The 55,310-nt window shown below is 47.3% G+C and overlaps 2 protein-coding genes across 2 annotated transcripts; both read right to left on the bottom strand.

The window, feature by feature from the left end:
* Window positions 1-400: 400 nt before the first annotated feature.
* Window positions 401-25,247, bottom strand: LOC308169838 (uncharacterized protein; the record flags this gene model as incomplete). Its single annotated transcript, XM_080544579.1, has 9 exons — window positions 401-420; window positions 5,614-5,758; window positions 5,887-5,968; window positions 6,215-6,318; window positions 6,434-7,232; window positions 7,315-7,328; window positions 8,676-8,783; window positions 9,013-9,170; window positions 23,753-25,247. Coding segments are annotated over 9 exons (2,925 nt in total), but the record flags the coding sequence as incomplete, so codon positions are not given.
* Window positions 25,248-30,532: 5,285 nt separating this feature from the next.
* Window positions 30,533-37,117, bottom strand: LOC308169837 (UDP-glucuronosyltransferase 2A1-like; the record flags this gene model as incomplete). Its single annotated transcript, XM_080544578.1, has 3 exons — window positions 30,533-31,049; window positions 35,973-36,977; window positions 37,113-37,117. 3 exons carry the CDS (start codon window positions 37,115-37,117, stop codon window positions 30,533-30,535), a joined length of 1,527 nt encoding a protein of 508 aa, XP_080400704.1.
* Window positions 37,118-55,310: the final 18,193 nt, after the last annotated feature.

The following is a 55,310-nucleotide window of genomic DNA, read 5'->3' as shown; positions in this document are numbered from 1 at the left end:
CCTGCAGCTGCGCCAGGTGGGCGAGCACATGTCCCAGGGGCGACTCCATGCCCCCGCCTGTCTGTTCTCTGGTGTTTTCGGGTCCGCCTCTCCTCTGTGCCCCACGTTGGGTGCCACTGTAACAGGTTTCGGCCACAGAGGGAGACAGACAATAGGCTGGGTAGTTTCTACAAGCGGGTTTTTATTATGAGAGCAGCTGTTCTGGAGTTTCCGTCAGGCTGAGCCTTGCTCCAGCGAGGACGTCTCGGCCCGCTTCTAGTCCGACCCTTTCGGTCGCGGCTCTCCGGCAGCGCTCGTCCGTCCCTCGCTCCCTGACACTCCGCTGCTTCTCCGTCTTAGTATCCCCGCTTCTGGTACCCTCGTTCTGGTCACTGGTTTCGTTCGCTACTCCGTTCTCGGGCTACTCCGTCCGACCCCCTTCTGGGGAACAAAGCCACACGTTAAGAGCGCGCGTTGATGAGGATCTAATTGGCATCAGCCGATGCCAATCGGACCCTGATGAGGATCCGATTGGCACCAGCCGATGCCCATCGGACCCTCATCCCTTCACCAACTGTCCTATAGCTCCCCCTGCCGGTCGGAACGCGTCATGTTCCCCACACATAGCAATATGAGTAGTTACTTACTTCAGTACTTGGTGTTCGGCTTGTGCTTGGTTGGTCCTGCAAAAAAGTTGTTGGGTTTTACATAATTTAAAGAATGCAGACACATCCACAACTTTCCACATTAAATGGTTTTACCTCTGCCACTTCCGTAAAGGCTGAAATGGTGTCCTCCTCCAGCGCCCTATATGTGCTGGGGCCATCTGCCTGCAAATACAAAACACTGCAGTTAAAGCAAAAGAAAGAATTGCATAAGATGCATGGTATTTTTGCTAAGCAAGGACGACTCACACATAGGTCATCTTCTAGGTCTTGAGGAGGATCAATAAGTGTAATGATGTTTCTCTTCACTGAAAGATAAAGACTCATTCGTTTTTGCCATTTAGAGACTGATCTGTTGAGGAAGAGTAGTAGATAATACCTTGCACATATTGAGGCACGTTGCCTTGGGGAGGGACGTCTGATGAGGCCCCCCCCCTCTATTCCCTCAATCATAGGTCGGCCCCGGTTTTGGCCGAGGACTCGCACCAGTGGCAGCGGCGTCAGCCAGTGTTTTTGTCGCTAAAAAGGTACATATTTCCAGATCAACAACTACTTGACCAAGGACATTTCACATTTCGTTATAGGCTACTTACCACTCTGGAAAATGTTTTAATATTTTATTTTGACCTGCTGACAGGTGCGAACCTCGCCATTGGGATGGCTCCTGTTGAGATGTAAAATAATAATTAATATAAGCCTAGGGTTACTACATTTCACATTTACACGACATGTTTGCCTTTAGCAGAAACCTTCATCCAAAGTGACACATACATTTCTCTAAATAAGTGAATCATCCATCCATCAGTAATCATGAGAAGAAGTAATCTATGCCAAGACAGTCTATGGTCATTGGCAGTTACAATGCTAGAAGAACATCATTACTACACTGCGTTCCAAATTATTATGCAAATTATATTTTTCTCTGATTTTCCTAAATAGTCGATGCAAATGACAATCTGTATACTTTTCAAGTCATCAACCGTTAGAGTATAATTCAAATGTTAATGAACAAACCTCCCAATGATAACAGTATTTTTTTTTTAAATAAAAAACTCAAAATGCACTGTTCCAAATTATTATGCACAACAGAGTTTCAAAACATTTTATAGGTTGTAAAGAACTAAAAATGGTAATTTGATGAATTTGCAGCATTAGGAGGTCATATTTACTGAAATCAAAAGCTATTTCAAACAAAAACATCTTAACAGGCCAAGTTACATGTTAACATAGGACCCCTTCTTTGATATCACCTTCACAATTCTTGCATCCATTGAACTTGTGAGTTTTTGGAGAGTTTCTGCTTGAATTTCTTTGCAGGATGTCAGAATAGCCTCCCAGAGCTGCTGTTTTGATGTGAACTGCCTCCCACCCTCATAGATATTTTGCTTGAGGATACTCCAAAGGTTCTCAATAGGGTTGAGGTCAGGGGAAGATGGGGGCCACACCATGAGTTTCTCTCCTTTTATGCCTATAGCAGCCAATGACACAGAGGTATTCTTTAAAGCATGAGATGGTGCATTGTCATGCATGAAGATGATTTTGCTACGGAAGGCACGGTTCTTCTTTTGTTCTTTTTTTTGACCACAGAAGAAAGTGGTCAGTCAGAAACTCTACATACTTTGCCAAGGTCATTTTCACACCTTCAGGGACCTTAAAAGGGCCTACCAGCTCTCTCCCTGTGATTCCGGCCCAAAACATGACTCTGCCACCTCCTTGCTGACGTCGCAGCCTTGTTGGGACATGGTGGCCATCCACCAACCATCCACTACTCCATCCATCTCGACCATCCAGGGTTGCACGGCACTCATCAGTAAACAAGACTGTTTGGAAATTAGTCTTCATGTATTTCTGAGCCCACTGCAACCGTTTCTGCTTGTGAGCATTGGTTAGGGGTGACCGAATAGTAGATTTACGCACAACTGCAAACCTCTGGAGGATCCTACACCTTGAGGTTCGCGGGACTCCAGAGGCACCAGTGGCTTCAAATACCTGTTTGCTGCTTTTTAATGGCATTTTAGCGGCTGCTCTCCTAATCAGATGAATTTGTCTGGCAGAAACCTTCCTCTTTATGCCTTTATCTGCACGAACCCGTCTGTGCTCTGATTCAGCCACAAATCTCTTCACAGTACGATGATCACGCTTAAGTTTTCGTGAAATATCTAATGTTTTCATACCTTGTCCAAGGTATGGCACTATTTGACGCTTTTTGGCAGCAGAGAGATCCTTTTTCTTTCCCATATTGCTTGAAACCTGCGGCCTGCCTAATAATGTGGAACGTCCTCCTTAAGTAGTTTGGGCTTACCTGGCAAAAATGATCACAGGTGTCTGAGATTGATTTCAATGATCCAAAGAGCCCTGAAACACAATACCATCCATGAGTTAAATTGGAAAAAACTCAATTAAATGTTTATGACACTTAAATGCAATTTGCATAATAATTTGGAACGAGGTGTAGGTGAGAAAGGCTTCAAACACCTCACCCATTTAGACTAATTGAGAGTAAATGCATTGTAGTTATGTCAGTTGTGGTAAGTGCGTCTACACCATTTTAAACATAATATTATTATGTCATAATTATATCTGATATTATTATATTATATATTATTGAGACTGATAAGATCACAGTAGTGAATGTTCATTTATTACAAGATGACAATAAAACAATAGGTAGGCTATATCACTTACGCATTTAACCCGTCCGCAATTCTTTGCCACGCCATCTCCCTGGCTTTATTCACAACGGCAGTGCTGCCTTTGCGAGAGATGATGGGCCTTTCCTTGTCATATAGATCAACAATTAACAGTTGCTCTGCCTTACTGAAAGAGCAGGCGTGAGGGCTTTTTTCAGTTTTTTTTGCCATTGTATCTTCATTTCGACAATCGGCTCTTCTGGGCTCTTTATATCTTCGGCCACGCGCCCATATCGAGGATTTCTAAGCCGGTGTTCTGTGAACACTGATGACACAAGGCTGATCCTCGTTCGAGGAATCACCTGAGGCTTGAATTCCAATCCTAAGTTGCCTGATCGAGGCATTTATTTTTATCGCAGATGTACTAATCAACGTTCGTGGAATACCCCCCAGGTCCATAGCCCTGAGAAGGTTCTCTCTTGTGTATGGTTGGCGGTCATACACCTTCCACCTCCATGACGAGAACAACTCCTCTATGGGGTTGAGGAAAGGTGAGTAGGGTGGCAGACAGGCATTGAGGAATTGTTGGTTGATGTTAAACCACTCTAATCTGGTTCGTTCGATGGAAACGAACATTGTCCCAAATGATAACATAAATGGGATGATGTTCAGGCCCAGGATTCTGTTGCTAGCGGTCCAGGAGGATGTCTCGTAGCTCTGCCAGGAAGGTGAGGAGACGTTGGGTGTTGTATGAGCCAAGGACAGTATGCCGGTGGACAAGCCCCCTCTGAACTCATAATAATAATAATAATTCATTAGATTTATATAGCGCTTTTCCGAGGCTCAAAGACGCTGACAATATGGGAAAAACGGAAAACACAGAAACAACAAGCAACAGATAACATGAGCACATAGAACACAGAGTTAACGAACGGGGAAGGGGAGGTTGTATGCATGTCCATGGGGGGAGGGGGGTGGCAGGGTTAGGGGAGATGGTTAGGGATAGGGCAGGTTGTATGCATGTCCCGGGGGGGGGCGGGGGTGGCAGGGATGGGGGAGATGGCTAGGGGTAGGGGAGGCTGTAGGCGTGGGAGAACAGGTAGGTTTTGAGGTGGGATTTAAAAGTGAGGAGTGAGGGTGAGTCTCTGAGTGGTTGAGGGAGAGAGTTCCAGAGGCGGGGTGCGGCTCGTGAAAAGGCACGGTGACCGAAGCCTTTGAGTTTTGAGGGTGGGACAGTGAGGGGAACAATGGATGAGGATCGGAGGGTACGGGTAGGGCGGTGGGGGAGAAGGAGGTCAGTCAGGTAAGGGGGGGCCAGGCTATGGAGGGCTTTGTATGTGAGGATGAGGACTTTGAATTGTATACGTTCTTTGATGGGGAGCCAGTGGAGAGAGTGGAGGACAGGAGTGATGTGGTCACGGGAGCGGGTGTTTGAGAGGAGGCGTGCAGCAGAGTTTTGGACCATCTGGAGTCTATGGAGGGAGCGGGAGGTGATGCCGGTGAGTAGGGAGTTGCAGTAGTCGAGGCGGGAGGAGATGAAGGCGTGGATGAGGGATTCAGCAGCGGGGGGGGAGAGGCAGTGCCTGATTTTTGCAATGTTTCGGAGGTGGAAGTAGGATGTCTTGACAATGGAACTGACGTGGGGATCGAATGAGAGGGTGGGGTCCAGAATGAAGCTGAGGTTGCGAGCCAGGGGGGAGGGGGTGATGGTAGTGTCGTCAATGGTGAGTGTGATGGGTCCGGTTTTATCGAGGGTGGATTTGGTGCCGATGAGGATGACTTCGGTCTTTTCACTGTTCAGTTTGAGGAAGTTGTGTGTGAGCCAGGTTTTTATTGCGGAGATGCAGGTTTCGATGTGAGTGAGGGGTGGGTTCTGGGTGGAGTTTGTGGTGATGTAAATATGTGTGTCATCAGCGTAGCAGTGGAAGTCCAGGTTGAATTGGCGGATGATGTGACCGAGGGGGAGTGTGTAGCAGAGGAAGAGCAGGGGGCCGAGGACTGAGCCTTGTGGGACCCCCTGTGTGACAGAGGAGGAGGAGGAGGTGTGACCGGAGACAGAGATGAACTGGTGTCTGTTGGTGAGGAAGGAGGTGAGCCAGTCCAGGGCGGTGCCCTCAACACCCAGTTGGCGCAGCCTTTGAAGGAGGATAGAGTGGGACACTGTGTCGAAGGCTGCGCTCAGGTCTAGTAGAACTAGGATGTCTAGGGCACCTGAGTCTGCAGAGGTGAGGAGATCGTTGACTACTTTGACCAGGGCTGTTTCAGTGCTGTGATGTGGGCGGAAGCCAGATTGAAGGGGTTCATACAGTTTGTCTCATGGCAGCACAGAGTGATGTTACCCCCGCGTTGGCCAGGAACCTCAACGATAGCTCTTTGGCCAATGATGTTACGGCCTCTTCGCCTTCGTTTCATGAGGTTGAACCCACCCTCATCCAGGAAGATGTACTCATGAGGTCTGGCCATCGAGTCCAACCGGAATATCCTCTGTGAAAATGTTCAGGTGTTCAGAACAACAGTCAATACAGTAGCACAGTATTGTACAGTAGTACTGTAGGCCACTGAGCAACACAGTATGTGCACCCACTGTACTGTGAACATGGATGTATACTTACTTGCACATACTCGTAACGCAGGTCTTTGATTTGATCAGAGTTGCGCTCAAAGGGTACCCTATTGGCCTGCTTCATGCGCACCCTTTGGCGCCGGAGAACTCTATTGTCTATTGTGGCCAAGCTGACATTGTCAGCAATGACTCTGTCCCTGATTTCTCAGAGTCTGATGGTGTTGTTCTCCCGTACCATATCCACAATGAGGGTTTCTTGTGCTGGTGTAAATATAGCAACCCTCCCACCTCCATGTGGCATTCTTTCAACTCTAGAGAAACAAACATGCATTACAGTACTGACTTGTATGTACTTGTACCTGTCGACTTGTATGTACCTGTCGGCAGAACCGGAGGGCGCCGACAGGTACAGCACCAGGCGGTCGGCCCCCTCCACCCGCTGGGTCAGCACCGCTCCCAGCCCCCTATCCGATGCTTCCGTCTGCAGGGAGAAAGGGATGTTAAAATCGGCAGCATGCAGGACAGTTTTTCCACAGAGAGCAGCTTTAATACCCTCAAACCAGCAGCGCCTGGCACGTACCCCGCTGCATCCTTACCAGGATGCGGTACGTCTCGCCTGGGTCCTGGGAAGGGGTGACTGCGTCGGCGATGCGGACAACCCGGCCGACCTCCATAGCCGTGCACTCCCGACGGAAGTGGCCCGGGCGGCGGGGAGCTGGGACCGGGACCGCGGCGGGGCCCGCCGCCCCCAGGTCTGGAGAGGGCAGGTGGTTCTCGGCGGTGGCGAGGTCGGCGGGCCGGTGGTAGGCCACCCAGGCAGAGGTCCGCGCCGGCAGGCCCCCCCACGAACCTCTCCAGGCCGAGCCTGGTCCAGCAGCCGCTGGCCGTACAGGAATGGCCTCCAGGGTCAGGCGCGGGTGCTCCTCCGGGCTCAGCCCGAGCCGGTTCCGGATGGCCCTGACCACCGTTGTGTAGTTGGCTTGGCCGACCGCCGGGAGGCTATGCAGCGCGAGCTGCGCCTCTCCGGTCAGCAGGGGCCGGAGCTGGTGGGCCCACTCCTCCTCCAGCCACCCGCTGCTCCGGGCCACCCCCTCGAACGTCTCGAGGTAGGCCTCCGGGTCGTCCCCCTCTGTCATCCGCTGCATACGGATCCGGGTCCCGCCGCCTGCCACGCCGCGGTCCCCGTTCCCCTCCCGGCCGCGGATGAGGGCTCGGAGGTCTGCCCGGTCCTCGGCCTGGGCGCGCGCCATGTCCACGAGCGCCTCGTGGCTGACCCGCTGCATAGCTGCCTGCTGTTCTTGCAATTGCGCCAGGTGGACCAAGATGTGCCCCAGGGGTGACTCCATGACCACGCCCACCCGTCCGACTCTCCTCTGTGCCTCACGTCGGGCGCCACTGTAACGAGTTCAGTGCACAGAGGGAGCCGGACACCAGGGATGCGTGTTTGAGGAAGCGTGTTTTTATTTGTTACCCTCACGGGTTCTCGTTCTCCTGCACACCAAACAATAAACACGTCGTTAGAATAACTTTAAACAATAAACCGGAGCTGCTTGTTTTTGCGCCATCATTTAGGAAGACTAAACTTTTCTCATCTAACATCTTGGAGAATTGAAGAAGTCCTGCAGGAATATGTTTCTAAAGTAGGCCTACTGACTATTTGCCTGCCAGTACCCTAAGGGAAGATGTGCTTTACAATGTTCTGGAAAATAACTTAATTCCTAAGAAGTGATTCTATTAAAAAGAGGGAACTGTTTGTACAAAAGATGTAAACATGATACATGATGTACTGTGCGATTTTACTACAAGAAACATTTGGTAAAATGCATTCCATTCATAACCTACCTATTTTACTTTTTGGGAGAAGAGAGATTTCAGAAATATTACTGTAAATAATAAATGAAGTTATTGTACGTGAACAAGACTACTTTGTTTTTGATGAGAATGAGAATGATGAATCCTATTTGGTAAAAGCAATTTATTTTCAATAACGCAACAGCTTTACTCTTGAATCACTTTTTTTTAAAGACCGCATGTAGAACTTCACATACATGCCTTTCAACAGTACACATTATTTAGCTAAGAACAATGATTAAAGACTTTGTAGAACTTTTTATCAAAATGATAGTTTTGTCTTAGTACTGGATATTAGAAAGTATCCATATAAACCCTTCCTCACATATAAGGCCGGTTTCGCAAACAAGGCTTAAGCCTAGTCCTGGACTGAATCACACTTTCAATGTAAAAGCTCTGAAGATGCTTTTTAGTCTAGGATTAGTCTTGAGCCTTTTGTCTGTGAAACCGGCCCAGTCTCTCTTTATAAAACGTGAAACAGTAAAACACGTACATCACACACATCTGGAATAAACTTCATATTGCACATATCTAGTCTAAGATGTCTTTTTGGGATTTTAAGTCAAACTTGAAGCTTTGGTCGATAGTTCAACTAACATTGTCCATTCGTGACATTACGAATTATACGGTTCTATCTCCATTTTTGTCAAAATTGAGTGTTTTACATAATCTGATCCATTAGGTGTTTATTAATGCCTGTGTGGTGTTATTTTTAAAATGTTGACATTTTTGAGTTAGTAATTAATCAAATACAAAGGTTCCATCTCACAAAACATACAAACTTTGACGCTCAATATCTCTGAACTACCCTAAACGGAGATAGAACCGTATCATTCTAAGCTCACGCAATGGACTGGATGAACACTACTTTCTTGGTAACAGGTCAGACAAAGCTTCAATCGGTCTGTCTGGAGCGAACATCTACCAGTGAACAACAGACCCACATCTCGAGGATCCTCACACACTCACTCAGAGGATGTTTATCACCAACGGCAGGTCTTGGTATTTGATGAGGTAGTACGGGTAGCACTGGCACCTATCGAAGACGGAGGGGTCGGGCAGGTGATCCACGCAGGAGTCGTACAGGTCGTAATCCTTCTTGGGGTGGAGGGCGGAGGTACCTGGTCTTCCCCACGCTCCCCTTTCCCACCAGCACCTTGGCCAGGAACATGTGTCTGACTTTGCTGACATCTGACACCATGGCGTAGCTGTTGGAGTAGGAGATTGGGCCATTCTCTTCCCTGCGAGTGTCATGACTCACTCTATATAACCTGTCCCTAACCAACGTAAAATATGGGGGAGCGAGCGCCGCATCTGGCCGTACCCGTGTACCATCAATTACCATCACTTGGTCGTCCACCTCGGGTGGAGGTGCCCCTGCCTCCTCCTGCCCCTCGGCAGCGTCGGCCACCCCCGCATCAGCGCAGAGCACGGCGCACGCTTCACATGTCCCTGACTGTCGTGCATGTGTAACCCGGCCAACTGGGGGCCTAAAATTACAAGGTGTGACAACGCCACCTTAGGACTTTCACCTAAAGAATCTAGTCATATGAACCAGGTAAGCCTGACGGGCTGATTATCATGAACAGGGATTCCCTTCTTGCAGGTACAGGCCACAGAATAGTCAGAGACCCGGTTTTAGAAAAGTATACAAAAGATCACTTTATTACAAATACATCTTTTAAAACACCCACGGTATAAATGGAGCTAGCCAGGTAGCATGAGACCCAACCGCTGGGAGCGACAGCCACTTAGTATCTAGTGGAACTGGAGAGTATACAGGGCACACAATAGTGGAGCACACAATAATAGCCTACTGTACTAGTAGCAATAGACAATAGCACACATTAGAAGATTCACTGGCAATGCCACACACAGCACTCTATATGAAACCACAAAATAAGTACATGCAAGAGGAAGTCACACACAACCACTCACTCCAGTGCTCCTTTAACTTAAAATGGGCGTGTCTACCCTACAGGGGTGGGCTAGCGGTACTACCACGTTAGCTGGACCAGACTACGGGGCGGAGCATGAATAAAATACAAACATTTCAAAATAATTCAAAACAATTCAAAAGGTTCAAGGGGAACTAAAACTGTTGTCATACAAAATCCTAACCAAGCAAAGCAGCAGTGACAATGGCTATAAGCTGTAGTTCTGTTCTGTTCTGTAAAGAAAGACATCCAATAATACAGACATTAGCCAATTAGACATCACATAAACATAATACATTGATACGGATATTTACAGAGAACATGTCACTTTACAGGTTGTCAATATTAGTTTGTGTGTTTAGAACACATTACCTTGGCTGTAGCCTATCAATGCCCGCAACCAGACGGCTCTAAACGTGCCTTGAGCCAGGGAACAATAATGAACTCCCTCACAGGAGTAGACAGCTCAATAGCGGGGATATCTGCAATGCATGGATGTATATCAAACAAACATTAGCCTACTAAACCATGTGCACACTGCCGACTGGGAAACCCAGGGAGACGCTGCATACCTGTAGTCAGAATGTAGCCGTGTGTAATCAGTAGGAGTGGCCACAGCTGGTAAAAGTATAAAAGGCTCTTTAAAAACAGCAGGGTCCGATGGGATAGGATAGTACGATAAACTCTTGACCGGGGCTCCGCCCAGGGTTGACTCCAGACTGTACCCCGTCGCCTATGGGGAGGTCCGGCGCATCCTCACGACCCAGCGTGGCTCCAATCACTTAGCTGAGGACAGAAAAGAGTGACTCAGCAGGTTGCACGAGTGACAGGCAACCACACAGTCCACAGTCCATCAACTGGCTCTCAGCTATGCTAGACAGTAGGGTTGGCCCTCAACCTCCAAAGTAAGCAAACAAAAAGTCACTTCACTTTGTGAAGGGCGCTGGCTAGACCCTCCCAAGTTTCCCAACAGGCCTCTGGAATCACAACCCCCAGTGGTCAGACACGGACAGCTCCGTTGGTGGCCAGTCGTCCCTCTGCTCGGGACCACAGCTCGGCGCCTGCACTGCAAAAAGTCAGCTCTCAAAAACAAGAAAAAAAGCTATAAAAATAGGGGAAATATTACTTAGAATAAGCAAAATGATCTGCCAACAGAACAGGAAAATTTCACTTGCCAAGATTGTCTTAAAACAAGTAAGAGATATCTTAAAACTGGTGCAGTCACAGAAAACAAGCTTATTGCCTTGATTTAAGATATTTAATCTTACTTAGATTTACTTTTTGCATTGTGGCGTGTATCAGGTGTTCTCTCGTTCCAACGTCGCAGGTCCCTCTGGTACTCGGCAGGTTTTCGTCTGGTGGTCGTCTAGTTGTCACTCTCTGTCTTGTTGTCGCTCTCTGTCTCGTTGTACTCCCTCGTCGTAACCCTCGTTCCCAAACCACTCTCCCCTCCTACTGTTTGCTGGTGCCTTAAATAGAGAGCAAAGGGGAACAGTGTCACTCCCAGTCCCCAATCACTGCTAACCAGCAGCGTGTGTATAGTTGAGGAGTAGGAACAACAGAAATGGTGCGCTTCTACCGCCAGGAGGGAAACAGAACACAAATAAAAAGGTTCTGTGTGAAGAGACAGCAACAAACAATGACAGGTTCTTTTCTTTGTTACCCCGTGACATCATTGCTGTTTGCACTTTATCGCAAGTGCTCTTTCAACATTGTCTCTATGGTCTTTCAGCTTCCTTTTCTGTTCTTTGCTCAAATTTTCGACCATATAATGGTCAGACAGCTGCTTCTCACTGTTGAGACAAAATGTTATAAAGAAGTGATTAATAAATAATTTATAAATAATGAATAATTAATAAAGAAACTCACATTCATCAGTGGTTGCAAACTGTCATGGAAATTGTATTAGCACTCTCCTCATGTTTCCAGCTTACCTCAAGTCATACTGTGGTCCACATGTATACATTTCCATGGCTTTCTCATTGGAAACACAGTTTACAGCTGCAATGGCGTGGACTGTTGCCTGTGTCATGCAGTGATTAAAGCCACACGTTTACCAGTTATAGTAAAATGTAGACATCTAAGAAGGTTGTGCCATGTTGCATGTGACAACTAAGCAAGACCTGATATGAGCAAATGGCATTATAAGATCCTACTGGATATTGACCATGAGTTAAAGTGTGACATATGTTATAATATGAAATATGTAGTCTATAAATAAATAAAAAGTGTCAGTGAATTGTCACCTCTGGCAGAAGCACATCAATGACGAATGCCACCGGATCAGCCAATGTTGTCTGTGTTTTTTTTTACCACTCCTGAGAGGAAGTTAACTAGTCTGTCCATTTGGTCATCATCGTCAAAGAAGATGACGCCTGTGGCCTTCTTTTTTGCCCAAAGAGACTTGACTTGTCCTGCCATGATTGCCTGCAAATATATAGTTTGTTGGGAGGATGCTCTTGTAGAATCACTACACAAATATAAAACATTTCACTTTCATTATTTATATTATGCTTAAATGTGTCACTTTACTTAGACATTTCAGTTGCAAACTCACTTCAAGATGTTGCAGTAAGCCTTTGCTGAGTGATGAAATCCACTAACAAGTCATTGGTCACTCTTCGTTGGTGTTGGGCTTGTTGAGCCCTTTCCTAAAATGTAATAATACAGTGCTTAACCATGTTACAATGAAAAGGTGCAGTTAAGTACTGAATGAGTCACTTTCTTTCCTTGATCATTTGCACTTCCTTACTTACCTCAAGTGTCTTGATAGAAAGTGTGGTTTCACTATCCAGGCTTCTGACATCTTTGTCCATGGTAACATCACTTTCCTAAATGGATACACACATAAGCATGACTGTGTACAGCTGTGAATGGTGGATAGTATGTTTGTATGCAATAAACTTCATTCACACTAACCAATTCTTTAGGAGGAAAGCTGTAAGGCCTCTTGAAGTACGCGTGGTCCTCGTCAGTGTCCAGTGGCATCTGTACAGAGTCCACCATTATTGCCAGTATGTTTTACATGAAAGGGTTAACTACTTCAAAAAGAGATCCAGGCTGGATTCAGAATGACACAGTACCACTAAACATATTACATGTGCCATAAAGTTGCATGGAGGAGTATGTGTTTTAGGAGCAGTAGCCCATTCAGAAACAGGCACACGGTCATAGATACTTAGTGAGAGATGCACTGACCATGGTGTTGCTTGCATGCCTCCTTTTAAGATTTGAATAGGTCCTGAATACAGGTGGGACACTGTCGTGAAGAGTCGCTCTGCCTTCCTCACTAAAGTGAGCAAACTTCCTTCCAAATCTGAAATTAACACACATTCTCTTCACCGGAAGGTTGAATTGTAGGGCCAGGTGTTACCCCAAAGTCCTCTTGATAATAAATGTACAAATACAATTATTATTTTTGTAGCACTGCAGCATACCCTTCCAGCCCAAGGTTTTCCACCAGGACAATACACCACCACCTTCTCAGGAGAGACATGTCATCCTAAAGATAGAGCAGTTACTCAATTTGCATTCAAAGTCTTATAGCATATTGATATAAACATTCGTACCACTGCTGCTTCAGAACCACTTCACACCATGCAAGTCGGTCGATCATGCTTATTTGCAAAAGTTCAATGAGGAGGATTTCTCTGTGTCTCTCTTTCCTTGTGTTGGAAATGTGTCTATTTAAGTCCACTCCAGCTTTCGGGAAGCCAATCCTTTCTGAATGTTGGACAAACAATCAGTACATAATGCATGCATTGCCACAATGCCTCCTGATTGAACACAAGTCTTTAGAAATGGCAGTAACATTAGACAGGTCAGGGGACCGCCAGGACACACATCATAGGCAGGTCAGGGGACCGCCAGGACAAACATCATAGGCAGGTCAGGGGACCGCCAGGACAAAGTTCATAGGCAGGTCAGGGGACCGCCAGGACACACATCATAGGCAGGTCAGGGGACCGCCAGGACAAAGTTCATAGGCAGGTCAGGGGACCGCCAGGACACACATCATAGGCAGGTCAGGGGACCGCCAGGACACACATCATAGGCAGGTCAGGGGACCGCCAGGACAAAGTTCATAGGCAGGTCAGGGGACCGCCAGGACAAAGTTCATAGGCAGGTCAGGGGACCTTTAGGACACACATCATAGGCAGGTCAGGGGACCGCCAGGACAAACATCATAGGCAGGTCAGGGGACCGCCAGGACAAAGTTCATAGGCAGGTCAGGGGACCGCCAGGCAGGTCAGGGGAACGTGACTGCCAGAGCAAAAAATATTTGGGGCAACCTTAATAGTGTTCTGTAGGCTTCAGAGGTGAATCCCCTTGGAGTTTTGAAATACTGCGAATCTAGAAAGAAATGTTCTTTCTGGTGTGGCCTCATTACCTACAGGGAATAACGCATTCTGGACAATAAGCAAAAAGGACACTTTGGGGGTAATACAATAGACACAAACTCACAAGCAAATGGTATGAAGGTTAAAGCTGAGAAATGCTCAACTACATTGTATGTCTTTATAATCTACTACTGTGGATGTCATATGTTGCATATAAAGTTATGCTCTGTATATATATATATGGGTACACTTACACACAGGACAAATTGGCCTGGAACCCACAGTGGAAGGATAAGGGCATCCTTCTGATCAGCATGTTCCTGTTCAAAACCATGTACTGCATTTATCATTTTTATCCAACACTTAAGGCAGTCAGCTAGAGTTCCAAAGGCTGCGGGTTCGAGACTTGATTTAATTTAACGTTTTTTTTTACATTTAACCGAAGCCTTCATGCAAATTGATTTACAATATATATATATATCTGTCTAAGTGAATCATCTATCCATCAGAAAGGATTCCATCAGAATCCATTACTCAGAAAGGCTTCAAACACCATTGTAATCATGTCAGTTCTTGTAAATTAGCCTGCACCATCATTTTATAGCCTATATCAGGGGTCGGCAACAGGCAGCCCGTGGGCCATTGCTGGCCCATCACCAATAATATTTGGCCCAGCAGATTATTTTGAGAATCCACTTTTTTTCTTTTTTACAATATCGGACCGACAATCCCACATATAGCGCCTATAATGTCCGAATAGAGAATCGACCTCCACCTGAATAATGCGTATTGTACTTTTATCCATGTTGAGAGTGAATGACACAGGGACAGACAATCAGGCAGCAAAGCGCACTGACGCTGAACCCCTCATGGTGAATCATAAGTAGGTGGACAACACGTGGTGCTGAAATAGCCGACATGCGGTGTGTGGTTTGAAAGAAATAACACAAGCTCAGTAAACCATTAAAACGCAATGTTTACGTATATGTGACTGCAACACACATATGAACAGTAACAAAGCAAATTCAGTTTAATTTTCTGAAAAACATTGACAACAAAATCGGCGCAAACAAAAAGCAGAATCTGCTTGATCTTGGAGGGCGAGGGGTGGTGGTGCATAGGCCTACTATACGCTCCTGAAACGACAGAGCAAACACGCTATTAGGGATAATAATTACAATGAGCCATTCATTCAAAATATACAAAATACAATTAGGTTATTAAATACAATAACGACAGGCTTGGTACTCACTTAATGTGAAAAGTGGCATCTCCCATCGGTTTTTGCCGATATCTTGCTTGATATCTGGTGATATGGACGTCACTTTAATCCGCAGGCAGTTCTCAAGGTTTTTATGCATCAATCGATTCCTCTCGTGCGTCTTTATCACATTCATCGAAAAGGACGACTCGCATGTATAGAAAGGGAACATTGTGAGCACGTAAAATGTGAGTCTCACAACGGCTTTGCATTGATGAAACCAGGTAGGATGAACGTATAGTTCACTGTCCATTCCTCTTTAAATGCCCTGTTTTCACCGTCAACTTTCCTCTTTAGACCTTTGAAGAGTGACATTATGTTTATCTTGCTAGCTAGCAGGTTAAATGTTTAGCTAACTTCACCAGACACGCAAACAACCAATCCAATAATAATGTGACCTTGTCTGGGAGGAGGGGGGAATAAATATCAGAACAAAAGTATGTTAAATAATCATTAGAATAAGTTAGGCTGCGCTACATCGTCAGTCCACACATTTATTATTCAAAAATATGGAAAAGGGTGAAACTACGTTTCAACGTTGTTGAGAATCATAACACAAACTCGCTAGTCAAGCCAAAATACTGCAACGTAATGGATTGGACTGCTACCTAGTTAACTATAACACTACTTTACATTGTTAGCAGGCTCACAAAACAAGCTGTGTTAGTTGACTAGCGATGTGTACATCTTTCTAAAGAAAAGTCAAAGCATTAGAACGTCACATTTTTTAACAATCAATTACTTAACTTAGCCTTTGATTATGTTCGGGCCCGCCATCTAGTGGCTCAATTTTTGGGGGGCCCGAGGCCAAACTAAGTTGCCGACCCCTGGCCTATATACTTGTTTAGATGAGATTTTAGATTAGATTCAGACAACGAAATGCAATAAAAAGTGTGTCTGGAGGGATTTGAACCACCGTCTTAAAATGACGAATAAATACCATGGCAGCGGTCAATACCACTAGGCCATCGTGACGATATGACGGTTTGTAGCCTGCTGCTGATATCACCACAGTAGTAAATATTATTTTATTAAAATATGAACATATAACAATAACTGGGGCTAGTATGACCTACGCATTTAATCTGTGAGCAATTTCTTGCCAAACCATTTCCCTCGCCTTGTTAATTGCGGCAGTATTACACTATTTTACATCTTATTTTTCGTCTTCATAAAGATCAATCTTCATTTCGACAGTTCGACTCTTCGGGGCTCTTTATGCCTGCGTGCACGCGCCCATATCAAGGATTTCTAAGCCGGTGTTCTATGAACACTCATGACACAAGCCTGATCCTCGTTCGAGGAATCACCTGAGGCTTGAATTCCAATCTCGAGTTGCCTGATCGCGGCATTTATTTTTATCGCCGATATACTAATCAACGTTCGTGGAATACCCCCCTGGCCGATAGCTAATAATGCAATAATAAAGAGCAAGACTTGCATGAACCTTACACACGCACACACACATATACAGTGGGGGAAATAAGTATTTGATCCCCTGCTGATTTTGTACGTTTGCACACTTACAAAGAAATGAACAATCTGAACGAATGAATGAATGAATGAATGGTCTTTATTGTCATTGATATAGTACAGGTACCAAACAACGACATTTGGGAGGGGGGGCTCCCCTGGTGCGAGGAAAGAAAAAAAAACTAAAAAACTTACAAAGAAATGAACAAATCACTTTAACAGTGAAAGTCTGAATACCAACAAATCCCGAAAAAACACATTATATAAAAGTCGTTTCTTGTAGTTGGTCACAGGTTTGTGCACATCTCAGGAGAGATGTTGGTCCACTCCTCTTTGCAGATCCGGAGGGGAGAGGGACGGAGGAGAGAGAGAGAGGGACGGAGGGGAGAGAGAGAGAGAATGTGTAGCCATTATTTAACTGCCCCCCACACACAATCCACTAACCTACCCGTGTGCATTTGTGTGTCTATGACTTAGTGTGTAGGGGAGTGTGTGCGTTTTTGTGTGTGTGTGTGTGTGTGTGTGTGTGTGTGAGAGAGAGTGTGAGAGTGTGAGAGAGAGAATGACAGTGTGGGATAACTGTGTGTTTTTGTGCGTGTGATACTTTGTTGGTCTGTGGTGAGCCTCATGTGAGGGAGAGAATGACAGTATGAGGAAGAGTGTGTTTGTTTTAGTGTGAGACTGTGTTGGTTTGTGTGTGTATATCTCTCGCACACTCTGCATAACAAACCAACTAACCATAACCTACCAATTAACAACCATAACATACCAACTAACAACCATAACACCAATTAACAAAGCTGAGGTCAAGTTTCCTACTCTCGTGTGTCTCCACCTCCCTTCCTCTCTGGTGCATGCTTAAGGTGCTCTGAAGCGTAGTCTGACTGTGGGGAGCATGGCGCGTTCTGGCCTGTAGAGGGAGCCAGACTTTTGGTGGAGAGGGTTGACGGTCTGATTACGGACAGGTGTCAGTGATCAGACTCGTTCTCTTTCATATGGGAACGCCCCCTGCGTGACCTCATCAGAAGCTGAATTACACTGCGCCAGCCCATTGGCTGGCCCAGGCGACGCTTGTGTCACGAGGGACGGGACCCTCCGCCCATATAAAGCGTCCGGTAGTAGGAGGAGGCAGAGACACGCGGACACTGAAAGAGGAAGAGAGAGAGATAGAATAACTGTTATTATTTAGGAACCTCTTCAGCCCGTCAGTGGCGGGGCTGAATCTGTCAGGACAATACAAACTCATTGAGTACACCGTTCCTCTGTGCCTAGAGACCTTTACACTGCCTTTCTCCTCAATTGTCCGCCTATATAAGGCTTACACACGGCGTCTGTCGTCATTCAAAAACCTCTTCTCGCTTCTCCACTTCCCCCAGTAGTAGGAGGAGGCAGAGACACGCGGCCACTGAGAGAGGAAGAGAGAGAGAGATAGAGATAGAATAACCTCTTCAGCCCGTCAGTGGCGGGGCTGAATCTGTCAGGACAATACAAACTCATTATTTAGGAACAAAAGGACAAAAATAATGATGAATGTTCAAAGCCCCTCGGCTGTCTACCTCCTACCTTCCTAGCTGACCACTCGCCCACAATAAACGTGCCCCTGCACGTTTTTTTCCCCCACATGGAGCTGTCTGCAAGGCACGCACACCTTTCAATCTAGTTTTGACTCCATAAGTGATCAGGCAGAATATTATAATTTGGCCTGACTCTAAAATATGACTTGCACTGTACTGGGTTACATGGTGTTATACAACACAGCTAGTTCTGTTTAATTATATCACTCTACTGCACAAATCAATCTAGCTACTGTGAAGCTTGCTATCAATTGGTAGCTAGTTAATAATGTGGCTGCATTTTCTAGACGGCAGTGTCCTCATAAAACTCATCTGCTACATTGCAAACATTTGCTTGCTAGCTAACATAGGACCACACTGTAGCTAGCTAGTCCTCTGCTTGCTAGCTAACCCACGCCGTAGCTAGCTAACACCACACTGTAGCTAGCTAGCCCAGCTTGCTAGCTAACACGTAGGCTTACTTGCGTTACGGCAAATGACACATTTCTCTCTATATAGCTATACCCTTTGAAAATACATAACTTTGTAAAGTTACTGATTTTCATTCATCTTGTTGCGGTCATATTTTGTGCTTGGTTACTCAGTTTACCTAACACTTAGTTTTGCATTTACAATTTAGAGTGTTAAACTATCAGCTTTAGAATCGTTTGGATACTGTCAAAACGTTAAAATAAAAGGTGCTCTACAAAGTTTTATTAAGTCCACCAAATATGCGAGCTTTAACAAGTTTGTTCACTAAACAGCGCATTGTCTCACCCAAAGCAGTTACATTTAAGAAACGTGACGATAAAGACACAAACTATTCACTGAAAATAAAAGAAAACAAACAAATCATTTGAGGATATATTTGCGACAGTGGTGAAAGTGTATTCCTAGCCTTGAATGTCCACTTTGATAAAGGTTAAACCAAACAATTCAACAATAGAGTACTTTTACTGCACAGCTGAGCCAGTGCGCCACACACGTCATCTCTACATCTCTTGCAACCTGCAACAGAAGCATAAAACATGTATTTTTTATATATTTGTCATTTTAATTACATATATATTAGCAGAAATAAAATTACAAAAATATATACAAATAAAAGATAAAATGCTTTGTACTCACCAAAACAACTGAATATTTGAACACAAAATCCATCCTCCTTTCTTTCCTCGAGACTTCAATTACTCTGTTGTACAGTTAATCTGTGCATTTCAGTTCCACCAATATGTCCTTTTCAATAGACATGGAGGCTAATGCTGAAAGCCAAGTCTGTCCAGTAGCATTTCTGGCATACATTTTAATTTGCTTTAAGGCTGAGAATGACCGCCTGATGGTCACTGCCACACATGCCAATGTTTTAAGCTGCCCCATGCTCTCACTCAGATGTTTCTGCTTCAGTGGGACTTCAGGGAGGAGATCAGTGGGACTTTCCCTTCAAAATCAGTCATGGCATTCATTACAGTTAGTTCTGTTTTTAGCCGGGACAGATCGAACAGTGTTCTGTGACTCTGTGTTAAGCTGGAGAAGGCTGTTTGAGGGAATTTCTTCCGGTAGGTCTGAAAGTGCTGGGGGTCGAGGAGGGAAAGAAACATGCATTTTTCGTGGTCTTGAAACCTATTCCGTATCTGGCAAATAATGATGTCCAGAATATTGCTGTAGAGTTGTTGGTAGTGTGCGCGACGGTCTCCTTGTGCTGTACGTGGGCCTCCGCGTGTGCTCGGACCACTTGAGATTTACATTTACATTTTTGGCATTTAGCAGACGCCTTATTCCAAAGCGACCTACATTTGAATACTAAGCATGTGAATCATCAGTCCACCATTCGTGGCAGGAAGAGTAATCTAGCTCAGGCCCGGGGCCATTGATAGAAGGAAAACCTTCTTCAATCACCTTCTTCTAAAACCATATTTTTTTTTTTATACTGGAGGAACAGAGAAACAGTACAAGGGGGGCAATAGAAGTTCTTAGGGACACAGTAGAGGGGAAAGCGGGTGTCTTTCGGAGACGTAGTGCTGAGGGGCAGAAGATGTCAGGAGGAGCAGTTAAGGTGTAACCTGAAGAGATGGAGGTCTTCAGTCTACGACGGAAGATGGGTAGTGACTTTGCCGTTCTGACAGCCGTGGGGAGCTCATTCCACCAGCGGGGAGCCAGTGTTGTGAAGAGACGGGCAGCACGACTGCTGTGCAGAGGTGGTGAGGCCAGTCGGCCAGCCGAGGTGGAGGAGCGGAGTGAGCGGGCAGGGGTTTGGGGGGTTACCATTTCCTTCAGGTAGGCAGGGGCTGTCCCTTTAGCTGCCTGGTATGCAAGCACCAGGGTCTTGAATCTGATGCGAGCTGCTATCGGGAGCCAGTGCAGGGTGCGAAGGAGAGGGGTGACATGCGAGTATTTGGGGAGGTTGAATACCAGCCGGGCAGCAGCATTCTGGATGAGCTGCAGAGGTCTAATGGCTGAAGCGGGGAGCCCAGCCAGGAGTACATTGCAGTAATCCAGGCGGGAGATGACCAGTGCCTGGGTCAAGAGTTGCGCTGCCTCTCTGGTAAGGAATGGTCGTATCCTTCTGATGTTGTAGAGGAAGAATCTGCAGGAGCGAGCCGTTGCTGCAATGTTCTCCGCACAGGATAGTCGGTTATCCGGGATCACTCCAAGGTTCTTGGCTGTCAGGGAGGGGGTTACAGTAGAGTTCTCCACTGTGATGGAGAAGTCTTGGAGAGGGCAGGCTTTCCCGGGGATGAAGAGGAGCTCGGTCTAGTTCACATTCTGATTCCTTCTATATTAAAAAAGACGAATATATAGGCTATATATTTCTTTTATTATGATATGATTTGACGCCGGCATGATGATGACTCCTAATGTGTAGGCTAGCCTATGCGAAACAGCGGCGGCAGGGTTGCCAGATGGGATTGACAATACAGCCTAACCAGTCTATTACCGCTAAACCCAGTAGCTCATTCGGCGATAACCCGGCCCATCTGGCAACCCTGCGCAGCGGGCCACCATAATAATAACTTGTATTTGTATAGGCTAGACGCGCTAGCGCTTTTAACCTGCAAACGTTGCAGCTCAAAGTGCACTAAGGCTGCCACGATTAGTCGACTAGTCACGACGACGTCGATTACCAAAATCGTCGCCGACATATTTGGTAATCGCCGTCGTCGCATGTTTTTTTGGAGCTGAATAAAGCTCATTCGTTTTTCTTCCCTGAAGCTGCCATTGGCTAGCGTCTCCCAGTGTCTTTGATGTACATGCGCAGTGTCGGTCATCCGGGGCACACGTGACGTCTCCGGAAAAACAAACTGAGAAATGGCGTCCCGTCCTCGTACCTCTAAAGTGTGGGAGCATTTCAACCACAACGTTGAAACAAAGAAAGTAAAATGTACAATTTCCAAAGCTGAACTCGCTTATCATGGCAGCACGTCCATGATGCTTGAGCATCTAAAAAGGAAGCACGTTGTGGATCTTGACGAGGAAAACGATGGCTCGTCTCGGTAAGCTAGTTAGCTTGTTATTGGCTAATGGCTAACGATATCGTTACGTTAAAAGCCTTCTTACATTATTTTACGTTATGTGCTGTAAAGTTGTCATCAAAGCGATACTTATCAAATAGCTAAAAATTTTGTCTTAACGTTACAGTGCTAAGAAGGCGCGTTCTTCTACTATGGATAGTTATCTTGTCAAGATGCCAACGTGCACACCCCAGCAAGCCACCGTCCTGACCGGATCAATCCTGAACATGCTGGTTAAGGATATGAGACCCTTGTCCATGGTTGCTGACGAAGGATTTAAAGAAATGATTAAGCAGTTCAACCCTGAATACCACGACAAATACCTCCCGGGCCGAGCACATTTCACCAAATTGATGGAAAATAAATATGATACAACCTTTCAGAAGGTATGTGTCTCTCTCCCCCCCCCCCCCCCACACACACACACAAATAGCAATTTCTATTTATGATTTAACACATTTCAAGAAGAAATAATATTAAGAGATTGCTGTCTGAGTGATCAATAATTAAACTTGGTTAAAGCATACATTAAAGCATAAATGGCAGCAATGTAATGTAAATAAAAAATTTCAACTGATATGTTGAATGTTTAACCTACTGTATAATTGTATTTGATATAACAACAAAATGAATGAATAAATAAATCTAAATCTTGATGCATAAACTGGCCACAAGATTGTTAATAAAATCTAACTGATCTGTTTAATGCTTACTGTACATTGTATGGGTCTTTTCATTTCAAAATGCTAACTAAAATCACCGCTGATGTCTTCTAAAGGAGACCCTCAAAACTGTCAAAGGCTCCCTCACCCTGACTGCTGATGTGTGGACTAGTCGTGCAACAGAGGCGTACCTTGGTGTGTCCTGCCATTTCCTCAGTGAAGATTGGCAAATGAAGAGCTTCAACCTTGCCACCATGCCTCTTCAGGAGAGGCATACAGGTGCAAACATAATGACATGGATGGAGGAGGTGGCAGAAGAGTTTGACATCTCGCCTGCCAAAATAAAAGCAGTAGTTCATGACAGTGGGTCCAACATGTTGGCAGCGATGCGAATAGCTGGAAGAAAAACATGGATGGGCCTCTATCCGCTGTGCTGGGCACACACTCCAGCTCATAGTTAACACTGCCCTCAAAGAGTCCACCATCAGCAGAGCGCTAGGTGCTGCAAGACAGTTAGTGGAGCACTTCAAGAGAAGCGAGCTAGCCAGTACACAACTGAAGATGAAACAGGAGCAGATGCACGTAACGAAAAATTCACTGATACAGGACGTCAGTACAAGATGGAACAGTACGTTCCACATGGTAGAGAGACTCCTGGAACAGCGCTGGCCTGTCACTGCCACTCTCTCAGATCCTGAGGTAACTCCAAGGGGCAAGCACTACTTATTTATTGACTCCATTGAAACAAGCCCAGATGGGGCTGCTGAATCCATGAGGGAAATAATACATAAAAACTCCCCAAATATATGTTTATTAGTGTCTCTGCAAGCCCAAGACAGTGTATGTGACATTTATAAAAGACAACGAGAGAGAGAGAGAGAGAGAGAGAGAGAGAGAGAGAGAGAGAGAGAGAGAGAGACAGTCAGACCGATAACAGAGACAGACAGCGATCTTGCCTCTACAAACAAGAAGGTATCCCAAAGTTGATGTTATACTGCACTGTATATGGAATGGAATGGAATGGAATGGACTATTTGTCATTGCTACAGTACAGGTACCAAACAACGAAATTTAGGAGGGGTGGCTCCCCTGGTGTTAGGAAAGGGATTTTTATTTTTTTATTTTTAGAAAAAGCACAAAATCACAAGGTAAGGTAAGGAGCTGGTTTACATAAATAAAGGCTATGTACACAATCCACTGTACTATACTGCACAGATAGTCAACTAGGGTTGTCATATTGCACAAAAGTATTTTTTCACGTTATTTTAAAGTGTCACAGTTTGCAGGCTTGAAATGTACATGTTTGTGCCTCAGCACTAGCTGCCATACAATCCGTCCGGACTACGGAGTTTTGGAACTCTATGGGCGGTGCTGAGTCGTACAGAGTGTCTGTATCGTGGGTGGGCTCTCCAGCCAGTGTGCAGGGGTTGGACAACGTTCCTGCTCCACAGTCACAGAAAAACCTATCATGCCGTATAAATTCCACATCATGCCCCTGGTGGCATTTCTTAATGCAGTTCACACAGATGGCATTTCTGTCTGTCGTATTGCAGGTGTGACACCTGTAAAAGTCGTGCATGGGGTAACTGGTGTAGCTGGAGATCTTGTAGAGACACTGCCCTCTGCTCACAGCCTTCTCTATGGCATCCTGGTTATTCATGATCTTATTATCTTTCATGGTGACGTTGACCCCCGAGGCGAGGAACAGGCCTCCAAAGCGGTTGTTGAAGATCTGGTTTCCCTCCAGCGTCGCCGTCGCGTGGTTGGTGATCTCGATGCCTGCTGCGAAGCCGTCGAAGATGCGGTTCTTTCGAAGCACCGGGTGGCTGTTGGTGCTGATCAGGACTCCGGCCTGGGCGTTCCTGAAGATGTCGTTCTCCTCCAGCAGACCTCTCCCTCCGTTGAAGATGCAGATTCCTCCGTCGTGGATCTTGTTGCGCCTCAGCGTGGGGTTGCTGTCCGTCTTGATCCACACCCCCGCCATGGCGTTGTCAAAGATCTCATTGTCCTCGATGAAGCCCAGACCTGAGTTGTAGACCAGAATGCCTCCATTCTGTCCTCCCCAGATCTTATTGCGTCTGATCTTCGGGTTGCTCCCCGTCCGTATCTGCACGCCGGAGTACATGTGATTATAGATGTCATTGTCCTCCAACACCCCGTGGCCGTTATCATAGAAATACACCCCCACCTGTTTGCCGCTGTGGATGCGGTTCCTGCGGAGGACAGGCGTGCTGCCGGTCGTCACCCAGACCCCCGCCAACGTGTTGCTGTACACCTCGTTCTCCTCGATCACCCCCTGGCCCTTCTCATGCACGTAGATGCCGCCATGCTGTCCGTCGTGGATCTTGTTGTGTCGTACGATGGGACAACTGTTGGTTCGGATCTGGATTCCCGCCAGAGCTTTGCCATAGATGTCGTTGCCCTCTATCAAGCCCCGGCCATCTCCAAATATGTACACGCCTCCTTGGTTCCCGTTAAAGATAGCGTTGCCCCGTATTGTGGGGTCGCTGTTGGAGGTGATCCACACTCCGGCAAAGTTGTTGGCATAGATCTTGTTCTCTATGAACTGTCCCCTTCCCTTCTCGTGGACGTAGATGCCTCCCGTCTGGCCGTGGTGGATCTCACAGCGCACCACGGTGGGGTTGGCGTACGCCTTCACCTCGAAGCCTGCTATGCGGTTCCTATGGATGTTACAGCTCTCAAAGTAACCCATGCCGTGGTCGAAGGTGAACACTCCCACGTCTCGACCATGGTGGATGTGGTTGCGTCTGATGATGGGGTTGCCGTGGTTTTTCACCCAGATACCCGCCGAACCGGGCGTAGAAGGTGTTCAGCTTTCCCGCCAGCAGGGGGTCGTCCTCTGCGGCTGTGAGCCTGTTGGCTCTGAAGTTTGTCATCTGCTGAACCCCCTGCCACATCCGCCTGGAGTCGTTGCTCAGGAGGCATTCCTCAATCTTCTCTCTGTGCTCTGCCTTGGCCGCTTTGATGCCGCGCTTTAGGTTGGCCCTGGTGGAGCTGTACAGCGGTGTGCTCTTCCCTGCGAAGAAGGCGTTGTCCCTCTCGTTGATCAGTTTTTGGACCTTCCCAGTCATCCATGGCTTCGTGTTGGGGTAGACCCGGACCCGTTTGTCCACGGTGACTGAGTTGGTGCAGTTCACTATGTGGTTCAGAACCGACGACGTGTACTGTTCCAGGTCCTCATGCTCATATTCCTGCCATAGGGTGTCATTTAGGCAGATCTGCAGTGGAGCGGACCCTTCTGGCCAGGTTCTGACAGTCTTAGTGGTGATGGGAGCACTTTTCCCCATTGTAGTGTATGCAGGAATCAGGAGGATTGACACATGGTCAGACATGCCTAGATGAGCTAGCGGACTAGCCTTGTAAGCACGTTTGATGTTGGTGTATACCTTATCCAGTGTTTTTTCTCCTCTCGTTGCACATTTTACATGCTGATAGAACTTGGGTAGTACTGCCTTCAGGTCGACATGATTAAAGTCCCCCGCTATGATGTGAATAGCCTGTGGATCAGTGCTTTGTTGGCTACTAATCACTTCATATAGTCGCGCCAATGCTACTTTGCTGTCTGCGCTAGGCGCTATATACACACATGTAATTAGCACCGCGTTAAACTCCCTAGGGAGGTATGTGGGTCGGCATTTAACAGTCAAGTATTCCAGGTCTGGGGAGCAGTGGCTACTTACAGTTTTCGTGTTTAAGCACCAGCTGTCCTTCGTGGATATAATGAGGCCGCCTCCGCGGGTCTTCTCACTAAGCTCCGTTCGGTCAGCGCGGTGCAACGTACGTCCCTCCAAGCTAACAGTAGCGTCCACAATGTTGTCATTTAGCCAGGTTTCGGTCAGAATAATCACACAGCTATCCCCTACGATGCTTTTTTTGGCCACCTGTAGTCTCAGTTCATCCATCTTGTTCGTCAGGGATCTGACGTTAGAGAGGAAAATGCTTGGTAAAGCTGGTTTGTTTGGGCTTCTCCTCAGCCTTGCTAGCAGGCCTCCCCGGCGGCCTCGGCGTTGTTTACGGTCTCGCCTCCGTCGCTTACGCCTTAGTGTTGGGATAGCGTAGTACTGTTCACCCGGCGATCTCGCGATGTCGAATTCAGTGTTTGATACAGACTTTTGTTTATAGACAACAATAAATAAGAATAACCAGGATATCAATAAGAATAACCAGGATATCAATAAGAATAACCAGGATATCAATAACAATAAACAGGATATCAATAACCAGGATATCAATAACAATAAACAGGATATCAATAAGAATAACCAGGATATCAATAACAATAAACAGGATATCAATAACAATAACCAGGATATCAATAACAATAACCAGGATATCAATAACAATAACCAGGATATCAATAAGAATAAACAGGATATCAATAAGAATAACCAGGATATCAATAACAATAACCAGGATATCAATAACAATAACCAGGATATCAATAAGAATAAACAGGATAACAATAACCAGGATATCAATAAGAATAACCAGGATATCAATAACAATAACCAGGATATCAATAAGAATAAACAGGATATCAATAAGAATAACCAGGATATCAATAACAATAACCAGGATATCAATAACAATAAACAGGATATCAATAACAATAACCAGGATATCAATAAGAATAAACAGGATATCAATAAGAATAAACAGGATAACAATAACCAGGATATCAATAAGAATAAACAGGATATCAATAACAATAAGCAGGATATCAATAACAATAAGCAGGATATCAATAAGAATAAACAGGATATCAATAAGAATAAACAGGATAACAATAACCAGGATAACAATAACAATAAACAGGATATCAATAACAATAAGCAGGATATCAATAACAATAAACAGGATATCAATAACAATAACCAGGATATCAATAACAATAAACAGGATATCAATAAGAATAAACAGGATATCAATAACAATAAGCAGGATATCAATACTGATGACCAGAGAGAATTTGTACTTGGAGATGTTGATCAGACATTCCTTGTTGTGCTCTGTGCTGACTTTGGTGTGAGTGTTCTGTGTGCCCACTTTGACTGGAAGCTGTTGGGGGAAGAAAAGAAAGAAAAAAGAAAAGAACAGACAGGAAATATTAGCCACACTGTAACCAAAACTATCTCAAGCTGCTAACTACCAGTGGTCACTGGTTAGAGTCCAATAATAGGCATAAGGCCTCCCACCTATGACCAACTGTCAAAACAAAAGCAATGTTTCTGTCTTCTTTCAAAAAAATATCGGCCCACAATAAATAAATATGTTTTCGAGGAGCTGGCCTAGTCCAGGTTTGCTGTGACTAAGATGACAACATATCTGGGCTGCAATGGGCGCTGCTTGAAGAGCTGAAGCAAGGGTTGGAGCCTTTTGAGACTGCTACCGTTTACCTTAGTGGACAGCAGTATGCAACTGTTTCAGTTCTTCCACAGGTGGTCAAAGGGCTGAAGCGGTCCGTCCACCAAAGCCATTTTGAGACAAGCGCAGGAAAAGTATTCTTGATCAGTGCAGGAAAAGGGATAACAGATAGATGGGGAGGTCTGAGCACAGTCTCAGTAGACAAAGAGAACCCAATTGCTATTTCAGCTGCCTTGGACCCCAGATACAGAAAGCTGAAGTTTGTGTCTCCTGAAGATGGCATCAGGATGCAGGAGACTGTTGAAGTGCTTGCTCTCAAAGAAGCAAAGGAGCCTGGGACACATCAGCAGAATAAGACCAATGTTCCAGGCACAGGCAGAGGGGAAAAGTCAGCTCTGGACAGCCTCCTTCAGTCTGACACAGACAGTCAGACTGAGGACGAGGGAGAAGCCTCAGTCACAGGAGGACGAAAAGATCAAAATGGTGAGAAATGAAGTTCAGCTGTACTTCGCAGAGGCCCCAGTATCAAAAAAGGATGACCCTCTCAAATGGTGGAGCCAAAATGAGGGGCGTTTCCCCACACTATCTAAGCTGGCAAAATATTTTCTGTGCATCCCTGCAACCTCCACCCCATCCGAGAGGATCTTCTCTGCAGCAGGGAACATCTGCTCTCAAAAGAGAGCAAGCCTCTCTCCAGAACATGTGGAAATGCTGACTTTCCTCGCTACGAATGAATAGTCCACACAGGAGAGAAACAATTTCTTTGCTCAGTCTCCTGCACTTTTCTTTGTTATGTTATTTGATTGAGACCAAACATTTCTTTTTGTGGATAATTGCTCTTTTTTAGTTGCCTTAGTGCCTACCTCATTTTATTTGTTTAATGTATTCTATTTAAAATGTATGTTTGATGCCAGAGATGAGTGAAGCAAAGCAAAACGTTTGTACTCTGTACAAGTATTTATTTTTGTTTTTGTATTGTTTTGGTTGCCTAGTGCCTAGCCTACCTCATTTTACTCAGCAGTTTGCACTCTCTACTACACTTTACATTATATGCAAGTGATGCCAGAAATAAATCTGCAAAGTTCATTAAAATATCTATTTTACGGTCAATCATTTTAATTGTCTTTATTTTTAGTTAGCACATGCCTACAACAACAACTAACAACTTCAAGCTAAATTTAGAAGATGATAGCTAAATAAGAGCGATTGAGTAATTGTAAATTATGATCCGATTAGTCGACTAATCGTTAAAATAATCGGTGACTAGTCGACTATGAAAATAATTGTTTGTGGCAGCCTTAAAGTGCACCATAGCGAGCGAGAGGTAAACATGGCAAGACAAAGTAAGCTTAACAATTACTTCATGAAACCAAGCTACAATGAGTCTGAGGAGAAGTCTGACTGTAAAGAGATGGAGGCGGCTCGAGGGTTCCTGTTGCGGCGTGTCCTCCTCTCCAAGCCTGGGGATAGTTGGTCGCACAAATCAATGAGAATGGCTCTCGGGAACCGTTAGCGGCTCGTTAGCCATTCGTCGTTGTGGGCAAAAAAGGCCGCCCTGTCCCTAAACACTCTCTCCCTATGAAACGCATGGTTTGCCAAGTCCTCCAATAAAACAAGCACAGCCATGGTTGAGTGTCAATTGTTTGCTTACTGTAGTAGAGTATATATAGGATAGTCTTTAATGTGCAACACCTGAGGAATCACAATTAATTTATCACGCCTCAATTTAGAGTGATTACACCATACAATAGCCTAATGATGGCATATAAAGGAAGACTGAAATACAATTATAAACATCAGTTCCCTTTAAATATTGAATTTAACTCATTTTCTTGGCTGGTAACAACATCGTTAATTTTATTACGAGCCACTTGCATGAATTACAGTAGGCAACGTTTTTCCAGTGCGGCTCACATGCCTGTAATAACTCCGCATAACCAGTAGGTAATGTGCGTAAGCAAGTTGAATACTCGACGTCGAGCTACGATCGTTTCCACGGTCAAATTGACTCACGTTGAAATTGTATAAATCACTACGTTGACGTGGTTTTCTACATACGACACGGGTAAGATCAACATTTGATCTAAGCACGTTCTATAAATGAGGCCCCTGATGTTGTATTATTCCCTGATTTACCCCTATATTAATTATTGTAATATTATTTGGGCCAGTACCCATCCAACCAAGCTGAATCATATCTATCTTCTCCAAAAATGTTGTGTTAAAATTATTTCTCAAGCTACTTCAACCTCTCTTCCAGGAATGATCGATACTCAGCATCTTCCGAGTAAACTTTCTTCACGTAGCACAGTTTGTCTTCAAAGCAATTCACCACCAGTTTCCCTCTACATTCAATAGTTTCTTTAGGAAAATCGAAGAAAATCATTCTTACAATACAATAAATAAGAGTCAACTCTTATTGCCATCCACTTGTCTCAATTTAGTCTTCACTTCAGAGGAGCCAAAGTATTTAGTCAACTCCCTTCTCATTTCTTTGACCTCTCACCCTACTTGTTCAAAAAGGCTGCCAAACAACACCTATTCCTTGATCACAATTGATTTGCCTAATTTGTTTCTCTTATGTAAACTTATCTTCACTTTCATTGACCTCATATATGTGGTCAATGAAATGGTTTCATAGTGACATCAACAAACTGTATAGTTACATTTGTACAGGATCCAAAATAACCTCAAATGGCTGTGTTCCATCTACAGAATCAGAACTCATTCCACCTTGGTCTTCCTCTTGGAGCTCCTGCAGCACAGCAGGCTGCAGATCGAGACCGAGGCCCAGAGAAGGCCCCCGCCGAGGGCAAGGAGCAGCGCTGACACGTCCAGGCTGTGGTAGGAGTACCAGGGCAGGCTGTAGGCCTCAGTGCGCAGGTGGGCTGCTCCTTTGTTTCTCATAACGTACTCGATCCAGAAGGTGGCGCTCGCCAATGGGGACAGGGGATGGTCACGATGCAGGCGGGAGAGCCTCTGCATACTGAGGGGGTAGGAGGGCTTCTCCAGGACATCCCTCAGGGCCCCCACGAAGCCCTCTGTGGTGAGAGTGGCTGCCTCCAGCACCCGGGCTGCCCCCCTCACTTGCAGCCGGAGGACGTTGTCAAACTGGTCGAAGATGAGCGGGAGGCCCAGCACAGGGACCCCATGGTAGATGGCCTCATACAGGCCGTTGGTGCCTCCGTGGGCCACAAAGGCTCGGGTCTTGGGGTGTCCCAGGAGGTCGTTCTGGGGGAGCCTGTTAAGATGTAACTAAGAAAAGAGTCAAGTGTGGCAGAACCCCAGAACAGACGGACACAAGAGGCAAATAACAATAAAAGGATTTATTAAAATGGACAAAATAATAAACCTACTCTAACGGGACCTAAGTGGGGGGAATGTGTGGATGCCAGAAAACTAGAAAATGTAAATGAGGTGTGAGTGGGACTGTACTCTATGTGTCCGAGGCTGTGGTAGGAGTACCAGGGCAGGCTGTAGGCCTCAGTGCGCAGGTGGGCTGCTCCTTTGTTTCTCATAACGTACTCGATCCAGAAGGTGGCGCTCGCCAATGGGGACAGGGGATGGTCACGATGCAGGCGGGAGAGCCTCTGCATACTGAGGTGGTAGGAGGGCTTCTCCAGGACATCCCTCAGGGCCCTCACGAAGCCCTCTGTGGTGAGAGTGGCTGCCTCCAGCACCCGGGCTGCCCCCCTCACTTGCATCCGGAGGACGTTGTCAAACTGGTCGAAGATGAGCGGGAGGCCCAGCACAGGGACCCCATGGTAGATGGCCTCATACAGGCCGTTGGTGCCTCCGTGGGCCACAAAGGCTCGGGTCTTGGGGTGTCCCAGGAGGTCGTTCTGGGGGAGCCTGTTAAGATGTAACTAAGAAAAGAGTCAAGTGTGGCAGAACCCCAGAACAGACGGACACAAGAGGCAAATAACAATAAAAGGATTTATTAAAATGGACAAAATAATAAACCTACTCTAACGGGACCTAAGTGGGGGGAATGTGTGGATGCCAGAAAACTAGAAAATGTAAATGAGGTGTGAGTGGGACTGTACTCTATGTGTCCGAGGCTGTGGTAGGAGTACCAGGGCAGGCTGTAGGCCTCAGTGCGCAGGTGGGCTGCTCCTTTGTTTCTCATAACGTACTCGATCCAGAAGGTGGCGCTCGCCAATAGGGACAGGGGATGGTCACGATGCAGGCGGGAGAGCCTCTGCATACTGAGGTGGTAGGAGGGCTTCTCCAGGACATCCCTCAGGGCCCCCACGAAGCCCTCTGTGGTGAGAGTGGCTGCCTCCAGCACCCGGGCTGCCCCCCTCACTTGCAGCCGGAGGACGTTGTCAAACTGGTCGAAGATGAGCGGGAGGCCCAGCACAGGGACCCCATGGTAGATGGCCTCATACAGGCCGTTGGTGCCTCCGTGGGCCACAAAGGCTCGGGTCTTGGGGTGTCCCAGGAGGTCGTTCTGGGGGAGCCTGTTAAGATGTAACTAAGAAAAGAGTCAAGTGTGGCAGAACCCCAGAACAGACGGACACAAGAGGCAAATAACAATAAAAGGATTTATTAAAATGGACAAAATAATAAACCTACTCTAACGGGACCTAAGTGGGGGGAATGTGTGGATGCCAGAAAACTAGAAAATGTAAATGAGGTGTGAGTGGGACTGTACTCTATGTGTCTGAGGCTGTGGTAGGAGTACCAGGGCAGGCTGTAGGCCTCAGTGCGCAGGTGGGCTGCTCCTTTGTTTCTCATAACGTACTCGATCCAGAAGGTGGCGCTCGCCAATGGGGACAGGGGATGGTCACGATGCAGGCGGGAGAGCCTCTGCATACTGAGGTGGTAGGAGGGCTTCTCCAGGACATCCCTCAGGGCCCCCACGAAGCTCTCTGTGGTGAGAGTGGCTGCCTCCAGCACCCGGGCTGCCCCCCTCACTTGCAGCCGGAGGACGTTGTCAAACTGGTCGAAGATGAGCGGGAGGCCCAGCACAGGGACCCCATGGTAGATGGCCTCATACAGGCCGTTGGTGCCTCCGTGGGCCACAAAGGCTCGGGTCTTGGGGTGTCCCAGGAGGTCGTTCTGGGGGAGCCTGTTAAGATGTAACTAAGAAAAGAGTCAAGTGTGGCAGAACCCCAGAACAGACGGACACAAGAGGCAAATAACAATAAAAGGATTTATTAAAATGGACAAAATAATAAACCTACTCTAACGGGACCTAAGTGGGGGGAATGTGTGGATGCCAGAAAACTAGAAAATGTAAATGAGGTGTGAGTGGGACTGTACTCTATGTGTCCGAGGCTGTGGTAGGAGTACCAGGGCAGGCTGTAGGCCTCAGTGCGCAGGTGGGCTGCTCCTTTGTTTCTCATAACGTACTCGATCCAGAAGGTGGCGCTCGCCAATGGGGACAGGGGATGGTCACGATGCAGGCGGGAGAGCCTCTGCATACTGAGGTGGTAGGAGGGCTTCTCCAGGACATCCCTCAGGGCCCCCACGAAGCCCTCTGTGGTGAGAGTGGCTGCCTCCAGCACCCGGGCTGCCCCCCTCACTTGCAGCCGGAGGACGTTGTCAAACTGGTCGAAGATGAGCGGGAGGCCCAGCACAGGGACCCCATGGTAGATGGCCTCATACAGGCCGTTGGTGCCTCCGTGGGCCACAAAGGCTCGGGTCTTGGGGTGTCCCAGGAGGTCGTTCTGGGGGAGCCTGCTAAGATGTAACTAAGAAAAGAGTCAAGTGTGGCAGAACCCCAGAACAGACGGACACAAGAGGCAAATAACAATAAAAGGATTTATTAAAATGGACAAAATAATAAACCTACTCTAACGGGACCTAAGTGGGGGGAATGTGTGGATGCCAGAAAACTAGAAAATGTAAATGAGGTGTGAGTGGGACTGTACTCTATGTGTCCGAGGCTGTGGTAGGAGTACCAGGGCAGGCTGTAGGCCTCAGTGCGCAGGTGGGCTGCTCCTTTGTTTCTCATAACGTACTCGATCCAGAAGGTGGCGCTCGCCAATGGGGACAGGGGATGGTCACGATGCAGGCGGGAGAGCCTCTGCATACTGAGGTGGTAGGAGGGCTTCTCCAGGACATCCCTCAGGGCCCCCACGAAGCTCTCTGTGGTGAGAGTGGCTGCCTCCAGCACCCGGGCTGCCCCCCTCACTTGCAGCCGGAAGACGTTGTCAAACTGGTCGAAGATGAGCGGGAGGCCCAGCACAGGGACCCCATGGTAGATGGCCTCATACAGGCCGTTGGTGCCTCCGTGGGCCACAAAGGCTCGGGTCTTGGGGTGTCCCAGGAGGTCGTTCTGGGGGAGCCTGTTAAGATGTAACTAAGAAAAGAGTCAAGTGTGGCAGAACCCCAGAACAGACGGACACAAGAGGCAAATAACAATAAAAGGATTTATTAAAATGGACAAAATAATAAACCTACTCTAACGGGACCTAAGTGGGGGGAATGTGTGGATGCCAGAAAACTAGAAAATGTAAATGAGGTGTGAGTGGGACTGTACTCTATGTGTCCGAGGCTGTGGTAGGAGTACCAGGGCAGGCTGTAGGCCTCAGTGCGCAGGTGGGCTGCTCCTTTGTTTCTCATAACGTACTCGATCCAGAAGGTGGCGCTCGCCAATGGGGACAGGGGATGGTCACGATGCAGGCGGGAGAGCCTCTGCATACTGAGGTGGTAGGAGGGCTTCTCCAGGACATCCCTCAGGGCCCCCACGAAGCCCTCTGTGGTGAGAGTGGCTGCCTCCAGCACCCGGGCTGCCCCCCTCACTTGCAGCCGGAGGACGTTGTCAAACTGGTCGAAGATGAGCGGGAGGCCCAGCACAGGGACCCCATGGTAGATGGCCTCATACAGGCCGTTGGTGCCTCCGTGGGCCACAAAGGCTCGGGTCTTGGGGTGTCCCAGGAGGTCGTTCTGGGGGAGCCTGTTAAGATGTAACTAAGAAAAGAGTCAAGTGTGGCAGAACCCCAGAACAGACGGACACAAGAGGCAAATAACAATAAAAGGATTTATTAAAATGGACAAAATAATAAACCTACTCTAACGGGACCTAAGTGGGGGGAATGTGTGGATGCCAGAAAACTAGAAAATGTAAATGAGGTGTGAGTGGGACTGTACTCTATGTGTCCGAGGCTGTGGTAGGAGTACCAGGGCAGGCTGTAGGCCTCAGTGCGCAGGTGGGCTGCTCCTTTGTTTCTCATAACGTACTCGATCCAGAAGGTGGCGCTCGCCAATGGGGACAGGGGATGGTCACGATGCAGGCGGGAGAGCCTCTGCATACTGAGGTGGTAGGAGGGCTTCTCCAGGACATCCCTCAGGGCCCCCACGAAGCCCTCTGTGGTGAGAGTGGCTGCCTCCAGCACCCGGGCTGCCCCCCTCACTTGCAGCCGGAGGACGTTGTCAAACTGGTCGAAGATGAGCGGGAGGCCCAGCACAGGGACCCCATGGTAGATGGCCTCATACAGGCCGTTGGTGCCTCCGTGGGCCACAAAGGCTCGGTCTTGGGGTGTCCCAGGAGGTCGTTCTGGGGGAGCCTGTTAAGATGTAACTAAGAAAAGAGTCAAGTGTGGCAGAACCCCAGAACAGACGGACACAAGAGGCAAATAACAATAAAAGGATTTATTAAAATGGACAAAATAATAAACCTACTCTAACGGGACCTAAGTGGGGGGAATGTGTGGATGCCAGAAAACTAGAAAATGTAAATGAGGTGTGAGTGGGACTGTACTCTATGTGTCCGAGTGTGAGTGTCTAGCGTGCAAGAGCTAGTGTGGTGTAGATATGTAGATTAGTGAAGTGTTGAAATATGTACGTGTACTAACCAGTCCAGAGCAGAGAGGGGGAATAGTCAGCAGGCAGGCAGGGGGGGGGGGGTTAGGCAGGAGAGGATGTCGGCAGGCAGACGGGGGGGGGTTTGGCAGGGGGATTAGTCGGCAGGCAGGCTGGGGCATAGGCAGGAGACGTAGTCGATAGGCAGGCAGGGGTCTAGGCAGGGAAGGCAGGTTCCCACATGGGTCAAAATAATCGGAGGAAGGTTTCTGGGGCTCTTTATAGGGCTGCCTCTTCCTGAGTTGATAGCCTGCTGTGGAAGGTCCAGCTGTCTCCACTTGAGCCTGATGAGGCTCAACGAGCGCCAACGAGGCAGGAGGGGGCGGAGCCGAAGAGGGATTCACAACAGAGCCAGTCCAGCAGCAGGGTGTTGTTCCCCAGTGAGGAAGGCCTCTGGCCCAGGTACCTCCACACCACCCTCTGGGGCAGCTGGGAGAAGGCTGCGGCGATGGCCTCAGTCATCTCCCTGAACAGAGTGGACACCAGCGTCCCTAGGGACATGACCACCACCCCATGCTCCCCAGAGCCCTCCATGAAGGCCTCCAGTTCAGCAGGGAGAGGTTGGGCTGGGCGGCACTGAAACCCCCCAATGTAGACCACGTTAGGCATGGTAGGACGCGGGAACTCAAAGACAAAGTCCACGCGCATCAGCCAGACGTCAGCCGAGCGCTGCATGGAGAGCAGGTCGGCGCCGACTGGGAAGTGGCGCTGGAGCAGGTCGGCGTAGAGCGGCAGGATGACCAGGTGCTCCTGGAGGAGGCTGGCCATGTAGCGTAGGAGGTTCTCCGTCCTCTGCAGGAAGTCCATCCGGTCGTGGAACAGGGAGTTGTACATGGGCACGTAGGAGGGCGGCGTGGGGGCGATGGTCATGTGAGCTTCGCCCGCGTTGAGCCAGCGTACGTTATAGACCATGGGCAGGCCCAGATACTGGGCGAGGAGGACCCCTGCGGGGAAAGCAGGGTCAGTGAGCATCACGTCAAAGTCAGAGGCTTTCAGTTTGGCCACGAGGGAGGACTCCTCCAGAATGGCAGAGATCATCCTGAGCGCCCCGCCGTGGAACATCATCAACATGGCTGCCACGTCCTTCTGCTGCTCCAAGAAGCGCCGGAGGGGGTACATCTTGCGCAGCTCCAGCGAGCGCTGCATCAGGAGGGCGTAGAAGTCGGGGCCGATGTCGCCCCCTCCTTCTCCTCCTCCACCGCCTGGCGGTGTCACGGTGATGAGGGTGTAGAGAGGGGAGCTCTCGGGGATGTACCAGCTCTTGGAGGAGCGCAGGACGGTGAGGTCATGATATATGTTTCTCCCGTTCTTTCGTTTGTTAGTTTGTTTTTGTTTTTTTGTTTTGTTCTTTATTGATCTGTTTATTTTGTTCTGTCATTTTAATATTTTTCCATTAACTGTTAATCAAATTCTATGATCAAGGGAGACGCTCGATAAGCCCCTCTGAGTTTCTTGTCTTCCTTGCACCTCCTCTAAGTAAAAAGTGCCATACCTCATTGTCTTGTATACAAATGAACATTTTTTTCTGCTTTATCAACTGCAAATGCCAACTATTTTGTCAAGGGACTAACTTTATGACTTTAACTTTTCGGGTTGCAATTCGGGCAGTTTCATATCCAAATATAATGAAAATCACATGCTTCACATGACCTCATTGACATTAGTGGCATTTTACTCCATATTTGTTTTTCCCATCTATTCGATTGTCCAGTACACTATCAGAAAAACATTCTAGATATATTTACTTGATGCTCTCTGAAGCATAATTGTACTGCTCTGTGGGTGTTTCTGTGTCATTTATGCACCCACTGCCAAATGCACTGCCAGTTTGCATTAGGGATACAACCTCAGCAAATATGTCAAGACTAAAAACCCATCTTTTTAATATTGCCTTTAAATTACTAAATAATTAAATTATGATTATATAATGATTGGAGCACTTTGAGCTGCAACGTTTGCAGGAAAAGCGCTATACAAATATACGTTAATTGTTCGAAAGCTTGATCAACAAAACAATTAAGTGTTACCTGGAATTGTGTTGCCTACATGGGGCCAGATATGCAGCTTTGCATATTGCAGGTGGAAAAGAAAAGCATCTGGTTATGACCAATAGGCTGTAAGTGGAGTTTATTTGCAATAAGGAACCAATATCATACATTGTGTCTGATTCATCATGGTTGGAATGGTTGATTATAACCTAACTGTGACACGGCAAGGTAGGACCCAGGAGCAGAGACGAGGCCATGGTGCAGATCAACATAGGTCACTTCACTGGAAAAGTCTTGAGGGCACATAATCATAATAATAATAATACATTAGACTTATATAGAGCTTTTCTAGACACTCAAAGACGCTTTACAAACTGAAAAGATTGAGTAGTAATAATAAAAAGAAACAAGAAATAAATAAAAGAAAGTATAGGGGCCTAATGAAGGTAGTGCTGGGGACACATGGGAAGGGGAGGGGGAGAGGGTTAACTGGTGAAGGCGAACTTGAAGAGGTGGGTTTTGAGGGTCAGTTTACATGTTGAATGAGAGGCTGGAGGGCTAAGCGATTAGACCAGTGGTCATTCCTGTTATAAAACTCTCGTTTTGAAGTCAAATGAGTCTGAATGGGATGTGACGATACCTTGTTGTCCACTAACCCAAACACCAGCAGTATAACGACTAAAAACCTAATGTATTCATCATAGTCATTCACACAGGTTGTTTCAGGTTGGATTTGTAGTATTTTCACGTATTATGAAGCAGTACAAAGAAAAACCTGGGAAAATAACAAAGTCCTTGACTAAGGCTGTGACACAAGAGATGACCACACAGCAAACAAATCAATCTTCCACAATGAGACAACTGAAAACACACCTATTTAAAGGAAAGTCTTAACGAGAATATAAAACACCTGAGTGCCATTTAGTATTTCTGGGGCGGTCTCTGCCACCCCCGGTGGTCAGACGGAACCATCACACTAAGAGGCATAACATCTTTGTTTTATTGTACCATTGGTGTCTATCCTTCCATGTATTATTTAGTAGTGCACAATCTCTCAGCAAGTATTGTGTGGCAGTGAAGCATCCTTCATCGATCCACGTTATCATCAGTAGGTGTCATAAGTATGAATCCACTAGTATGCATGTAACAAACGTGCACACTTACTCAGCATGTATTCTATAACAGTGTACATATCAGATACAGTGTATCTACCAACAGGTACAGTATTGGTTGTATTGTGTCGTAGCAGTATTCATTAACATTGCTCTGTGTGGAGAGCCTCTCTCAAGCTCTCGAGAGCCTCTTCCTGTGTGATCTCCTTCCATTCCTCTGGCAGTTGGGCAGGCTCTCGCTGGTACTCCTGGGCAAACCTGCTGTTAAACCTCACCAGTACGTACCTGCAAATTAAAAGTATAGATCTATGTTAAAACATATCTAATTGGGGAAAAAAGTGCAATATTAAAACATAAAGTAATGATCTAAGAAAGGCTGTTAAAAGGATGTTAATGAGCCCAAAAAATAAATAAAGAAACAGCACACACCTCCAGTAGGCACTGTGCCTCTGACTGTCAGAGTCCTCTGGAAGGATGCTCCAGTCTGGGTAGAGGGAGCGGTATTCTCTGTAAGGGAGAGACTGGCCCTCTGTGTCCTTGTTGAGGAACAGGTTTTCCCTGGCCATGTCGGACGGGCAGGTGCTGTACGAGAGAGAGGAAGAGTCTGCGCAAGTGTAGGACAACATGCCCTTGGGCCGGTGGAGCAGGGCTCTGTGCACTTCGTGGTCACTCTCGCCTGCTTCACAGGGGGCCTTGCAGAAAGGACACTGCCGTCCACATCCTCTCACCCTGTTGAAGAGGCTTTTCTGGGGCATGCCAGGATGGGCCTGTAGGGCCTTGGAAACATCACTGTTCTGGGAGAACTCCTGAGCTAGCTCCAGCCGCATCTCAGCCAGGGATTCCATCAGGCAGCTGACAAAGCGGTCCCATTCAGTAGTAAACTGAAACATCGGCCCCTGTAAATAGTCCCGGCTGACTGTCACATCGGCTTCCGCTTCCAAAACGAGACACACCTTCTCCAGCAGCAGCTTGGTATCGCTCTGTACCCCACTCACACCCTCGGATGTCTGGCTGACGGCGGCTGCCATCTTGCCTACGATTTCCCCCAGACGCTGCTGCCTCCGTTCTTCCGGCGTGGCAGAGCCTGTGATGTGCCCCACTAACCTGTCCTGGATCCTCTTGAGGCTGAAGCTCTCGTAGGACAGCAGGTACTCCAGGAAGCTCTCGAAGCTGTCCTCCTCAATCAGTTCTTCCAGGAGGCCGCAGTGGAAGGCTTGAGGGGAGAGGTACTGTTGTGTGTTGTCACTGCTAACCATCTCTTCCATGATACAGTTCCCCAGGGGTCTGTAGATGTAATCCAGAGCTGCCGGTTTGAGGACCACGGTTTTGAAGGCCCGGGCTACCCTTTGGCATTGGTCCCTCTTCCGAAACTGGTAGACAAACTCCCCAAGGCACCTGTCCTTGGTTCCATTGAGATACACCAGGAAGTCTCGATCCCTGGCATAGCGGTCATGCATCGCCTGGAAATCGCGACATGCGTAGCTGCAGAGGTAGACTTTTAGATCCACCTCAAACAGTGACCTGATTTCCATAGGTTTTGCCATTAATGCCTTGTCAATTTTTGTTAGCAGCTCAGTAATGTAGCTGTCTGAGAAGTCTGCTATTTCAACTGATTTCTCTGCTAAAAACCCATTGTACTCGTTTATAATTCTAGAGGCTAAACGATGAGCCTCTAACTTCTGCAGCCTGTTGTTCTCCTCAAACATATGCTTCAATCTACTGCGGTAACCAAAATGCTCATCCAAAACTATAAAGCCTAATGTGTTGTTCTCTTTGCAGACATCGTCAAGCTTCTTCAAGTGTTTTAGTAGTCCACGGTTGGTGAGGTTCTTTTTCAGTATTTCAGTCACCCGAGTGGTGATGTTATCTTTCTCTGAAGGTCTAAAATCAAAGTTGGACAGTGTGTCAGACCACACAGTTTCAAAGTCCTCTTCTAGCTGATTGTCTTCGAGAACAGAGTTGTTGATCTTGCAGGTCTCCACCAGTGAGTGGAGCTTGGCCTCCTGTTTTGCCTCTAAGACTGTCTGAAAGCTTTTCAGCGTAGTGGTGGAATAGTGATTCTCTGTGACACACTCTAGTTTTTCAGTCACCTCGTGGATCATCTGCTCCTGGAGTGTGTCCAGATAGTTTAAAAAGTTTGGCTTGTATGTCTCAATGTGGGTTCTGTGAAGGTCGTCCTTCTTCAAGGTCTCCATCAGTGTCGATCGGATTCTGTCCACCTCTGCTTTGACCTCTGTCCTGCCTTCCTTCTTTAACACATCCAGAGGATCGGCTTGATCTCCTCTCTTCAAGACTGAAAGCTTGCGGGTGATAATTTGCTCCTGAGCTCCAGATAACCAGCTCTCCAAGTGTTCCTTCAGAATCTTCTCCCACTGAGAGAGCTCCGTGCAGAGCATACAGAAGGCCTCAGCCACGTCGGTATCCCTCAACCCAATGGATAAAGTCCCGCCTTGCACGGTCTCCCATACACCACACAGTCGGCCAGTGAACTCTGGCAAACCAGTGGCTTTTGACTTGGCTGCACACTTTGTCAGGGCCTGAAATAGGTTCTGCTTCAACTCCAGAACGACCTTGCTGTACTCTTCGTCAACCGGGACAGAGAGAGAGTTGTTCTGCCAAGGCCCGATCAGGCAAGGGATGCTGCTATTGACTGGTGCTTCTTCAGCCTCTGGTTCTAAGATCTGAGTGACACGTTTGAGCTGTAAGGACAGCAGCTTGCTGTCCAGTCCTATTCCTTGGGTCAGGAGCTGGCCTATGGGCACGATACCGGATCCCCTGGCACGAAGGAGAGCATTCGCCGTCACCTCCAGGGTGGTCTGCATTTTAGTGTCCCCATCCGGGGGCATGTTGTGCAACATGACGTCACTCAAGCCTGTGACCAGGGTAGCCATTTCATTGTCGTGCTCCAGAGTGTCCCCTTGCTCAGCCGTTCCTGGAGTGCAGAGTCCCTCAACGTCAACCATCAGCAGGAAGTCGCATTCCATGTCCTTCTTCAGGTCGTCTGGGAGGCTCAGTGCCAGCATGTATGCCCCTCTGGTGCATCGTCCCCGTCCGTTGGGGAAGTTCACCCCAAACAGGGCAGAGAACACCTCGGCGTTCCTGGCGCCATGGACCCCAAATGCTGTCACCACACGGAACCTGGCACCCTCTGGCTGCAGCCGGCGGTGGAAGTCGGCCATGACGCAGCCCAACCAGCATTGCGGCACAGCGGACGCGTCGCCGTCCAGGATCTCTAGGGGGACCCCGTAGAGAAGCAGGTCGGTGGCAACGCTGGGGAGGCGCAGGATGTTGCTGTTCCCGCTGCCGGGGCTGCTGTGGGTCAGTTCAAAGATCAGGCCCATTTCTCGCAGGAAGTGTTCCAGGCCGACGGAAGAAGGATCCACCTTCAGCTGCTGTTGTTTGTCAGGTTCCTGTTGCACCTCCTCCACGGTTGAGCCTGTGGTGAAACTGTCGTCGTCGTCTTCAGACTGTTCGTCTGTTCCATTCATTGCTTTTTCCCCAAGCTCCTCGATAGTTGCCTTCACAGCTTCTTCCTCAGGCTCGTTGTGGGTTACGTTCACTATTTGTCCTTCAGGTTCTACAAATGGATATTGCCTTCTCTGCTTTGCTTGTAGCCTCAGCCTCATCCAGCTGAGAAAATAGGCTCTCTCGGTCTTGTCTGCGGTGCAGAGGGCATCGGTGAAGATCCTCATGGCTACAGTCATCTTGTAGCCACCAAGCTTTTGGAGAAGACTTCGCTTTTCTATTTGCAGTTGCTGGTCTACAACCTCACCTGCATATTTTTGCCGGCTCTGCTCTTTCTCTACCCCCGCCAGCCTTTTCCACTCAGCCCCCTGTAAAGGCAATTGCTGCTCCGTATATTGGGCTGCACCCTCCTCTAGTCCTCTAAGCACTTCCTCAACCTGTGCCAATGCCTTCCTACACACAGTACCCTCATCTACACTCAGGCCTAGCTCCTCGGCTACACTCGATGCAGCCTCTAAGGTAACAGAGCTCAGTTTATCTGGCGTTAGGTTATTCAGGGCCTCTTTCAGACTTTTTGCTAGTTCTTCCTCACTAATGCCACACCCAGACAGAACTGCTCCCTCAGGTAGAACTAGATATTCTCCTAATTTCTTAATAGTGACCCCATATTCATCCTTCTCAACCTCTATAGGATCAGAGAGGTCTATGAGAATGATCTGGCGGGCCACGCTCTTCCAAGAGGCAAGTAGGTGTCGTTCCTTCTCCTGGATGTTGCCGCAGAACACAACAACTGCGGATGAGGCACGGCAGAGGAGGCTGACTTGTTTCTCGTGTTCAGCGGCGTCACCACGGAGGTTACCGAACGCTATGGGCTGAGGGAAAACGTCTTGCCTTTTGTCCCCAGAAGGCAGGTACCAACCTAACTCCACAAGACCGTTGGAGAGCCTACGCGGCAGCTCACCTCCATCCATTCCCCGATGGAGAAAGCACTCCCTGTGTCGTTGTGGGCCACCCGTGATTTGGTTCAGCACGCGGGACTTGGATACGCTGCAATGGCCGAGCTTGATACAAGAAACCAACGGCATCTGAGTGCTGGCCATGTCCCCCTCCAGGACCCCGCTGGCACCTGCTGGAGAGCGCTGCCTCCACTGGCCCACCACGGCCCTCAGAGGCCAAAGGAGGAAGCAGCCCTGCTGGTCTGGGTTCATGGGAGGCAGCAGGAGTGGCACAGCAAACTGGCACTGCGCCATGCGGAGAGTCATCTCCTGCTGCAGGAAGCAGTCGGCAGACATGTACACGGCCGTCACCAGATCCAGGGGGTTGACGGGACACTGGGAGTCCTCGCCCAGCCCAGGAATCAAGGTATCAATTCCTGGGGTATCATCAGTGAGGTCGTCAGGGGGTGCTTGGAGGCAGGGGCTTCGGGCTTTGGGATTGAGCAGCCAGAGGCGCTGGAGGAAGGCACGGGGGAGGTATTTCGCCACTAGGGGGGGATGGTTTTCTAGACTCCAGGTGCTGATATCCAGCATGGTAGCCTGATCCAGTGGTTTAGTCCAGAAGGCCTCTAGGCCAATCTTGAACAGAACGTCCCTCTGGGCATTGTCCACTGGAGTCTCTGAAAAATGGAAACATCAGTGAATGATAATCATCAATCATATCAATGTCAAGCTCAATCAAAAGTTTGATTATGGTTGTGTATAACCTTATAATACAGTGGGGTGAAAAAATGTGGGCACCCCTAGACAAAATGCCTTTTACAATTAATGTCTAAGTGAAAAGAAGCAAACCTAAACTCTAAATGGTACAAAGTTAAACATTTGGGTAGTTTGAAAAGTTTTTTGTAGCCTTCTCCTTGATGATGGAAGTGAACTATATTGATTCTGACATCCTTGGACAACTGTTTAGAGGAACCCTTGGTTTTTAACACCAGACAGAACAGCCACCACAGTCGGATACTTTAGAAGGCATGGAGTTACTTCAGAATATATAGTTCAACCCTGGAATTATATTCACCTGACTCATTGAAGCCCTAAAGAGTAAATCACCTTGGTCTGGGCCTTAGTAATCATCTTCTCAAAAGGTAACAAAGAATAATCCAAAAGGGTTCCCAAACATTTTTGCACACGGCATCATTTAAAGAAAAAAAAAAAGAAGAAAAGGAAACCTTCCTTTAAAATGTGCAGAATGGTGTCAACTTTGTAGCATTTAGTGTTCAGGTTTGCTTTCAATCACTTGGAGATTAATTGTAACAGACATTTAAACCAGGGGTGCCCACATCTTTGCACCTCACTGTATGTGTTAACTTGTGGACTTACTCTTCTTCTTGCTGCTTAAACGTTTCTTGGAGATTTTGCGGTTCAGAGACATGGTGACTGGTAGTGGAACAGGTAGTCTGGTTGTGGAACAGGTAGTCTGGTTGTGGAGCAGGTAGTCTGCCACGTGTCTGGGATGGCTAGGGGGAAACACAGTGTTAGTGCCCTGACCCTGGGAGTTACATCTACATTACATGTTTGGCATTTACCAGACGCCTTTATCCAAAGTGACTTACAACAAATACATTTGACTAAGTAAGTGAATCATCTATCCACCAGTCATAGCAGGAAAACACTGACACTGGGGAAACAGTACAGGGGGGTAGTAGATATCTCAGGAGAGACAGTTAAGGTGTAGCCTGAAGAGATTGGTCTTCAGTCTACAGCGGTAGCTCTCCTGGGTGAACACAACCGTACATTATTTCCTCATATTTTGCTTGTGTGTGTTGGCATACTGTAGCAAGGTACCGAGCAGTGAGCAATCACATGATTAGTTATGCCTACCATTGAAAATGCCAAATCCTAAATGCCACTAATTCCTCAGCCATTGGACCATCGATTTGTATGCCATTTTCACCATGCTATTGTATACACATGCTCTGAATATTGTAACAATTAGTTCAACCATTTTTGTTCAACGGGTACCTTAATATACGTAGCTGGATTTCTCTTCTGTACCGTCCTGCTGTGTGCACTCTATCTATTTATTCCCTATTTCCATTCTATGTATTCCCTATTTGTATTAATGATCTGTTGTGTCTTTTTATCCCCATACTCTTTTACATCTGGCTGCAGTGAGAAAGTGATTTCCCCTCTGGGATGAATAAAGAACTCATTTTCAACATTTCTGGACGAGCAAAATTCATACCAAAATGATTCTCTGTTCTCCTGTCTGTTCTCCTCCTCTCTCTGCTCCTCTTCTCCATCTTTCTGTCTGTCCTGCTCTATGTTGTCCTCTCTGTCCTCATGGTCACATTTAAATAATAATTGTATTTTTAACACTACAACAGCCGTGCCTATTTTACCTACTAGTAGAGCCTTGGGGGTCAAATAGACCCCTTTTTAAAAATGTAAATCTTCTATTTACACACAGATCACTAGAAGGCGCTTCTTTTTTTAGCCTGCCTCCCACACAGAAAAACTGCAAAACAGCTTTAAACTATCTTATCCTGAAGTGATTTAGAAAATGTAAGGATACTGGGTGGTAGAACGCACATATCTAGGAAAAGTCATGAAAGGAGGGTCCTGAAATTTGAGTGCAAAGATAGATTTTTTTTTTTTACTCACAGGGGTCTCTCTTCTAGTGTTAACAAATAAATCTAGCGTATTCTGCCGTAATCTTTTTAGCATGTTTCTTCTCATACTGGTCTGTCTGACGTGTTGTTCTGAGGGATCAGGCAGGTTGATTAGACCTTATTGATTACATCACATTATGTTTCTTGAAGATCATTTCGAATGAAGGGTTGGAATAACCGCTGCCATAACTGGGAGATAACCGCTGCCAGGCAGACACTGGAAAGACTGGACGTTTTCAGTTCCTGATTATACAGTTATATAGCGCTGTTTTGTTTGTTTTTATTCTAAAATGTTTATATATATTTGTTTGGCTAATCCATGGGAGGGTATTTGATTGGGAGTTTATTTTATTGTTTGATTCATTTGATTGGGTAAAAGTATGCATGCAGAGAGTGATTGGCTTAGATAGAAATGGGGGCGGGCTTAATGGAGGTAATCTGGGTGGCAGGGAATCGGAATGACAGTATAGAGCGATATGGGAGTTGGTAAGTTGAGCTCTGAATGATTGTGTAGTTTGTTGAATCTTTTCTGTTAGTTCGTTCACTGTTAATTATTTACATGTACTAATGGATCAATGTGTTTTCAGTTTTACAATCTGTTTATTAGAGGAAGAAGGAAATCAAACCGAATTGTGTCAGTCTCATCATTTCACCCGTACTGCCGGAGCAAGCAGAAAATTCACCATTCAGCTAACTAGAGGGAGAGCTGAACAATTGTAAAACACCCGCTGACGACCGCAGGAGGACGGACCGTCAGTTAGCTAAGGAAATACAAGCACGGTTGGACGCAACAGAAGCTCCGGGAGGACAAGGATCCATTCACCGGAGATAAGAGCAAGCTAAAGCCTGGTCAGGTTAGTGACGCAGCCGCCAGCCGGCAATGGAGCCGCGGCGCCCGCAACTGTAGCTAACTAGCCACTTGCTAGCTAGCGTAGAGTAGCCAACTAAGCCAGCGTTAGCCCTGTTGTTGCAATAGCGCAGCAGACACGCGGTAGAGCTTATAGCACTCAAAGCTACAGCTAACTAGGCCGGAAACGGAGCCGTGGCGCCCGCAACTGTAGCTAACTAGCCACTTGCTAGCCAGCGTAGCATTAGCAAACTAAGCTAGCGTTAGCCCTGTTGTCGCATTAGCGCAGCAGGCACGCGGTAGAGCTTATAGCACTCAAGGCTACAGCTAGCTAGGCAGGCAAGGAGTGAAACAATCCACGGCTAGCTTCAACTGGTTAACCCAACTGCAAGAATCCACAGCCAGCTAGGCTAACCTACAAGACCCACCAAGAAAGGAATTGCGAGCTAATAGCAGCTACCCAGAGAGCTACCCACACCCAGCACTCTTCTCTGTGACTCTATTGACTGTTTGCATTAAAATAGGTTTGTGTGTACCTGGGTATTAAGTCGTCGGGGGGAGGAAAATCCTCTCCCACTTTATTATTTTATTTTTAGCAGTATCCCTGGGATGACCCCACGGTGAACCTGGTTCCGCTGCCGAAGACTAGTTAAGGAAGTGCAGGGACCAGCGCAAATCAGCTCAGGGAGTCAGAGAGGGCTGAAGATATAAGATAGAAAGACGAAACAGGTACACACAGGTTATTTCTGAGTCACAGGCAGAATGGAGGCACTAAGGACCGAAAGGGAAAAGTTGGCAGTCACTTTTGAGAGAGGATACCGCCACATCATCAGGTCAGTGGCATTGATGGGCGAAGATGACATGAAACGCGAGTGGATAGCGCTCCTATCAAACGCGAAAGACCTAAACTCTGCAGACGACAATTATGAGGAAGGTTTGCAGGCCAAAGCAAGTCAGGAACCTGAGACAGGCAACAGTCAGCTTCTTCAAGACATCACCAAGGCCGCTGAGGAGAGAGCTCAGAAGGTTGAACAGGTCGGTCACGTTTTAAAGGCCAACATGTGGACAAGGTTCGCGGGGGTCGAACTTTCATCCACAATTAGACGAGCAGAAAGGAGTCACGAAGGCGCGAAGAGGATCAGTCTAGAAGAGGCAACCCACGACGTTTGTAAAGAACGAAGCACACTCACAGAGAGCCTCATCATCAAAGCACGAAGTCTGCTATCAAGCTGGGGGGAGTGGATCCCTGTAGTTGAGGCGTGCAACACGAGAAAGTCACTAGAGGAGCTGGAGGACAAAAGGGATGAACTTTGGGAAACGTTTGTGACTGAATTTGGAAGAGTTGAGAAGGAGAATACTGACAAAATGGCCGACAAGGCCGCCGCAGCAAAGCAAATGGCCACCGACGTTCTCGCCGAAGAAGAGGCCAAAGATCGAGCGACGAATAGAGAAAGGGCCGACGCTCTCGCCGAAGATGAGAGGAAAAGGGCCGACGTTCTCGCCGAAGATGAGAGGAAAAGGGCCGACGTTCTCGCCGAAGAAGAGGCCAAAGATCGAGCGACGAATAGAGAAAGGGCCGACGCTCTCGCCGAAGATGAGAGGAAAAGGGCCGACGTTCTCGCCGAAGATGAGAGGAAAAGGGCCGACGTTCTCGCCGAAGAAGAGACCAAAGATCGAGCGGCGAATAGAGGAAGGGCCGACGCTCTCGCCGAAGATGAGAGGAAAAGGGCCGACGTTCTCGCCGAAGAAGAGGCCAAAGATCGAGCGACAAATAGAGAAAATAAAGAAGCCATTGCCAAGCTGGAAAGGAAAGCCGCTGAGGCAAGACTGAAGTCAGCTGATAGCGTGGCCGAGTTTGAGAAGGAGACAGCGAAGGTGAAATTGGGGGCCGAAGAAGAGATCGCTGAGGCAAGGCAGAAGGCGGCCGTGATTGAGTTGAAGGCAGCAGAAATAGCCGCTCAAGAGCGCGCCAAACTACTGGAGGCTCAGCGGGAAGCATGGGAACAAGCCCGGGAGGCAGGGCTGGAGAGCGCCACATATGGAGGCAACCGCACTAGAGCCAAGATCAAACTCCCTCCAACAAGGCTGCCCGTGTTCAGCGGGTGTATGAGAGATTTTCATCGCTGGCGGAAAGATTGGGAAAGCCTGCAGCGGCAGGGAGACCCATCGGGGTCGCCAGAGGTGAAGAAACTCCACCTCCTCGAGAGCATAGACCGAAAGGTTTTCGAGGAGCTCAAACTCTCGAGCTACCGCTCAGCGGAAGACGTATTCAAAGCCTTGGAGAATCGGTTTGGAGACAAGGCAACCATCGCGCTGCAAATTATTGAGGAATTGGAAAGAATGCCAGCGGTAAAAGGAAACCAGCCGAGGAAAGCAATCGACCTTATTCAGGCAGTGGAAAGAGCCCTCATGGACCTGACTGACTTAGGAGAAGTGGGCGCTATGAAGAACCCACTTGTAATTAAGGCCATCGAGAGCAAACTACCAGATCGCGTGCAGGAAGGCTGGTTTACCTTTGTAACCGAACCCGAAAACCAAGTCGCCCCAGACAAGCAATTCGATGCTCTTCTTCTGTTTCTGAAAAGGCAGGAAGTAATCCTCGAAAGGATGGCGCGAATCCGAGGCTCCACAGAAACCTCTGAGGGAACACCAGAGAAGCCAGTCAGATGGGAGAAGAGGGCATTCACGAGGGCCACGGAGAGAGACTCACCGGTAGATGAAGAAGAGGAGGAACATCGAGGTGAAACCAGAGTCACGGGCAGGAACTCGGAAAGAAGAGAAGAGTGTGACATCTGTGGAAGCGATCAGCACGGTGGCAAAATATTCTTCTGCCAAAAGTTCAAGAGTGTCAGTCTGGCAGAGAAACGAGCCATAGTAAGGCAAAGCAAAGCCTGTCAGAAATGTTTGGGCATGCACGGCGCCGACGGGGAGTGTAGTAACCGGTACCTGTGCAGAGTGTGCAAGCGGGATGAAGGAAGGGCAAGTCATCACTACCTTCTGTGTCCCGAATGGAGTGAGGGGAAGAGGACAGGGCCAGGGTTCGCTGACAAGCAACGAGAATTCCTGGATTCTTTGGGACTCAACCCTGAACAGGAGAGGAGGGCGAAGGCATTCACCAGTAAGGCTTCGATGATGCTGAGCGCGGGCGCAGAAGGCGGAAGTCTCCTCGCAGAGGATGGGCCAGAGGAACATCCAGTACTAATGATGATATTGACAGTCAAAACAGAAGATGGATATGCCCTGGGAACTCTCATAGACCTCGCCTCCGACACAAATTATATCACCAACCGGGCCGCCGATCGGCTCCGACTGGAGCGGAAGCAAGTAACACTGACTGTGCATGGAGTCGGTGGAATGAAGGTCAAGGTCAAGACTAATAAGTACCTGCTAAAGGTCAGAGCGTGGAGCAACAACAGATGGAGTCCCCACGAGATGGTATGCTACGGGCTCGACACAATCGCTCGTGCAGACAAGGTCATCAGTCCAGAGCGACTCTGTAAGTTCTTCCCTGGGGTCGAGAAGGAAGAGCTGGTCCGACCTAAGGAAATCGAGCTCTTGATCAGCCACCGAGAGGGACGACTCGCTCCACGGTGGAGAAGAGGGACGGGAGACTTGGTGCTGTGGGACGGGCCTCTGGGGAAGACCGTGGGAGGAACGCACCCAGACCTGTTTGAAAGTTGGGAAAGATCCGCACACAACTCCCAGACGCACTTTGCGCGTTCTCTGAGAACGGAGGCAGTAAGATTTGAGGAGATCCCCTGCAAGACGCCCAGCGCAAAAGAAGAGGATGGAGACCAGAAGCCGCAAGGTCATGAAAAGACCGGGAGAACAGCTGCAAGCAGCAAAGAGGTCCTCGAGTGGTGGAGCTGGGATAGCATCAGCGCCGCGTGCGAGCCAAAGTGTGGAGGGTGTCGCTGCGGAAATTGTCAGCCGGGCGGGAAAGAGATGACTCTCGCAGAGGAAAAGAAGATCAAAACCTACGCAATTACCCGCGTCAACATCGGGGACAAGCCAGCCGGATGCATCGCCCAGCTGGCCATGAGGAAGACGGCAAGGCTGCCAGAGGTCGCCCACCTAAAAGAAGAGCGGAGAGCACTTGAGGAGGACACCTATGTAGACGACATTCTAGCGTCTCATGGCGACAGGAGAGAGCTGAGGAGCATCACGGAGGGAATCGAGAGGACGCTCAACGCTGGAGGTTTCGCTCCGGAACCACGGATCCAGTCGGGTCAAAGTGGGAGGAGCAAAGAGGGCCAGCCTGCAGAAACGAGGGCCAATGTGGAGCCAGAGTCAGAGGTGTTGGTGCTGGCTGATCAGCTGAGCGAGGAAACATCCAGGGGAGTGGCTGTAAGTGCTCGAGACAGCGTGAGCATGCTGCAACGGAAAGCGTTCACTGCAGCTGTAACACGCGCTCAGGCGAGGAAGGGGCTGGACCCGAAATGCGGCATTGAGGAGGAAGCAAATGCAAAGGGGACATCCACACCGGTTGGGAGTTCCAGGGACCCCGAGCATGAGAGGGAGAGGCTCTGGGGCGCTGCTCTCATGGACCTGATTGAGCCAGAACGCTTCAGTGAGATAGGCAGGCTCATTCGGGTAGTTGGGTGGGTCCGGCGAGCTGTTAGGCAGTGGTTGGTTTGCAGGAGGGCTCCAGAAGACGCAAAGTGGGAGGCTACACGCCCGAGGGAGACAAGAAGCGGAGTTAGCCTCGGCGTCCAGGAGCTGAACGCAGCTTTCCGCGACCTGTGTCTGGCTGCACAGGATGGAACAGAGTTTCCTAAAACGACTTGGGACAGACTGGTAGTTGAGAGGGTCGAAGGGCCGGGGCTGCTGGTGTGTTCCGGAGGAATCCAGGAGGCGAAGGAGGTGGGAATCCCACTTGTCCCCTACACTGCATGGATCAGCACTCTGTTGGCAGGGGAGGCCCATGGGGCGAACCACGAGGGGTTGGCTGGCACCCTATTGAAGATGCGCAAGAAGGCGTGGGTGATTCAGGACGAGGAAGGAGCGAGGGCCACGATCTCTTCCCAACGCTCGACCGAGACGTTGGGCGGGTGGTCGTGCTGCTTCCCGTGGAGGAGCAGTAGAAAATAACTGTATTAAAGAGAGGGAAAGTTGTGGTCCATTTAGGCACAAAGGACCAATGGACCAAGTGGGAGGTGTTTGGCTAATCCATGGGAGGGTATTTGATTGGGAGTTTATTTTATTGTTTGATTCATTTGATTGGGTAAAAGTATGCATGCAGAGAGTGATTGGCTTAGATAGAAATGGGGGCGGGCTTAATGGAGGTAATCTGGGTGGCAGGGAATCGGAATGACAGTATAGAGCGAGATGGGAGTTGGTAAGTTGAGCTCTGAATGATTGTGTAGTTTGTTGAATCTTTTCTGTTAGTTCGTTCACTGTTAATTATTTACATGTACTAATGGATCAATGTGTTTTCAGTTTTACAATCTGTTTATTAGAGGAAGAAGGAAATCAAACCGAATTGTGTCAGTCTCATCATTTCACCCGTACTGCCGGAGCAAGCAGAAAATTCACCATTCAGCTAACTAGAGGGAGAGCTGAACAATATTAAAGATATATATATTATGGGAAATAATTACCAAAGTCCTGACCTCGGTGGCTAGCTGGCTACGGCCATGATTGTAACACAACCTGACTTACTGTGATTCAGACACACATATAAACACAATGGCTACACAGACATTGTTAGCCTACTTGACACAGAAGTGATCTCTATCCTATGATCAGAAAAAGTACTAGGGTATTTTAACTAAATATTTACAGACCATGTTTCTTCTTTTATACAGTAATTGATAAAAGCAATTCAAAGAAACCTTTACACGGTCTATGGATAATTATGCTAAGTGAGGTAAGCTTTGTGGTAGTGAGCTTGATGTCACACAAAATGTTTGCAGACAGGAGCACATAGTATTTATAATAATAATACATTAGACTTATATAGCGCTTTTCTAGACACTCAAAGACGCTTTACAAACTGAAAAGATTGAGTAGTAATAATAAAAAGAATTAAAATAAATGACCTAATGCTGGTGCTTGGGACACATGGGAGGGGGAGGGGGAGAGGGTTAACTGGTGAAGGCAAGCTTGAAGAGGTGGGTTTTGAGGGCCTGTTTAAATGTTGGGAGGGTGTTGGCCTGTCTGATGTGGTTGGGGAGGGCGTTCCAGAGGGACGGACGACTTTATTTAAAGCTACTATAACCTTATACTGTCACAAAGGCACGTGACTGTATCCAAAACAAAGGGAAGAAAAGGATCCTGGGTCACATGGGCCGAGTGCAATTTCCAGTTCATTGGACTGTATTGCCTTGTCTCTCTTGTCTGTTCCCCAACATGCTGTACTGAAAGCACATTCCACCCACCTAGGTTGTGTAGCAATAAAACAAACTTATCATGCACTACATCTAGCAAACAAGAGGAAGATTTCATGTGGGACACAAACTCATTAAGAGATTTATCTGACGCTGGGCCAAATGAATAGGATGTATCCCATTCAAACCACACTTGACATTTCTAATAGGACAAGAGGTTATGTGAGGTGAGTTAGACTGCCTCTGGGACTCTGTCCCTGGCCCTTCGTTGGCCAAATTTGAGATTAAATTAGAATGTCATTGAAGCTCTGTGGAAAACGCTCAGCCGGCTGGTTTTTCCTGTCTTCTTTATCTCTGTGAAGCAGCTCAGTGGAGCAGGACAGGACAGATCTCCTCTCCCCCTTGTGTGTTTCAATAACCAACAGCATCAAACCCACACGCCACAAAGTAACACCACTCAGTTTAGCGATCGTCGATGCTCACACGATAATAATAATAATTAAGCAATATCACACGAGAGGGAGTGTGTTATACTGAATATCAGCACGGCTGTGATTCGGTCGTAGACGATTGTAGACTAAAAACCCATCTTTTTAATATTGCCTTTAAATAACTAAATAATTAAATTATGATTTATATAATGATTGGAGCACTTGGAGCTGCAACGTTTGCTCTGTACAAATAAACGTTATTATTATTATTATTACTACATAATCCTGTGAGGGATTGTTAGTGTGTTCACACAACTGGACACAAAGTAATTCATTAATTCATAAAATGTATTAATTCATTCACAATATATTCATTCATACAGTAGGAGGTTAAGAGCCTGAGATAGAGATACAAGACAAACATTAGACCAACATGCAGCCAATATAGAGGTGACTGTCCTATTAAACATCTCAGTAATTGGATACAGTGCTACACTTCACTCCTCACACTTCCCCATTCAATTGGCCAAGAGACTAGAGTCCATCTGTACTTGTACCAGACAACCCAGAAATACAGTAGCCAACAAGAATGGATGAACAGTCCATGCAAGAATGTCCAGTGTCGCTATGTCTGTCTGGATCCTTAGCCTAAGTCCCTCATCAGCAATCCCAAGAATTGGAATGAAATCAAACGGAAATCAACCTCCACCTCCTCCTGAATATAGGGAGATTAAAAACGATATACTGTATAGACTATTGTCTTTGTGAATAGATTTCCTTATTTTCCAAGGCTGAACAAAACAGTGTCCAAAATTCCAAAAACGAATGATAACTCATTATAATTGATAATGTATTTCCTGTATCGGATACATGTTAATCTATGATTCAAAATATGTGTTAAAGTTGAATTAAGAAACATCTGCAATATCCTTGTTTACCAGCTGTAACTGTTTGTGAGGATAACCAGAGACAGAGAGTTTATCTGAAGCAAAGCCAGAATGCTTGGTTCACACTTTTGGTTGTTTAGAGAGCTCATTTGCTCTAAGCACCGGTTAGCTTCTCTGTGGTCTAGTCAGAGTACAATAGCCAGTATCGGCAACGAGGTCGCAGGTACGAGACTGACTATGAACTCGAGTGCGATCTGTATGTCCGAACCATGTCCAAAACAATAAACTCCAGAGACCAACCACACTTTTTTGAGCACTTTGAGCTGCAACGTTTGCAGGAAAAGCGCTATACAAATAAAAAGTTATTATTATTATTATGATTTAATATAGAAAGCTTATCATATGAAAAATGAGTGCTTACCTGTGATGTATCCTTCCTCACGCAACTGGTGGAGGAACAGGAGAGTTGATATAACTATAACAGCTTAGTCATGATGGAGCAACTCTCTCTATCTCTCTCTCTCTCTCTGAAGGGGATATTTTATACCTCTGGTTTGTGTTGATAAGACATTCCTGTGTGATAGATCATACGTCATCATGTATCGTAGACAAACTAACGTGAGTATGCAAGACAGACACGCGATGCACATGTTCGTCGGCACGTATTAAGTGACATATTTACATGTCAACACCTCAACTCCACCTCCCAATCTCAAACGGGTTTGTTTATTATAGTTTTCTTGGTGCTGTAACAGCATCAGATGATGTGGATACAGGATAATGCTACCACTAATTTGTAGCCACAAGAGAAGTTCCCTCACAGGGAAATGTAGGTTATCATATTGGATTGTAGCTCAAATGGAGAGCTCAGATGTGGTGACAGCCTTATTGGAATCTGCTCAAACAACACAATAGACCAGACCAGAGCAGTAGCACACAGACACCAGGGAACAGGCTGATTGACAAGGTCAAGGTCACAAGGTGACCCATGACGCACACTGATCTATGTGAGATACATCTATGA

Source organism: Nansenia antarctica (assembly GCF_963989245.1).
Source record: "Nansenia antarctica genome assembly, chromosome: 14".
In the NCBI taxonomy this organism is placed as follows: Eukaryota; Metazoa; Chordata; class Actinopteri; order Argentiniformes; family Microstomatidae; genus Nansenia; species Nansenia antarctica.
Note: the sequence above shows the minus strand (reverse complement) of the source record. Positions and strands in the feature narration are given on the sequence as shown.